At 46.1% G+C, this 60948-nt stretch overlaps 1 protein-coding gene, 1 long non-coding RNA gene and 2 other non-coding genes across 6 annotated transcripts; 2 read left to right on the top strand and 2 right to left on the bottom strand.

The window, feature by feature from the left end:
• Nucleotides 1–6845: 6845 nt before the first annotated feature.
• On the bottom strand, nucleotides 6846–6961 carry LOC118970900 (U5 spliceosomal RNA). Its single transcript, XR_005059089.1, has one exon. It is a non-coding gene; the product is annotated as a U5 spliceosomal RNA (small nuclear RNA).
• A 13719-nt stretch (nucleotides 6962–20680) lies between these two features.
• LOC118970902 (U5 spliceosomal RNA) lies at nucleotides 20681–20794 on the bottom strand. The gene has a single exon (XR_005059091.2). It is a non-coding gene; the product is annotated as a U5 spliceosomal RNA (small nuclear RNA).
• A 7774-nt stretch (nucleotides 20795–28568) lies between these two features.
• On the top strand, nucleotides 28569–50175 carry PARP16 (poly(ADP-ribose) polymerase family member 16). 3 transcript variants are annotated; one of them, XM_037009993.2, is made up of 6 exons: nucleotides 28569–30344; nucleotides 40297–40434; nucleotides 42742–42948; nucleotides 45850–46021; nucleotides 47317–47458; nucleotides 48731–50175. In XM_037009993.2, exons 1-6 carry the CDS (start codon nucleotides 30168–30170, stop codon nucleotides 48867–48869), a joined length of 975 nt encoding a protein of 324 aa, XP_036865888.1. In that variant the 5' UTR covers nucleotides 28569–30167; the 3' UTR covers nucleotides 48870–50175. The 3 variants fall into 3 exon arrangements, with proteins under 3 accessions (XP_036865888.1, XP_036865890.1, XP_036865889.1); XM_037009995.2 differs by lacking the exon at nucleotides 48731–50175 and adding an exon at nucleotides 48249–48724 and having other exon boundaries at nucleotides 28791–30344; XM_037009994.2 differs by having other exon boundaries at nucleotides 28809–30344; nucleotides 48734–50175.
• A 139-nt stretch (nucleotides 50176–50314) lies between these two features.
• LOC140843189 (uncharacterized) lies at nucleotides 50315–51758 on the top strand. Its single transcript, XR_012120740.1, has 2 exons — nucleotides 50315–50893; nucleotides 51140–51758. It is a non-coding gene; the product is annotated as an uncharacterized lncRNA (long non-coding RNA).
• The last annotated feature ends 9190 nt before the right edge of the window (nucleotides 51759–60948 follow it).

Genomic DNA, 60948 nt, shown 5'->3' with positions numbered 1-60948 from the left:
AGTATTTGTTTCACATATGCTGGTGCTCCTGTGTTGGGTGCATATATATTTATAATGGTTATATCATCTTGTTGGACTGAGCCCTTTATTATTATGTAATGTCCTTCTTTATCTCTTATTACTTTCTTTGTTTTGAAGTCTATTTTGTCTGCTACTAGTACTGCAACACCTGCTTTTTTCTCCCTGTTGTTTGCATGAAATATCTTTTTCCATCCCTTGACTTTTAGTCTGTGTATGTCTTTGGGTTTGAGGTGAGTCTCTTGTAAGCAGCATATAGATGGGTGTTGCTTTTTTATCCATTCTATTACTCTGTGTCTTTTGATTGGTGCATTCAGTCCATTTATATTTAGGGTGATTATTGAAAGATATCTACTTATTGCCATTGCAGGCTTTAGATTCGTGGTTATCAAAGGTTCAAGGTTAGCTTCTTTAGTATCTTACTGTCTAAATTAACTTGCTTATTGAGCTATTACAAACACTGTCTGGTGATTCTTTATTTTCCTCCCTTCTTATTTCTCCTCCTCCATTCTTTATATGTTGGTTGTTTTATTCTGTGCTCTTTTCTGTTTCCTTTAACTGCTTTTGTGGGTAGTTGATTTTATTTTTTGCCTTTAGTTAGTATTTTGTTGGTCTACTTTCTTTGCTGTGATTTTATTTTCTCTGGTGATATCTCTTTAGCCTTAGGAGTGCTTCCATCTAGAGCAGTCCCTCTACAATACCCCATAGAGGTGGTTTGTGGGAGGCAAATTCCCTCAACTTTTGCTTGTGTGGGAATTGTTTAATCCCTCCTTCATATTTAAATGATAATCATGCTGGATACAGTATTCTTGGTTCAAGGCCCTTCTGTTTCATTGCATTAAATATATCATGCCATTCTCTTCTGGCCTGTAAGGTTTCTGTTGAGAAGTCTGATGATAGCCTGATGGTGACCTTTTTCCTCTCTCTAGCTGCCTTTAAAACTCTGTCCTTGTCCTTGATCTTTGCCATTTTAATTATTATGTGTCTTGGTGTTGTCCTCCTTGGGTCCCTTCTGTTGGGAGTTCTGTGTACTTCCATGGTCTGATCGATTATTTCGTCCCCCAGTTTGGGGAAGTTCTCAGCAATTATTTCTTCGAATACACTTTCTATCCCTTTTTCTCTCTCTTCTTCTTCTGGTACCCCTATAATGCAGATATTGTTCCTTTTGGATTGGTCACACAGTTCTCTTAATATTCTTTCATTCCTGGAGATCCTTTTATCTCTCTCTGTGTCAGCTTCTCTGTGTTCCTGTTGTCTGGTTTCTATTCCACTAATGGCCTCTTGCACCTCATCCAGTCTGCTCTTAAGTCCTTCCAGAGACTGTTTCATTTCTATAATCCCCTTCCAGACTTCATCCCTTAGCTCTTGCATATTTCTCTGAAGATCCATCAGTATGGTTATGACCTTTATTTTGAATGCTTTTTCAGGAAGATTGGCGATGTCTATCTCCTTCTCAGGGGTTGACTCTGTGACTTTGGTCTGAATCAAATTCTTCTGCCTTTTCATGGTGATAGAGGTAGTTGTGTGGAGCTGGCACATGTGTTGGCTGGGAGAACATCCCTTCTTGCTGGTTTGTGGTCTTCCTCTCCTGGAAGAATGGCGACCCCTAGCGGCTTGTGCTGGGCTGCTGCGCACAGACGGGGTGTCTAATTCTTGCTCGGCTGCTGTGGAAGAAGCTCTTCCTGGTTGCTGTGGGCATGGCCACTGCTGCTTTGACAGAATTGCACTGGAGGGGCAACAGGCAGGAGGCTGTTTATCATCATGAGGGGCCTCTGAGCTGCACTGCTGCCCAGAGGGTTGGGGCACCCCGAGTTCCCTGGGATTCTCAGTCACTGGGCTGATTGTGCCAGGGCACTTCCGTCCAGCTGTGAGGCCCCTGTCCCTTTAAGATTTTCAAAGGGCACTCGCTTTTCTTTTGTCCTAGGGGCGCTGGCTGCAGGGAGCCACTCACAGGTCTTACTGTTCTGTTTCCCTAGTATCCAGCACCCTATGCACTGTGTGTTTGCGTTCCCAGTGCGAATGGCTAGGGCTGGCTATTTAGCAGTCCTGGGCTCCCTCTCCCTCTCGGCTCTGACTCCTCTCCTCCTGCTGGGAGCTGAGGTAAGGGGCACTCAGGTCCCGCCAGGCCGTGGCTTGTATCTTACCCCCTTCACAAGGCGCTGGGTTCTCGCAGGTGTGGATGTAGCCTCGCTGTTGTCCTGTGTCTTCTGGTCTCTCTTTTAGGAAGAGTTGTCTTTGTTGTATTTTCAAAAATATATATGGATTTGGGAGGAGATTTGCGCTGCTCTACTCACGCCGCCATCTTGGCTTCGCCCCCCTCAGTATATCAAATTTATAAGCAGAAATTAGTGAGAAAAGAAGATATGCTAGGGAGGACCATTAAACTCCAAATTTGGTTCTTTGGGGAAAACACTAGTTAAATTGACAACTTCTGAAAAGATTTATAAGATCAAAAAAAAGAGAGAAGGCAAAAATAAGTAATATTGGGATAGGAAAAAAAAGAACATAACTACAGATACAATGGAGACCTGAAGGACAGAGAATATTATGAACAATTTACTGCACACTAGTTTTAAAACTGCGTGTGAAAATGTGTGCGCCATGTGTATATAGAGACAAACACAATATATATAATATGTACCTTAGAAAACCTGACTCATATAACCAATAAAGACATGAATCACTAGATGGCTTCGCTGGCAAAAATTCAAGGAACAGATCATGCCAGTCTAATACAAAATCTTTCAGAGGTTAAAAAGAAGAAAAAAGAAATACTTCCCAGCTTATGTTATGAGCTTCTATGTCCTTGATAATAAAACAAGAACACAGTACAATGAAGTAATATTTTTACAGGCCAGCCCACTAGAGAATTTAAATATAAAACTCTAGGCACAATATGAGCAAACTGTGGCCAACAATATTTAAAAATACAACAATCAAACTGAGTTGTAATGGACTGAATGTTTCTGCCTCCCAAAATTCATATGCTGCAAACCGAATGCCCATGGTGATGGTATTAGGAAGTGAGACCTTTGGGAGGTAATCAGGTCATGAGGGTGGAACTCTCATGAAAGGGATTAATGCCCTTGTAGGAGGCGAGAAAGCTACCTAGGTAGCTTTTCTGCCATGTGAAGATAACAGGAAATAGGCCCTCTGCAAACTGTGGGGGGCCCTTCACAGACCTCAGTCATGTGACACCCCGATCTTGCTTGGACTTCCAGCCTCCAGAACTCTGAAAAGTGAATTTCTGTTGTTTAAGCCCCCATCCCAGTTTACAGTATTTCATTACAGCAGCCCAAGCTGACTAAGACAGGTTCATTCCAGAAATACAAGACTGGCTCACATTTGGAAATCAGTTAATGTTATTCACCTCATTAAAATCTAAAAGGGAAAGATCATGTTAATCATCTCAACAGATTCAGTGAAACTATAAGTAAACTGAAAATAGAAGTGTGGGTAAAATTGAAACATTTCCAGAATATCTCACCTGGCTTTAGTATATCTGCATATCAATAGGCATTCAGAGGCGGAAATAAGTACGGCTTTAGTGCATTTGCATCTTTCCTCACGGGTACAGAAGTTCATCTCTATATCAGTGAGTGATTACTTGGGCAACAGAGGGCTTATCTGTACCTGAGAGGTGAGGGGGAGGGCCGGTGTTGTGGCTGCTTGAGGAAGAGAGAGAGAGATGGGCTGGACTGCAATTTTGTAAGCAATAAACGAGTTTTAAACTTTATTTCTCCCTTTGACTGATTTTAGTTTTTAGAAGTATTTTACCCCGAGATTTCCTTTCCCTGGAATTACATTTGGCAGAGTCGGCAGGATTCCTGTGAACCCGAAACCTGTCATAATTGAAGAGTCCTGACTAATGCTGCTCCATTTTGTAGGTGACTTTATTTTGTGAGAGACAGGTCACATTGGGGGGAGGTTGCAGGAGTTGCAGGGATTTGACCAGCACAGTTCAGTTACCAAGACTGGCCAGATGCTCCCAGCCAATAGAAAGAAGACAACTTGCCCACCCAGCAGTCAAGAGTCAGTAAAGGTCAGGTCATATCTAGGCCCGCTCTAGCCCACTCTGCGCAGGGCCCATTCTGCGCACGGCCTGTTTTGCACATGGTACGTTCTGCGAACGACCTGCTCTGCGCAGGGTCCATTCTGCGCACGGCCCACTCTGCACACGATCCCATTCCTGTGTATAAAAGGAGAATGAACTTGTACTTTGGGGTCTCCACCTGCAAGTGTGAGACCCCAGCATGCTGGCCACCCAATAAACACTTGCTTTTGCATCCACGCATCTCCTGGTTATCTGGAGGTAGATTGCATGGACCCAATAATAATGAGTGCGACCTTTGGGAGGGCCACCCCTAGAAATGATGGGGAGAAGTGGCGTTTGCACCAAGGGACATGTGTCTATACTTGTGTGGTCATAGAGGCGCCACCACCACTGCTGGCCACTCTGACCCTGGCCCATGGCCCGAGCCTAAGGCTACTGCTTCTGCCACTGCTGCTGCTCTTGCTGCTGGCCACGGCCTGTCCACAACCATGGAAAGGAGCAGAGGTCCAGGTCACCTTGACGGAGAAGCAACTGGCTGCTGTGTACCATGCCTTGCTGGCTACAGAGCCCATCACCAGAAGAACTCCAACCAAGGTAATAACATCCTATCCCATCATGGGGTGGGTGCGAGACTGGACCCAAAGGACACGGAGTGGCGTGGCACAGACACCTCAAAAGACAATGTAGGCCCATCAGTGTGGCTTGTCTTTCACCTTTGAAGAAGTCAGCCGAGCCCGGAAGGTGTGCCCATTAGCAAACCACCAAGAGGGGCCTAAAGCGTCTCTCTGCCACCTATGGTCAGTCACTGGTTACTGAGAGCAATCAAGGCACCCACTTTATTGGACATGTGTTGCAAGGATGGGTGCAGCAATTAGGAGTAAAATGGACATGGCCCTGGACATTTCATCACATGGATCGGTGATGGCTGTCTCTTCTGGCACCTTGGGGAAAAGGCCTGGAAGGTGGCCTTCTATGTATTCCTGTAATAACAACAAATTGGCCCGTGACAATCACGGTCATTTGCTTCTACGGTCTTTGTGTTCTGGATGCGCCTCCTGGCTGCAGCTGCCGCGTGATGGCTGGAATGGACGATTTTTGGACTTAATCTGCATGGGACTTTGAACCTAGCTGAATCCTCTGGTTTAAGAATTATGATTGTGTTGCTGTTGTCAAGAAAATAATGTTTAAAGAGAGGCTTGACTTAGTCTAATGTTTGGTAAAAGTTTTTGTGAGCAATCTAGCATGATTGTTAGGAATGAGTAAACAAGTGTAAAAACGTATTTTGTGCTTAGTGAGAGATTGTGCTGTAAAGTACATTTACTTAATCTGCATAGGCTGAATCCTCTGGCTTGAGGATTATCAAGATTTTATTGCTTTTGCTATTGCATGTTACTAAATTGGTTGGAAGAGGGAGATCGAGTAAATTGTAAGGTGAGATTTCTAGAGGAGGTAGATTGTGGGTAAAATTGAAACATTTCCAGAATATCTCACCTGGCTTTAGTATATCTGCATATCAATAGGCATTCAGAGGTGGGGGGGCATAAAAATGGATCCACATTATATGCAGAAATTCAGTTCCAGATGAATCAAGGACTTAAATATGAAAGACATAACTTAAAAGATACAGAATTTCATTAATAACTTGAAGTAGTGAATTATTTATTAAAAATGCAAAAAAAGTTCAAATCAAAATAAAAAAATCAATCTAACATCAAAATTAAAACTAGTTCACTAAGAAACACTATTAGAAGAACAGAAAGGGAAGCCATAAACTGGGAGATGGTATTTGTACTGCATAACGAACAAAAAAATTCTATGTACAGTCTCTAGAGTCTACAGGCTGCGTAAAAAAATATCCCATAATTGCTTAGATTCACAATCTAAGAAAAATTGGGCAAAAGACATGCAGGCATTTCACATAAGAGAAACCATGTGTGGTCAATCTTTGAAAAGATGTTCAACCTCATTAGTAATTAGAGAAATGTACATTAAAACCATTGTAAAATATCATTTCCATGACTACCAGATGGGCAAAAATTAAAGGCATAACAAAGGGCCAATAAGGATGAGAAGCAATGAGAATACATATAAGACACTAGTGGAAGTGTAAATGGGTATAGTCACTTTTGGGAAAAATTATATCTACCTTCCCTAAAACCAGCCATTACTCACAAGTACCTGTGCTGAGCCCTTGAACAGTGCTAGTACCAACTGCAATGAACTCAATCTAAAATACACACTGGATTCAGAAAGATACAGTATTAAAAAAGACATTGTAAACCGATTTAATAATCTTTTTATAGTAATTACATGTTGCAATATTTTGGATCTATTAAATAAAATACACTAAAATCAGCTTTCAACTGTTTTACTAATTTAATTGGTTTTTTAAAAAACTTATCTGAAACCCATCTTTCTGTTTGACAGGACTGCGAGGGACTACAACTTCACACATCAAAACACTAGGATCTTCCCAAGAGTTTCTGGCAAAAGAGGTACACCTACTGCACAATATTATACTTACCCAAGGACAAAATGAAAGAGTAAAAAACCCACACCACCTTATTTTAACGCAGCAATATATAACAGACAAGAACACATAAAAAGAAAATCAGCCATAACATTGTTGGTCTCTGAAAACACGAATTACCAGCTGCTTATCATTAAACATTTAAAGCTAAACCAGGGACACACTGAACCAATGACATTTGCAGAAAACTCAAACACCAAAACACCTAGCCAACAATTTATCTTTCTTTGGAACACCAAAATTAGCCTTGCCAAGACAAGGCCTCAAAAAATTGGTTTCAGACTCAGAGTTGTTCCTCTCCACGGAAATCTTTAGTAAAAGGCGAAAGATTTATGCGATCTGAAGAGAAACCAGAGCATACCTGTCACATCTTATAGCTCAAAGCTCCAATAAAAGAAATTCCTAGTATAGTGATGGTGGCTATTTAATGACAAGGCTCAGTGCCTAAGTAAAAACTTTCAGGCTACCCTTATGAACTTAAATCTAGATTCTCAGAAAATAAATATGGAAGAAATTAAAAATTTTGACATTTAAACTTTGCTGTGTGCAGTGCACTGTGGGTATGCAAATAAGTCGGGCCACCGTTCTTTCCATTCCGGAAATAGCATTCACACAGTGCCTCTGTATCACCATTAGGGGGCGAAGCGGAGGATTGGCTGGCTGGGATCTAAACGCAATTCTGATCAGAAATCGGGTCTTATGGTTTTGTTTATTTGTACATCTGAATTAATTTCTGTTAAAGTCTTTGCTATTAAGTGGACAAAGAAAATTAGCAAATAAATGACTGACACTGTCAGGTAGACAGACATGAGCAGCTGCGGAAAGGGAAGATAAAATTCAAGGAAAGAACCAACCAAATTATATCTCTTTTTAATCTCATTAAAAAAATTTACATTGAGGTTTTGTTCCCTAACGGACTTTTCTGTGTGCATTCTAGGAAAGGACAAACAGTGAGAGAGATGGCTATATAAATGGAACTGTCAATTAAATGACCCCACCTTTTCAGTCAAAGAGGTACCTCCCAGCCAGAATATAATAAAAAGGCCTCCTACCTAAAGGACAGGGTCCATTGTCTGCCTTGACTCTGGCCCTCTCCTCCCTTGGAGTGTATTCAAATAAAGCTTCTGCTTGTTTTGCTATTGTTTCTGCCTTTCAGTTCTTTATTTCATGGGGACAAGAACCCAGGAGAACAAATGTGCCCCACAACATATTTGGTGCCCTGACTTGGATTGCTACTCCCACTATTAAGGTGTGCTAAATAACCCCCAACCCCCTGTAGCTTTAACTCTCTATCAGGTCTCTTGACTGAATTCTTTCCTTCGAGAAGACAAGAACCAAGGAATTCCACAATCCACTGCCTGATTACATATTTGGTGCTGAGACTCAGATCACTACCTCTGGTAAACCGCATGTGCCTCGCCCCCTGGCTGGAGGGTACTACTTCCCTATCCTCCGAGGGTCTTTCCCCTCCTCTGTCTCAGGGACAAAAACATCCGCCACCCATGGGCACAGGTCAACCACTTAAATGCTGTTAGGGTGCTCACTGCAAGAAGACTCCCCGGACAGGATAAATCGGTCATGGATCAGGGAAGATGGCATTAGGCACCTCACTGACTGTAAGATGACATCCATACAATGGAGGTATACTGTAAAAACAACCACTTTCAGCCTAGCAGCAAGTCCTCAAGTAGTATTTAATATGTCCATACAAGAGACTTCCTTTTCTGTGTTCTTGAATTTCTACTACTCACTGCATTTCGCTTCTTCCTCGCTTTTTTTATTACCTGCTGGTTGGCCAGTCAGACCCTTATTGTTTTTGTCAAACGCTCAGACACAGGATGGCCAGTTGAAAGTCAATAGCATGGCCACCGATCTTAAGACACCCAAGATAGGTTTCCCTCTGACCTGTTCTGGGGTTACTCCTGGTGACCCTCATCCCGTGATCCCCTTGGCTACAAAATGTCCACGGGATCTGGCCGGAGTAGTACGTGTTCTGCTCACCTTGTAGGGAACCACTCCTTAGGAGGTGGGTCATGATCAGGTCCTCAGGAATGTTGCCCAGAGCAGCTCCCTGTGGAAGCTAAGAGTGTTCTGACTCACCTTGATTCTATGACCCTTTGTCCTTTTTGTGATCAGAGTACTTTTTATTGTTGTATCTGCTCTATTTTCCATTTAGAGAGGAATGGAGACATTTACTCTTGATGGGATCTGAGGTCCAGCTTAACCATGACCTCCTATCTTGAACCCACCTCTCCTGACTATGCAGGCATCTGGGGAAGCAGCACAGCCAAAACCTCTTCCCTGATATGGCAACTTTTTCCCTCACGGCTGCTTTAGCCCATTGGGTGACCTGAGATGATCTTTCCCAACTAATCTGGCAGTCTATCTGGGCCCAGACCTTGACACAGACCTCTTCCTCTTGGAGCTTCTTGAGGCTCTTGGATTTCCAGGAGGTTCACCTGGCTGGAACCCTCTCTTTACACCTTTTGCTGACTCTGGCAGCTCAGCTGAAAGCCACCTCCCTCCTGCCTCCTTTACCCCAGCAGCTGGGGCTGCTGCCAAAACTTTGACCAATGGGGACCCAGCAGGTATCAAGACCAAAGTTACCTTGAGGATTGCTCCCTTAGAATCCTATTCTCCCATTTCCTCTGCGTAAGATTGGAATGGCTCCACCCTGTTTGCCCAAAGGCACAGTCACAGATACCGCCCACTCGATACAGTGCTACTGCTGTGTGAGGTCACTAGGGAATCCTGGAGCCAGGAGGGTTCCCCCTGAGGATGTTGTCCCTCCAGCAGATTGCAGGGAGAAGGTATGTCAGATTCTTTTAATGGCTCCCCAACTACGATGGTCTGAGAGGAGCAGCTTGGATTCTACATCTTTGACCACGAGCCTTGTCCTAAGCGAGTGTTCGGGCTCCCTCAACAGGCCAGATCTAGATACATGGGAACCCACAGCATTGAAAACGTACCATTTCAGTGGCTGTCATGACAGTGCTGAATGGAGATGTCTGTCTGGAGCACTGTTTGGCACTAGACTGTACGCTAGGCCACCAGATAAGGTGTAAGTCCGGGGAAGGGAAATCTCAGGGCAAAATACCCCTAAAATCCGTAATCAGTCAAAGGGAGAAATAAAGTTTAAAACCCGTTTATTGTTCACAAACTGCAGTCCCAGGCCGTCGTTCTTCTCTGCTCAAGCAGCAACCACATACCAGCCCTTCCCTTCCCCTCTCAGGTACAGATAAGCCCTCCGTTGCCCAGGTAATTACCCATTGATATGGAGATGACTTCTCCACCCCTGAGGAAAGATGCAAATGCACTAAAGCCCACTTGTTTACACCTCTGAACGCCTGTTGATATGCAGATGCACCAAAGCCAGGTGAGAAATTCTGGAAATGTTTCAATTTTACCCACAGTCCACTGCTCCAGAAATCTCACCTTACAATTTCCTCGATTGCCCCTCTTCTGACCAATCTAGTAACATGTAATAGCAACAGCAATAAAATCTTGATAATCCTCAAGCCAGAGGATTCAGCCTACGCAGATTAAGTAAATGTACTTTACAGCACAATCTCTCACTAAGCACAAAATACGTTTCTACACTTGTTTACTCATTCCTAACAATCATGCTAGATTGCTCACAAAAACCTTTACCAAACATTAGACTAAGTCAAGCCTCTCTTTAAACATTATTTTCTTGACAACAGCAACACAGTCATAATTCTCAAACCAGAGGATTCAGCTAGGTTCAAAGTCCCATGCAGATTAAGTCCAAAATTCGTCCATTCCAGCCATCACGCGGCAGCTGCAGCCAGGGGGCGCATTAAGGACACAAAGACCATAGAAGCAAATAACTGATTGTCGGGGGCCAATTTGTTGTTATTACAGGAATACACAGAAGGCCAGCTTCCAGACCTTTTCCCCAAGGTGCCAGAAGAGCCAGCCATTGTTGGTCCATGTGTTGAAATGTCCAGGGCCATGTCCATTTTACTCCTAATTGCTGCACCCATCCTTGCAACACATGTCCAATTGTTAGGGTCCAGGAACTCCAGGTTTTCCCAAGAGAACAAAGCACACAGGCATGGAGATGTAAGTACAGGCAAAGTCTTTATTCAGCCAGCAAGCTGGGGTCGACAGCACCTCCCCTGACATGCAGGCCGAGTCCGAGCTGCCGACCCCCAAGCAACTTTAGGTATTGCTTATATAGGAACACTCCAGTTGCCTGACCGCTTCAATTGTTATCTCTTGCTTACCCAAGCATGTCTACGGGACTTATCATGGATCACGTCCCCAGGCTGTTGCCCACTTCTAGTTATCTAACTTAAAGCAGACGCATTTCTAAGCTTAGCCTCGGGTTGTTTATTCAAAACTGGGTGGCCCATGCTTTAGGCAGTTAGGTTAAATGTTATTAGTCCTTTTTCCTGACTCTTAATGCCCTCTGCCCTCCTTTACACAATAAAGTGGGTACCTCGATTGCTCTCAGTAACCGGCAACCGACCATAGGCTGCAGAGAGACGCTCTGGGCCACATCAGAGGCAGGCTTTCCTTCTAGCCAGCGCATCTGGGCCAATGTATCTGCTTCATCATTCCCTGGGGATGCCAAAGGCAAGTGGCCAGTCACATGATATACAGTAGGTGTCTGCGCCACACCACTCTGTGGCCTTTGGGTCCAGTCTCGCACCCACCCCGTGATGGGCTAGGAGGTTATTATCTTGGTCGGAGATGTTCCAGCGATGGGCTCTGTAGCCAGCAAGGTGTGGTACACAGCAGCCAGTTGCTTCTCTAACAAGGTGACCTGGACCTCTGCTCCTTTCCATGGTTGTGGCCAGGCTGTGGCCGGCAGCAAGAGCAGCAGCAGTGGCAGAGGCAGTAGCCTTAGGCTTGGGCCACGGGCCAGGGTTGGTGTGAGTGGCAGTGGTGGCACCTCCACTACCACAAGAGTGTAGACACATGTCTCCTGGCGCGAGTGCCACTTCTCCCTGTCATTTCTAAGGGCAGCCCTCCCAAAGGTCGCACCCATAACAGATTTCGGGTTCAGAGGAATCCTGCCAATACTACACCAATTGTAGGTCCAGGGAAAGGAAATCCCGGGGCAAAATACCTCTAAAAACCAAAATCAGTCAAAGGGAGAAATAAAATTTAAAACCCATTTATTGCTCACAAACTGCAGTCCCAGGCTGTCTTTCTTCTCTGCTCAAGCAGCAACCACACACCGGCCCTCCCCCTCCCCTCTCAGGTACAGATAAGCCCTCCGTTGCCCAGGTAATTACCTATTGATATGGAGATGAACTTCTCCACCCCTGAGGAAAGATGCAAATGCACTAAAGCCATACTTCTTTCTATCTGAAATGGATATTGATATGCAGATATACTAAAGCCAGGAGAGATATTCTGGAAATGCTACAATTTTACCCACAAGGTGACAACTATATTATGATCTCCTTAAATTCTGTTGGAATTAATTAATTTTGTAAATTAGAAGATTTGGGAATCTTCTAATTCACAAAATAATTTATTGTCCAGACTCATTCACTTCCTCAAACTGGATGCAACTGTCTTATGTTGATGTTTGTTAGGATCCCAGGTTTTTACATCCCCCAATATACTGTACATGTGTAAAGGAGTGCAGAGAGCATTAAGAGTCAGGAAAAAGAACTAATAAAACTTAGCTAAACCTTAACAGCAGACCATTCCGGAATAGTAAGAGATTCAATGTCTAAACTTAGAGAGAGGCCAGATCAAAGGAAGAGAGAGCGAGAGGCCAGCCAAGGGCTATTTGAATCCTGGTTTACTAAATCCCCATGGTTTACAACCCTGATATCCACCCTGGCAGGGCCCTTGCTTATTTTTATACTGCTTCTCACTTTAGGTCCCTGTATCTTAAACCGGCTAATAGCCTTTGTTAGGGAAAGAGTGAGTGCTGTTCAGGGGCTAATGCTGAGACGCAGTATCATTCACTCACACAGCAGGAAGAAACAAACATTCCATGACTGGAATGGTCAAAAGAAAGTGGGGAAATGTAGAATCTAAGCATTAGTAAGATTAGTAAATTAGCATAAGCATAGCCATCTTAGAAACTTAGAAACCATTTTCTGAGAGTGTGACTCAGAGGAAAAAAAAAAAAAAAACCCTGGGCCTGGGTAAGGCCTTGAAAAACAAGTTAATCATGAGCACCGGGTGGTGGGCAGCTGTGACCCTTGGTCAGCTAACCTTGGTCAGTTAATCTTACATACCAAGCTTATCGTGCAGAACCTCCCTAACCATTGAGGAGTAGTCTTACCCTGCCCTTGCTTAACCCCAGGATATATGTCTTGCAAGAATAATGTATAGTTATAGAAAATTGCTATGAGTTAAGTGCTTTGAAATTGCTATATAAACCCTTGGCTCTGAGTGCTCGGGGTCCTTGTTGAGACCCGCTGCATCGGGCTGACTTGGACCTCAGCTAGCTGGCTGAATAAAGACTTTGCTTGAATTTACATCTCTATGCCTGTGTAGTTTGTTCTCTGGGGAAGCCTCGGAAGCCTGGACCCTAACACATGGATAAAGTTTAGGGTGGACAACAGGAAAGCCTTTATTTGCTGGAGTGGAAGTGATGCCGGGGTTCTTGTTTGTGGAGTCAAAGAATGAACTTAGCAAACACCAAGGTAGAAGAGCCAAGGGAGAGGCTTTTATTTAGAAATAAAGTGAGAGGAAAGAGCTTCTGGCTCACGCCAGGAGGGGACAAGAGAGCCTGGGGTGGTGCATTGTCTAGGGGATTTATAGGCAGTTGAGGATTTGGGGGAACTGAGGGCTTAGGGTGTGAACTTGTACCACCTGTCCTGCCCTCAAGGTGGGCAGGGTTGTTGTCTGTTTGCCAGGGCTGTTCACAGTGAAGTCATGGCTTATGCTGAGATACCCTTGTAGAACACTCAAACTTTCCAGGCCAAGTTGTTCCTGGCCCTTTTGACCTTTAACTGATCTCACTGAAGATGTCTATATTCTTAATCTGGTATCTTTTCCCTAGAGAATTAGTGTGACCTTGACTTTACATAATGTGGAACACAGTTTCTATAGGGACTTTACATTGATACATTGCTTTGACTGTAAATATCTTGCTTTGCTTTTTCCAGAGGCCCTCACCCTACTCTGTCTAAGCCCATGGTCCCTGTCTCACTTTCACTGACTGCCCTTCTGAGACAGGGACCGTGGGTGTAGTCAGAATAGGGTGAGGTCCTCCAGAAAAATCAAGGCAGAATATTTACAGTCAAAGCAATGTAACTACATGAAAGGAAACCCCCTACCAAAACTCTGTGTTAAACATTAAGCTCTAGCATCATTCTTCAGTGAGATAAGTTGATATTCCAAGATAAAGGAAAGTAGCCCATGTTTTTTTATGCTAATTGTTTGTAATCATGTGTAAGAGTCACTTTAGCATGCTAAAAGGGATTTAATATCTCATCAAGGACAAACATCCTAAGGCCACTATTAATAAGTCCACACCCTAAGCCCTTTATCAGTTCCCCCAAATCCTCAACTGCCTATAAATCCCCTAGACAACCCACCACCCTGGGCCCTCTTGTCCCCTCCTGGTGTGAGCTGGGAGCTCTTTCTTTTCACTTTATTTCTAAATAAAGAGCCTGTACCTTGTTATCTTACCTTGAGTGTTTGTGAAGCTCATTCTTCAGCTTCGTGAACAAGAACCCCGGCATCAAAAGGAAGGTCGGAAAGGAGTCCTGCTTAGATTTCCCAAAGTCACACACTTGCCCAGGCCATGTGCCCTTTCTGCCTGGGCACAGCCCAGCCTCCCTGTAGAAGTGAGGTGGTTCAAGGATTCCTGCCTTGTGGTGTGGATGTTGGGAGATACCTGGCTTTGGGCAGCAATGATGGAAATGATTGTGTTCGTTGCTGCCCCAAATGGTAGCCAGTACTCACATGTGACTATTGCATTTGAATGTATGACTTGAAATGTGACTAGCACATGTGAGAAACTGAATTATTTATTTATTTTTAATTAATTAAATGTAAGTACCCAACATGGCTAGTGGCTACCACATTGGACAGTGCAGAACTAGGGATTCAGCAATGTCGTTGGCTTGGTTTTCTACTTGACTAAGGGACTGGACCACTGGGTGTTCTCTCATGGGGAAGAGGATATGGGAATCTAGTCCTTTCTCTCCTGTGGTTAGGTCAAAGCATACCTTACCCCTATCCCCTGCCTCCACCCCCCACCCCCACCCCCCAGTCCATACTACAGTATAGAGAAACCCAAAGGCAATTCTGGAGACATCTGAGAGCAAAACCTTAAAGCAATGTAAGAATTCTTGGGGCTGAAAGACATTATGGATGGTAATCCCAGACACACCCTCTGACCTTGCGACTTGCAATACTGTGAGCATCCATTTCCTCTGGGTTTTGTGAAAATAGAGAAATCTCACTGACATAGCAATAGGAAGCCTGCAAGGGGTGCTCTCACGCCCACCACGCCCCATAAATCTCAGACCTCACCTGAAGAAACACATGCCATACAGTAATTTAGCTACTTTACTCCCCAGCAGGAAGAAGGTTTCCACCTCCCACCTCCCTGAATCATCCCAGCCAATGAGAGACCTTCACAACTCAGCCATTGAGAACCATGACATAGCCCTCCCAACTGTCCTTTCCTCTATAAAAGAGCTTCCTCTCCTTTGTTCTTTGGACACACTTATGGTTTTGCTGTAGCTTGCATGTGCCAGACTGCAGTTCCTGCTATTTCTGAATAAACTCGTTTTTGCTGGTAAGATAATTTACTGCCTTATGGCTAACAGTTTAAATGAATCCTTTTGTCCTGGCTGTGAGCCTTGGAGGGAAACAGTTGAAGAAAGAGATAGTGGGTAGGAGTTACTGTCCAAGAAATGGCAAGCTGAGCTTGCAGGTTGGGACAAAAGCAGTCCAGGGTGCTCGAGTCATGAGAGGACATAAAGCAGGTTCCGCATGGGCTGGTTATAACAACGGAAGCTCAGCGGCAAAGGTGGCTGTGAAGGTTAATTGTATGTCAACCTGAGGCTAAGAGATGCCCAAATAGCTGGTTAAACACTTTTTCAGGTGTGTCTGTAAGGGTGTTTCTGGGAAATATTAGCATTTGAATCAGAGGGATTAAAGGTCACTATCTCCAGTGTGTGGGCATCATCCAATTCAAGGATGACCCAAATAGAACAAAAAGGCAGAGGAAGGGCAAAATTACTGTCTCTGCTTGAGCCTGCGACACTCAGCTTCTGTCCTTGGACTTTGGCACTCCTGGTTCTTAGTCCTTTGGGTTTAGACTGGAGCTATACCCCTGGCTTTTCCTGGCCTCCCTGACTAATACAGTGGCCCTCCTGTTAAAATCTCTGAGGAAGAAAGGAAGACGGAGGGGAGAAAGAAAACATTACCACAGAAAGTCAGGTTAGTGTCTGACTTTTTGGGCTAGAGAAGCAATTGCAGTGAGGAAGGTACAGGCTGAGAGTACCAAGAAGGTCCTGGAGTCCAATCACCCACAGGGCGCTTGGTAAGCACACTGCATATTCAGAACCTTTCAGGTGCAGAAAAGTTTTAAGCTTTTCCCAAACAAGGAATAACAAATGCTAAGGAATCATACTAAGCAAAGAAAATAAACTAGAATAGAATAGTAACTCCAACAAATAATGGCTGGAAGAAAGGAAAGAGCTGATAAGGAAGTACATTGAAGTCTTTTACTTAAGTAAGATTAGGTGTGCCAAAACAAAGCCTAAAGTACGGGGCAAAAATAATGTAAAACATTTCAATGATTATATTATGCAGAGAAATCATAACATTTTGGATTTGTTGGGTTAAACACACTATATTATTAAAATCAATTTTACTTGATTTTTACTTATTAATGTAATTAATGATTATATGGGCTCTCATAAAATTTAAATTCTTTGCCTTATGTTTCTACTGGGCAGTGCTGAAATAGAAACATGCCCAGCTCAGCTGTAGGCAACAGTATGTGTGAATCAGCAACCGTATCTGGCAGAAGAAGTAAGACTTAAAGGACTGGCTGAAAAGTATACCTTTACAGAGTTCAAAAGCAAGCAGAGACTGAAAGGGTATCTCGCTGAGACCCTCCTTACCCCAGAATGACTCGGGAGACATGGGCCCATGCAAGAGATTTTATTATCTGAAAGAGAAGGTGGCTGCCCCCAGAGAGAGGGAGCAGCAGCTCGTGGGTGAGGAAGTGCATTTTTAAGGAGTAGGGGTGGGGTGTGTTCTGCATTGGTGATTGGATCTTAAGGGGTGGGGGTCTTAGCATACCAGAATTTGCCTTCATTTCCATCTTTTTCTTTTCTTAATTGGGCCTCTGGGGAACTGGGTGTAGAATCTCATTCTTTAGCTACTTCCTGCCGGAAGGGGGTGCAGATCCTGGGATTAGTGAGGCCATTGCAGTAGAGTTGGGGAAGGGCGGGCATCTTGAGATGATTCGTAAGGTCATCCAGCTGGTTTCGTTATTTTTCGTGTGAAGGCCTTGATAGCCCTGGAGGAGTAACTGGTTGACAGTACGGTTAGAAATTTTCAAAATTTGATTTTGAATGAATTTTTGGAATAGGTTAATGAAGCAGGGAAGGAAAAGGAGAATAATAATAATAAAGGTAATAGGGGCTAGGAGGGGTAGGAGCCAATGGAAGGGATAAGGGAACGGATTGTTAGGGGAGTTTCTAGGAGTTTGGAGGCTTGTTCATGGAGGTGTTTTGGACCATCCCGGACAAGGCCGGATTTGTTGGTGTAGAAGCAGCATTGTGCTTGGAGTGGGGCACATATGCTGCCTTATGCAGCTGTAAGGAGGTCCTATTTGGGTTGTAGAGTAGTTTACTGGAGGATTTATAGTCTGTGGAGTTGAAGGTGTAAGTCGTCCCATTGGGATGGAGGAGAATTGTGAAGAATGCATTTTTGAGGTCAAGGCAGAGAAGTAAGTAGAAGAGGCGGGGATAGTGGATAATAAAGTGTAGGGGTTAGGGATTACTGGATGGATTGGAATAACAGCTGCACTGATAATTCTTAAATCTTGAACTAGCCTATAAGAGCCATTAGGTTTTTTGATAGCCAGTATCAGGGTGTTGTAAGGGGAACTGGCTGGTCATAGTAGCCGTTTGTATAAAAGTTCTTGGATAATTGGCTGCAGGCTCTGTAAACTCTTGAGGGGCAGCGGGTACTGAGGTTGAGAAGGAAAAGAGGGGGGTCTTCAAGTCTGATAATTACTGGGGGGCAGGTGGTGATAGAGGGGGTGAGGGTATCCCAGACTACAGGATTGACCAGAAGGGGTGGCAGAGGAAAAGGAGAGGGAGGTGGGTTTGCAGCAGGTTGGAGGGTGAGTAAAAGTGGGACTGAACGTGAGTCGAGGTTGAGGTGTGGTCCGGGAGCAAAAGTAATGGAAGCTCCAACCTTGTGTACTAGGTCTTTTCCCATAAGGGGGACGGGACACTGGGGAATCACCAAAAAGGAGTGAGAGAGGGCAATGCCTCTAAAGATGCGTGAAGCATGGGAGTTTGTAAAGGTTGATGAGGTGTGCCCTCTACTCCGACTATAGAGGACTGTGAGAGGGAGGGAGGTCCCCAAAACTCCTTCAGGACTGAGTAGGTGGCCCCCATGTCCAAAAGGAAAGAGATGGGCCTACCTGCTACCACAGTGGTTACCTTGGGCTCCTGTACAGTGATGGTAGTGGTCGGGTGGAGGAGTCCCAGGCCCCCTCAATCATCAGCTGCCAGACCCAGAAGGTCTATGTGTGGAGTGTTAGAGCTGGATGGCCTGGCACCTCTCGGTGTGCGAGGACAGTCAACAGCCCAGTGTCCCTCCTGATGGCACTTAGGGCATGGACCGGGGGGCTTCCAGGGATTTGGGCAGGTTCTGGGCCAATGACCCATTTGACCACATTTGAAGCATGGACCAGGAGGTCCTCCTGGCTGCCTATTAGGAGGTGAGGATACCCGAGCATGAGTGGTTGGGGTAGGTTGAAAGGCCTTAGCCAGCATTTGATATTTTTGTTTACGGGCCTTTTCATCTCTTCCATTATATACTTTGAGGGCCACTGCCAGGAATTCTGCCTGAGGAGTTAAGGGTCCCTTCTCCAGACGTCTAAGTTTAGCCTTAATGTCAGGGAAACTCTGGGTGAAGAAGTAGGTCATTAATAATTGTATCCCATCTGGGGTGTCAGGGTCTAGGTTTGTATATTGTGAAAGAGCTTTGGTGAAATGGTCTAGGAACACAGAGGGATTCTCATTTTTATCCTGAATAAGCTTTTCATAGTTAATGGCTTTATTGGCTGACTTCCTGAGACCCACCATGGGGCAGGTGATGAACTGATCTCGACTGGTGACTCCCCCTCTCGTATTATAGTCCCAATTAGGGTCTCGATCAGGAACCGCCTCAGCACCAATTGGATGAGCTGGAGTAGTTTGGTGAACCTCATCTGCATGAGTTCCCAGACTCACCTACACTCCTTGGGCAAAAGTGTGTTTGTGTTGGATAGGATCACGTGAATATCATGGAAGGTAAGATCATATGACTGAGTTAGGTACTGGAACTCTCTTATGTAAGTAACTGGGTTGGAGGTGAAAGAGCCTAATCTTTTCTCAGTTTGAGATAGGTCGGAGAGAGAGAGAAAGGGACATGGACCCGGACAATGCCCTCTATACTGGCTACTTCCCGTATGGGGCTAAGATCTGGGTTTGAGAGCGAGTGACTGGAGGGCTTGACACGGGACTGGGTGAGGGAAGGGGAACTGGTTGTGGAGGAGGAGGAGGTGCTGCAGCTCCTGCAATGGCACTAGGGGAGCTGGGAGGGTTGGGATTTTGATCTTGGCAGAGAAGGAGGTTAGGGCAGGAGAGGAACTGGTGGTTGATGGGGAGCTTTAGGGGATTGAGATCGTTCATCAACCCGGTCAAAGTCAGAGGACGTGGTGGGAATTGGTGGGTGGTGGGGTGAAGTTTTTCAGAGTGAGGACATGTTTAGGATTGCAAGGGAGACAGAGAGTGGGCTTGGTTTGGAGGCAGGAGAAAGTGTGGATATATGGGATCTCTTTCCATTTGCCCATGCACTCACAGAAGTTGTATAAGTCACGGAGAATTTTAGGATCTAAAGAGCCATAGGGAGGCCATTTAGACGGATTGTCCAAGGAATATTGTGGCCAGATCTCATTACAGTAGCGAATAAGCTTAAAAGGTTTGAGGTCTGGAGTGAGGTGGAGGGGTTTTACACTATTGAGTAAGCACCCTAGCGGTGAATCTGTGGGAACAGAGGGGCCAGATTCCATGGTGGGAACAAGACCGTTCAGAAGTCGCTGAGGCATTCCAGAGGGATTGAGAAGGTCGCAGAGAAGACCAAAAGACCAGTTAGGGGGTTGTCACCACCTCTAACTGAGCAGTCGAGGCGAAAATGCCGAGGAGGCTTGGTACCTGGTACCAGGAGTTTACGAGTAGATAAGGGAGACTGGGCCTCAGTGAATGAGGATTCTCACCATGGGGAGGCAGAGAAGGGTCGACTCTGGGGATCAACCGTGACTCTGAAAGTTGTGGTTGGGGGTGCCCCTGTCCTGGAGGAGCCCTTGGGGGTGCTGGACACTCAACGGTCACTTCCCAGGTTCCAAAGGGACATTTAAGTCGACCATGAAGGGGAGACTACCAAATTGAAGGCTGGTGTTGGGCGAGAAGATGAGTGACCGGGGAAATGGACACTGAGCCCGTGGAGGAGGATTGGGCAGTGAGGGTTCCCAAAGCAGCTCAGATTCCCAGAGGAGGAGCAAAGTCAACGGGAGAACCTCATCCGAGTCATGGCACCAATGAAAGGGTATCTCGCCACGACCCTCCTTAACCCATTACCACTCCCATCTGGTTGGTGGTGATTGGATCTTAAGGGTGGGGGTCTTAGTGCATCAGAATTTACCTTCAGAGACTAACCACATTGTTCCCTAAAATGAAGAAACATAGTTGAAAACAATTACCCCCTGTCTCCAGAAAACAGTCTTGTACAGTAGAATACAAAACAGCTACAACTACTAGTAGAGAAACTACTACACTAGGGAAGAGTAAAAGCTTGGAAACATATTTACATAATTTTATCTAGACAAGAGAGACAGCCCTTTAAAAACAAGACCTCAAGGTATTTGTATAAAACTCAATTGTTTATCTCCATGGAAATTTTTAGTAAAAGGCAAAAGATTTACACAACTTCAAGAGAACCCAGAGTGTCAGCCCAAAAAGGTCACATACTCACTTTTCGGGTCACTGAAACTCCTAGTGAACTGATGGTGGTTACTTATCCCAGGTGTTACTGCCTGCAGAAGTTTATCCAGTGAATTCCGAAAATAACATTCTCATACTCAGAAAAGTCAAGTAAAAAAGAAACTATTCTATTTTTTTATTTGAAAACAATTATACTGCTCACAGTGCATTATGGTGTATTATGGGTATGCAAATGAACCCTGAATATTTGCCTTTAGATTCTAGAAATAACTGAGGATTCAAACCGTGCTCTGGGGCCACCCTTAAGGGGCAAAGCAGAGGCTTGCCTGCTTGGGATCTCAACTACACCCTAGTCAACTAGAGACAATCTACTTGAACATTGGGACCTTTGGGTATGATTTCTTTAAAATAATTTTCGATTATTTGGGAGCAGCAGGCCATGAGGATAGCAAAGTCATGGCTAATATAAAATTCAAGATAGTGGTTACCTGTGGGGACTGAGGCATGTGCCCACAGAAGGTTTCAAATGTGTTGGCAATATTCTTCTAAAATTGGGAAAGTGACATCAAGGTTTCATTTTATTCCTTCATTATTTTATTCACATATCATACAATATCATATTCCATATTCATTAACATTGTAAATCTTCCCCTTCATTATCTTTCAATACAGTTTTGCATTTTATAATAAAGATTTTTTGTTAGATTTACTTTACTTTTAATATCTGGTAGTTTTTGTGGGTGGTATAGATTTCTAAAATCCCACTTTATAATTGCTTATTGATGGTGTATAGTGACACATTTGAATTTTATTTATTGCTCTAGCATTCAGCAATCTTAAGCTCTAGTTCTAACAGATTGTAGATTCTATTGGATATTTCTGTAGACAAGCAGATCATCTGAAAAACAACACTGTTTTTTCCTTTTTAGTCTTACACTTTTTATTATTTCTTTTTCTTGTTTTACTTAACTGGTCAAGAACTCTTGCAGAGACATTGAACCGAAGTGATAATAGTGGATATCTTTTACTTATTCTAGCCATAGCTCTCACTGGACTGCCATTAAGTGCAAAGCTCACTGTATACAGGTGGGGCTTCTTGAGCAAGTGGTCTGTGCAGTTATATTGGCCCCTGTGCTCATAAAGCGCTCTGCTATTGCCTTCATGAAATTCTTAACAATGTTTGAACAAAGGTCCTGAATCTGTATTTTGTATTGGGCCTCAAAAGGTTTCTGGTAAACACTCTTTGATTAAGCTAATTCCATTTATTCCTAGTTTGCTACAATATTTTTTCTTATAGTATAGGTGAGTATTCAGATAATCATATGTTTTCCCTTTTAACCTGCTAATGTGGAAAACTACACTAATAGATCTTCTATGATAAATCATCCCTGCATTCATAGCCTAAACTGAATTCGGCAGTAAATGTATTTTTAAATAGATTTTATTTCTTAGAAAAGTGTTACATTGACAGAAAAATTGTGAAGACAGGGCAGAGAGTTCCCATACACCCCACCCAGTTGCCCCGGTCATTAACATGTCATTATTAGTATTGCACATTTGTTACAATTAATGAATCACAAGTCCATAGTTTATTCGTATTTCCTTGGTTTTGATCTGACCTCCTTTTTCGGTTTCTCCTATCCAGGATCCTTGAACGTTATATTTGTTTGTTTTTTCCTTTTCAGTCTTATACTTGTCATTATTTCTTTTTCTTATTTTACTGAATTGGTTGGGAACTCTCACAGAGACATTGAACTGAAGTGATGATAATGGGTATTTTTTGCTGGTCATAGCTTGACATAAACAAATATATGAATAGATGTTCCTGAGTTTTATCCTTTTATAATAAACCAGTAATCCAGTAAGTAAGCTGTTTCCCTGAATTCTGTGAGTGACCCTAGCAAATTAATCAAACCTGAGGAGGGGACTGTGGGAACCTCCAATTTGTCCAGTTGGCCAGACACAGGTGACAAACTGGACTTGCGGTTGCAACAAGAAATTATAGGACATGCAGAGAAACAGGAAAGTATGAGCCATGCACTGATTTCTCAGCTGCAATAACAGAGGCCACAAGGCAGCGGGATAACATAGTGTGCTCAAAGAAAAGAACTGCCAGCCAAAATAGCTATCTTTCAAAAAGTGAAGGCAAATTCCCAGAAAAATAAAAACTGAGAGAATATGTGGTAGGAAACCTGCTTTACAACAAATACTACAGAATTTCATCAGGCTGAAAGAAATGTCTTCAGAGAGTAATTCAAATCCACAAGAACAAATTAAAAAAGCAGAAATTATAAATAAGAGTAATATAACAAAAGTGACAAATATATAATTGCTCTCTTTTCTCTTGCCTTCTTTAAAAAGACAAAATTATATAAGGTAATAATTATAACAGTGTGTTGTTAGGTTTGTAACGTTTATAGATGTGATCTAACAATAATACTATAAAAACAGGGTAAGGACAGAGCTATATACATATATACATAATATATAGAAGTAACATTTCTATATCTCACAGGAAGTAAGTCAGTATAAATCTGAAATTGATCCTGATAAGTTAAGGTATATATTATAAGCCCTAGAGTGATTGCTAAGGAAATTATTTTTTTAAATAATGTAAAAGAATTAAGAAATTAAAATGTCAAATTAGAAAATATTCATTTAATGCAAAAGCAAACAGTAAAGGAAGAATAAACATAAAAGATATGAGACACAGAAAACAAATTTGTTCAGGTATATCAATGATAACTGTAAGTATGAATGGTTAAACAATTTGACCAAAGGGTAAGGACTCTCAGACTTGATTAAAAAATAAAATAAAACACAATTTCCATTTATATGCTGTCTGCAAGAGATACACTAGATTCAAAGATACAAATATACTGAAAGTAAAAAGATGGAAAAAGATATCATGCAAACACAAGAAAGCTGGAATGACTATACTAATATTAGACAAAATAGACTTTAAAATAAAAAATGTTATGAGAGATAAAGAGAGACATTCCGTAATTTTAAAAAGTCCAATCAGGAAGATGTAATTATAAATATATAAGCATCTAATAAGAGAGCACCAAAATACATAAAACAAAACCTGACAGAAATAAATGAACAATTCAACAATAATAGTTGGAGACTTCAGTATCTCACTTTCAACAATGGATAGAACAACTAGATAAATGATCAACAAGAGAATATAAGATTTCAAAATACTATTAACCAACTAGATCTAAGAGAAATCTATAGAATGCTGGTCCAACAATAGAATATACATGCTTCTCACTGCACATGGAACATTCTCCAGGATAGGTATATGCTAGGCCATAAAACTACAATAAATCAAAAAGGATAGAAATAATACAAAGCATGTTCTCTGACCATAATGAAATGAAATTAGAGATCAACCACAGAAATAGAGAAATTAGAAAATATCTTGAGATGAATGAAAATGAAGGTACAACATATTAAAATTCATGGGATACATCTAATGCAGTCCTTAGATGAAATTTTATAGGCGTAAATGCCTACATTAGGAAAGAAGAAAAATCTCAAAATAATAAACTAAAGGTCACCTTAAGACACTCAAATAAGAAGAGCAAATTAAACCTGAAGCAAACAGAGGGAAGGAAATAATAAAGACTGGAACAGAAATTAATGAAACAGCTAAAGGAACAATGAGTAATACAGCAAACAATGGCAGAACAAACAATGAAACCAAAAGCTTGTTCTTTGAAAACATCAACAAAATTGACAAATCTTTAGCTATACAGACCAAGAAAAAGAAATTTAAAATATCTAAAATTAGAAATGAAAGGGATATTATTATTTACCTTACAGAAATAAAAAGAATTATAAAAGATTATGAACAATTGTATTTCAAGAAATTAGATAACTTAGGCAAAAGAGAGAAATGCCTAAAGACTCAAATTATCAAAAGAAGAATAGACAATCTGAATAGACCTATAACAAGTGAAGAGATTGAATTAGTAAGAAAATTAAAAATTAAAAAAAAAAAACCCAAGCCACCCACAAAGATAATCCTAGGCTCACCTGGCTTCACTGCTACATTCTACCAAACATTTAAAGAATAATTAATACTAATTCTTCACAAACTCTTTCAAAAAAATAGAAGATTAAATACTTACCAATTTATTCTATGAGGCCAGTATTACCCTGATATCAAAACCAGACAAAGCTTTCACAAGAAAATTAATGACCAATATCTGTATGTATATGGATGCAAAACTCCTCAGCAAAATACTAGCAAACTGAATCCTACATCATATAAAGAGAATCATACACATTAAGTATGTGGGATTTATCCCTGGGATGCAAGATTGGGTTAACCATCTGAAAAATCAATATAATATACCATATCAATAGAATAAAAAGCAAAAAAAGCACATGATCATCCCAACGGGTGCAGAAAAGCATTTGAAAAAAAATCCAACACTCTTGAATGATAAAGACACTCAATAAACTAGGAATAGAAGGGAACTTCCTCATCCCAACAGAGGGCATATTGAAAAACCCACAGCTAACACACTCAAAAAAGGCAGCTATGTTTCCTGGTAGGATTAGGAACAAGAATTGATATATGCTAACCACTTCTATTCAGCATTGTACTGGAGGTTCTAGCCAGGCCAATTAGGCAAGAAAAATAAATGAAAATCATCTGGATTGGAAAGAAAGAAGTAAAACTATCCCTATTCACAGATGACATGATCTTATAGACAGAAAACTCTAAAAAATCTACAAAAAAACTACTAGAACTAGTAATAAAGTTTAGTGCATTTGCAGGATACAAGATTGACATACAAAAAGCAGTTATATTGCTCTACACTTGGAATGAACAATCTGAAAATGAAATTAAGAAAATGATTCCATCTACAATAGCATGAAAAAGAATGAAATACTTAGGGATGAATTTTACCAAAGAAGTGCAAAACTTATATTCACAAAAATACAAAACATTGCTGAAAAAAAATTAAAGAGCTAAATAAATGGAAAACATCCTATGTTCATGTATTGGAAGATTTAATATTTTTAAGATGATAATACTCCCCAGATTCATCTACAGATTCAACACACTCAGAATCCTAGCTGACTTCTTTGAAGAAATTGATAAGCTGATTCTAAGGTTCATATGGAATTGCAAAAGATGCATTAATAACCAAAACAACCTAGAAAAAGAACAAAGTAAGAGGACTTACTTCTTGACTTCAAAGCTTACTACAAAGCAATGATAATCAAGATAGTGTAGCACCAACATAGGGCAGACATGTAAGTCAATGGACTGTGTGGATAAAATGAGAGTTCCTGTGGCCAGGATTCTCACCTGGCCCTGGTTGACTAGCTCACTGCACACCTGTAGGCAATACATGGCTCTTGACTCTGTATAAAGAGCTCTGCCCAGTGCTCTGGGCATGACACGGTGGCAGGGCTGCTAGGCTGCAGGAGAGCAGAGCAGAGGCTGGAGTGGTGGCAGTGCTGAGGACAGAGGCCCAGAGGACGGCTGTGTGGGCAGAGGGGCCCAGAGGCAGAGACCAGCTTGCTGAATGCAGACTTGCTCTGAGTGAATGGGATTCCAGTGACTGAGCTGCCACCTGGAAAAAAAGTTGGGTATAACCCTTTCACCCCAAGAACGTTTTACTGTCATTTTCTTTGGTCATATTGATTCTACAGCAAACTTGCCCCGGGCTGAAACCCATTGGCAAGAGACTGAAATAAGAGTCTAGAAATAAAGCCATGTGCCTATGGTAAATGGATTTCCTTTAAGGGGGCTGAAACTACTCAGTGGGGGAAAGAGTAGTCTTTTTCAACAAATACTGCTGGTACAACTGGATATCCACATTCAAAAGATGAAGTTGGACCTTTCTCTCATACAATATACAAAAATTAATTCAAAATGGATCAAATATCTAAATGTAAGAGCTAAAACCATACAATTTTTAGAAGAAAACATGGAGGACAAATCTTCCTGACCTTGGATTTGACAATGGATTATTAGATATTACACCAAAAGCATGAACAAAAAAATAAAAAATCATAAATTTGACTTCATGAAAAAAAAATTTGTATTTCAAGGACACTATCAAGAAAGTGAAAGACACAGAGTCAGAAAATATTTGCAAATCACATACCTGCTAAGGGAACTATAGTTAGAATTTATTTAAAAAACTCTCATAACTATAGCAAAAGACAACCCAATTCAAAAATAGACAAAGAATCTGAATAGATATTTCTTCAAAGAAGATATACAAATTGCCAATGAACACATGAAAGGTCTCAATAGCCATCAGGAAAGTGCAGATCAAAATCACACTGAGATACTATTTCCACCCACTAGCATGGTGTCTTGCCAATGGGTTTCAGATCTGGGCAAGTTCACTATGGATTCAGTGAGACAGAGGAATGACAATGAAACTTGTTGGGGTGAAAGGGTTTATTACCTGGCCTTGTTCTCCAGGTGATAGGTCAAGCACTAGACTTACATCTGCAGCCAACAGTCTGCAGGTCTGTAATCCCCCTTCTTCTCTGCCTCCTCCCAAAGCACTGGGCAGAGCTCTTTATGTAGTGACTCAGTTAATAATAGCTTATTGCCTATGGGTGTGGAAGCAGTAGCCTAGCAGTAGGCTAATTACATCAAGTAGTTTAGTTCAGGGGAGGATCCCGGCCATAGGCACTTCCATTTCCTCCACACATGGCAAAAATAAAAAAGTCAGACAGTAACAAGTGCTGATGAATATGTGGGGAAATTGGAAATCTCATCCACTGTCTGTGGGAATGTAAAATGGTACAGCCACTTTTGTAGTTCCTCATACAATTAAACATAGTTACCATATGACTCAGTATTTCCACTCCTAAGTATATACTTAAGAGAAAGGAAACATGTCCACAGAAAAGCTTGTACACAAATGTTTATAGCATTACTTGTTATAGCCAAACAGTGGAAACAACCCAAACGACCATTCACTGGTCAATGGATAAACAACAGGTGGCATATCCATACAATGGACTATTATTACTCAGCCATGAAAAAGGAATGACATACTGATACATGCTACAACATGGAGGAACTGTGAAAATATACTGAGTGAAAGAACAAGTCACAAAACACATACTGTATGGTTCTATTCATATGAACTGTCTAGAACAGGCAAATGCAAGGAGAGAAGGTAGATTAGTGGTTGCTTCGGGCTGAGGTAGATGGGAGTATACGGTAGAGATACCCTAAGCATATAAGGTTTCTTTTTGATGTGATGAAATGTTTTAAAACTGACTGTGGTGATGGTTGCACATTTCTGTGAATATACTAAAATGTATTAAGATTTACACTCTGGGTAAGTTGTGTGGGCTAAGGATTATATCTCAGTAAAGCTGTTTTTAAAAAATAAAAAAGGAAATAAACCCAGTGACACAGTATTAGATAACCCAGTTTGTTCTTTAGAGCTCCCAGACTGTAAGGGTTACATCCTTGGAGGGCTTTCCACACCCTCTGGGACATAGTATATCACTACAATTCTCATTTCATGTATGAGAAAACATTCAGGGAAGCAAATTTCATGTAGTCATTCAACAAACAATCCCTGAGGCCAAAGAGGTGGCCTTGTCTAAGAGCCCGAGTGAAGAAGAGGTGGAACGAAGGATGGTTTCCAGGTCTCCTGCCCCACTGCTGTGCGCTCTGGCTTTCTGGACCTGAGCTTCAGAAGCCATGTTAGAATTCCTCCATTCCCTGAGGCCCCCAGAACTTTGGGGGCACTAGGGGCCTTGTTTGAGGCCATAAGCCTCTTAGACACGTTTTTGGTGCTTCTGGGTCAGTCTAGACTTTGAGCAACCAGGGGTTAATGTGGACTTCTAGGAGCAGCCAGCACTCCTTGCCCGCACTGGGAAAGCCTGTGGTGTCTGGGCGGTCTTGCTCTGCTACCCAAAATCACACATGCAGTCCAACTGGCATGGACCACCTCTCCTCTGAGCCCAGGGCCAGCTGGGCCTGGATGTGGAAGGAGTGGAAGTTCCTTCCTCAGAGGATGCTGGGGTGTGGGGGTATGGGCAGGGCATCGAGGGGCTTCTTGGTCTGGGAATTAGCAATGACCTGTGCTTAGATTTCTATGTGACCAGAAGGCCAAACTAGGGTTCTGTCTAATGAGGCGGGGAGTTGGGAGAGGGTCTAGTCACTTCCCTCGGACAGTTAGGTCAGTCTTCCCTCTGCCCTCAGACTACATGTCGCCACGGGTTTCCTTTCAGACAGGGCCCCAGAGGAGGCTCTTGGCTCCCCTTGTCTGACAGGCCAGAGACTTAAGTAACGTAGTGAATTGGAGGTTGAAAGGCAGAGGCAAGGGTTGTTGGTTTTCAGGTGTGAATCCCAGATTCACCGTCTGGCTGTGGGGCCGTGGACAAGCAGTGCAGCACTCTAAGACTCAGTTTCCTTAGGTGTTAAACTGTTCCTTTGGCGCAGCCAGTTTTGGAGAAAAACGATTCAAGAGAGAGGCAGTGCGTAGTAGCAATTCCCCAGGTTAAGACGAGCAGGCGCAGCCCTCGGAGCTGGGACACAGGTAAGTCCAAGGGCGGGTCAAAAGGGCGCCTGGATCAGTTTCTATTACCGGCTTCTCTGAGAACGGAGCGCAGCACCCACCACGGGGAACTCCCCGGAGCCGCTCCGCGCACACCTGGAGACCTTTCGGGATCGGCGTGGGCCGCACACGGCGCACCCTGCCCCGGGGAGGGGCGGGCACTCGGCTGGGCTGGGAGGAGCCCCGAGCAGCGTGGGGAGCGCGGCGGCCCGGAGGGGAGGTAGGCCCGGGCGCGCGGCGGGGCCCGGGAGTTCTTCCGGCGGGCAGGGCCCCGCGGGCTGCTGAGCACAGCTGGCGGGACGCAGGCGGCGCCGAGGGCAGCCGGGCGAGCGCCGGGGCTTTTGCGATGCCGAGCCGGAGGCGGGACAGGAAGGCAAGCGCCGCAGCCTCGCCGGGCGCTGGGAGGGGGCACTGCCGGCGATAGCCCAGGGGTGGCCTCCGGCCCAGGCCCCACGTTCCCCCCGTTGTCGTCTCATCCTGTGTCATAGCCCTTCCCCCAGACCTGCGACCACTCCTCCCGGCCCCATTATCCCCAGGCCCAGACCCCGCTCTCATCTGCAGTCCCTGCCGGGCCCCTCTCCTCGAGTCACTCGTCTCTCCGAGCAGCAAGAGCCCCGGACTGGGCCCCCGCAGAAGACACTCGTCAGAACATTCTCAGCGCTGTCGTCCCATCCCTCTCCTAGCTCCACCCCAGGCCTGGTAATCCCGGTCCCCTCTGGCTTACTGTCCCCGGGCCCAGCCCTTTGCTGACCGCAGGCTTAGCCCTAGTCCCTGACCCGCGCTCCTCGCCCGGCGACGCCCCACGACCCGGGATGCAGCCGGCGGCAGGCAGCGCGGCTGTCAGGGAGGCCGCGGGCCGCGACGTGCTGGCCGCCGACCTCCGGTGCAGCCTCTTCGCCTCGGCCCTGCAGAGCTACAAGCGTGACTCTGTGCTTCGGCCCTTCCCTGCGTCCTATGCCAGCCACAGCTGCAAGGACTTTGAGGCCCTGGTAAGTGTGACCCCCTCCCCCTTCCGGCACTGTCCGCTGCGCCCCGGGCTGCGTGGCCTATGGAACCCCGTGCTAGTAAACATGCCAGCCGCCAGTCTTTCCATTCCCAGCCTGGCCTTGGGGAAGGTTTCCGTGAGCTAAGAACACTCCCAGCACACTTGGTGGCTGCGTCCTCTTGTTAATGACAGGTGACTCCCAGGAGTGAAGTGAGGAATTCAGTAGTTGCATAGGCGTCCACAAAGTTTTCTACCCAGGCCAGCAGTAGGGGTTGATCTGAGTCACTGATTCTGCTGAATAGAAGTTTTCTATCCCTTTGCACATAATCAGACACCACATGTCACCAAAGCTACTCAGACTTGTATCTTTGGATGAGATAATATATGGGCAGCACTTTATAAACTAACATACAGTACACATGTGAGCTATTGTTTCTCGGATGCTTTACAAGGCACTTAATTTCTTGCAGTGTTCACCTAGTGTCAGCATTCGAGATATCCGTTTTAATCTTTGTAATCCAATTGTTTGGAGTTTCCTAGAAAAATATAATTTGCCAAAACTGATTCTATAAGAAATTGAAAATGGAAATAGCCTGTAATCATTAAAGACATTGAATTAGGTGTCAAAGATTTTCCCTCGAAGAAAACACTGGGCCTAGTTGGTTTATTTGGTGAGTTCTACCAGTCCCTAAGGGAGTAAGTAATTCCAGTTTTACACAAAGTCTTCCAGAGTATTGAAAAAGGGGCTGGTATACCTTGACACTAAATCTGAAATGATACAAAAAAAGAAAATTATAGGCCAGTGTCACTCATGAGTAAAACATAGAAATCCTCTATGAAGTACTGGGATCCTGACTCTATGATAAGAATAATTCTTCACAGGTTGGGTTTGTCCTAGGAATGCAAAATTAATTTAACATTTAAAAACCAATGTTATAAACCACAATAACAGATAAAAGATGTTTAGAAACAACAGATGTTTAGAATTTCTCTGATGAGGTGGCCAGTGTCGGGTTTCCTCTTTGCTATCACTCCTAGGAAATCCCAGGACAAAGACCGAGCCTCCTGCGCCCAGGCTACAGTCCAATGCAGCTCAGGCGACAGATGTGTTGAGGGCATCTCAGGACTTGACCGTGGTACACAGGCATTTCAGGGTACAAGGAGTGGGAGGTTGGAGAAAGGTAAGTGTCTTGCCAATGGGTTTCAGCTCCAGGCAAGTTCGCTATGGATTCAATGTGACCAAAGAAATTGACAGCAAAACGTTCTTTGGGGTGAAAGGCTTTATTACCCAGCTTGTTCTCCCGGCGGGAGGTCGAGCACTAGCGTCTCTGCCTCCGCCCAGAGTACTGGGCTGAGCTCTCTATATAGTGCAGTAATAGCTTATTGCCTAAAGGTGTGGAAGCGGTAGCCCAGCAACAGGCCAGTTACATCATCAGGTGGTTTAAGGTCAGTGAGGATCCTGGCCATAGGAACCCCAAGTTCCCCACAGTAAGTCAGTTGGCTTCCTCCACAGTTTATTTTGCAAATTCAGATACTGAGTTTTGTGAGTCTGTGATATCAGAGCCTTGAGGATGAAACTTCCTTCAGTTTAACAGTAGCTATTTATGGAGCACCTGCTGTGGACCAGGTGCAGAGGATACAGATTTAAAGACCCAAGGAGAGGTTAACAATGTGCTCAGCTGTACTGGGGGGTAAGCTCTATGTATACAACATGGAAGCCCAGAGCAGGAACCCCAGTCTGCCGCAGTGGGCTGGGGTCAGGAGCACGAACCAGGGCAGTGGCTGATACCATCCTGAGTGTATAGAAATGGAGGATTTCGAGGAGCAGAGAGGAGGAAAGGTGTATTCTAGGAGTAGAAAGATGGGCAGAAGGCCAGTTGCTTACCAAGAAGGAAGAGTCTGATTGTGGATGTTGGAGCAGGCAGATACGAGGCCAGCTGGAGCATACAGGGCTGGGCTCGTCCTGCCAAGATGTGTAGATTTTATCCTCGGGCAGGGGAGGGCATTGGTGAAATCCAGGATGCTTATCTGAAAGACCCCTACGGTGGCAGGGTGGAAGAGGGATCTGTTCAGGGGGAGTAAACAGAGGAGGAGAGATTGGGGTCAGAAAGAACAAACTCACCAGGCGTGGTGCCCCACAGTGCACCTTATTGATTTTTACCAAGAAACATCCTAGGTGATTAGGAGGCTCAGTGCATTCTTTTCCTGTTGGCAGGTCTTGGCAAACAAAATTAGGTTTGTTTGACGAACATGGGGTAAATGCAAAGAGAACTTTGTAGTTATTTCGATCTGTTCATGCCTTTTAAAAAATTATTTTTAATTATGCAGTTAATGTTTGAGTATATTCTTGTTATAAAACGTTCAAATGAGACCAGTAATGTAAAAGTACCCCTGATAGCGCTCACCCTACCCCACATCCCTCCTCATAGGTACCAGGGCTCTCAGTTTGGGGCATGCCCTTCTTCCTGTACCTGTAATCCCTTAGGAAAGGATCGGCAAGTCGGTCAGCCCCAAATAGCTTCATAGGAACAGAAGCTTGGGGCTCATTGTCCAGTTCTAGACAGTGCACCCTTTCTCTCAATGGCCACTGGGGAAACATGAACAGGTTCTTATTACCCTGTTCTGTTGCCATATTCCTTATTTGGCACCACTGTTAGGGAAACTAGCCCAGGCTGAACAGATCCTCCACTGTCTGTAGGCAAGGCATGGTTTTAATGAGCAGTTTCCTGGAAAAGGTACTTATCAGGCAGAGCCTGGCATGACCTCTGGGGTCATGCACATATTCTTTGGTAAATACACTTAAGGTTTTGTTTTGTTATATGAGTTACAAACAAGATGCAGAGAACTTGGCATCTGGTCTTGTATCTGACTTGAAGGTTAACTTTTAAAGAAAAGGGAATCAGTTCTGGACTTGGCCTTCTGCATCATTCTGTGGTTACCTAAGAAGGGAGATAAGGAGCTGTTTAAAAGGTCTCTCATTTTTATGTTTAGCTAAAAGCACTTGGAAGTAATGTGAAACAGTGTATCCCTTTCAGTCATTTTCAACTAATTTTCTCTACACTATGAGGTGTCACCACACACCTATAACACTTGCTGCAGTTCCCCAAAATTAGAGCTCTGGCTTCAGTTACTCAATTGACTGTTACCTTCCTGAGACTACCCCCTGCTGAACCAAGTTCTTGGCTTTAGGCATGGCTCTGACCTTATTCTGTCGAAGCCCCCAAAGTCCCAAATGATCTCTCAAGTGCCTTGTCTTGATGACATTTCTGTTCTGAATTAGCTCTGCATTTTACACGGGGAGTTCTTTCTAGGCCAGCTGCCTGACCTGGGAGGTGCTTATTAGATGTTTGAGGAATCAAATGGGGAGTGTGCTAATTGGCCAGGCTCAGGGTTTCTGTCCTTTCTGTCAGGGTTGGCTGTTTTTATGAAGTCAGAAAATCTGTAGCATTCTTGGGATGCCTTAGAGCTGTGACCACTGGCCCCCTATTTCAGGTTGAGCTATCCTGTGCATAGTTCACATTCCTGAGTCACTTGATGCAGAATCTTGTTACTGGTGTCACAGCTGTAAAGCCTTTTTGTTTTTCCCCTAGAAAACACCATGCCCTGGTTCTCCGTTAGTTTGCAGACCCTTTCTGGGTGTGGGCGATGGGTGGGAAAGGCTCCTTTGTATTAATTCCAGCCTCTTTCCACCCAAAGTGTGGTTGAGGTCCAGCAGCATCACCTGGAGCTTGTTAGAAATGCAGAATGTAGGGTCCCACCCCAGACCTGCCCAATCAAGATCTGCATTTCAATACGATCCCCACATTTCAACAAGATTCCCAGGCATTTGTGTACATAGTGAGGTCTGCACTCCACCTAGCCTACCCTATTCCCATCTACTTTGGCCCTAAACTGCTCCAATTGGCTCTCCTAGGTCTGGTCTCTGTCTCGTACTGTGCAGACAAGCTGACTCTCTAGTGTCTGGGTTAAAACATCAATAAACTTTCTGTCCTGACCCCAGGGCCTTCATCCAGGCAAATGCTCCTTCATGCTTTAAGACACAGCTGGAATCTCATCTTATTCTGTGCCTTCACCCGCAGCAGTTAGAAATCCTTCCTCTGGGTTCCTTCGCAGTTTTTTATAGTTTGCTTTTATAAATAATGCTATGATAAACTATCTTCTACATTAATCATTGTTTATATCTCTAGTTATTTTTTGAGATAAATTCCACAAGGTGAAATTGCTGGCTGAAAGGCTTTTGATGCTTATTTCCAGGTGGGAAATTGAATATTGATATTTACTGGGGGAGAGATCGATCATAAGGCTTTCAGCCATGGCCCCTGTTGGAATCACCGGGGAAGCTTTAAAAAGTACTGATGTCTGGAGCCCACCCCTAGAGATTCTGATTTAATTGGTCTGAGGTGGAGCCTGGGCATTGGGATATTTTATTCATTTGCAGGGAATATGCAGTTTAGAATTTTTCCTATTAATTGATCATTTTCATGAGCACCCATCTGCCAGGTAATGAGGGAGTGATGACAATTAAATATATTCCATTCAGTAAGGGTCCATTTAGGTACTCAGTTGATATTTCAAGGTAAAAGCCTCCATCTCTTAGATTACCTTTTTATTTCCCTGCTCTCAAAAGGTGGTGTCTGAAGAGTGGGGGGAACAGTACACAGATAAAAAAAGTTTTGGATGCAGACATAGGTACAATGTGATGTGACTGTTAGTGGGTAGAAAGATGTTTCAGCCTAGGGGTGGTGATGTGGAGAATCCAGGGGAGGGAACATCCTTCTAGTACAAATACCTTCTGCCTTCCCAGCCATCCCAGAAAAGCAGGCCTTTCCTCAGCAGGTTGGTGAGCAGCAGAGAGGGGCATTTGGTTAATAATAATAATATAGTACCCAACAAATACACAATACTAATACTAATAGCACTTACCACTTGCCTGGCACTGTTCTGAGCTGTTTCTATGTGGGAATCAGATAGTCTGCCTAAGAACTCAGGGTTGTAGCTTCTATTATCTGTCACCTGCAACTAGCTAACCGGCATAGTTCTGGTACAGACCACCCTCCAGCTCCCAGGTGATGCCCGCAGGTAGCCAGGGCAGAAAACCACTCTTTCACAGGGTCCCCATGATGACTCCTTTTGTGAAGAGTTCTCTCAGTTCACCCCCAATCTGTGTTAGTGAATCTAGATTTTCATACCTTAGGTTTGTTCCCAGCAAGGTAAACCTGTATATATAACTGTGGTGTCCACCATTTCTGCCTTCATCTCGGAGCCCACCAGCGCCACCTGGCCCACCCACACCACACCACTGTTCTGGGTGTCACTTTGCTTGGTCCCTGAGGCTCGTAACCTTGACTACCTTTGGGGCATTTCCTTCCAGCAGCTTCACGCACATCTCGTAATTATGACCTCTGGCATCTCCCTGGAGTAGGATTTTTTCTGATGTTCTTTCTTCCCTGCTGTCAGCCCATCTAGGACAATGCTTCATGGTGAAACCTGAGTATCCCCACCTTTTCCTGGTCATAAGAATCACCTGTGGCAACTTACATAAACGCAATTGCCTTCTCCCCAGGAGACTGTGCTCTGGGTGGTGGCGAAGTGTCCACTGGGCTGCCCTGTCACCTCCTGAGCATCGAGTTGTCTCCTTCCAGGGCCATTGGTCCTCTCCTTGCTGTCCCCTACCAGTCCCCTGTCCTTGTCCTCTTGGTCACCCAAACCCCTGCCCCTGGCCCGCAGGTCCCAGCCTCAGGCCCTGCTCCTGTGCTCCCCCAGCTTCTTCTGCAACCGAATCCTCCCTCATTCCCCAGAGCAGAGAGGCTGCACAGGTGTGGTCTGGGGGATGACAGGTTTTGTTTGTCCTCTAGCCTTTCAGAAATAGGGAAATTATAAAAAAAACCAAAAACACCAAAAAAACACAGCTTGCTGATTTTTTTTTTAAACCAGAAAAAAATATGAGGCCTGGGTAGACATCATCCTCGGAAAGACACCAGCTGGAGCTGGGGGGTTGGTGGCCGGCCCTTTGCAGGCCACGGGTCTCCAGCTGAGCACAGTCCTCACCACTCCTTCCTAACTCCCTGTGTTCATTCATCTTCATCACCTCTGGCCCTGGGGCATTTGAGCCTGGGACCACTGTCTGGGATGAGCGCTGTCCACTTCTCTGCCTCTGCGTTGCTCCTTCCCACGTAATCGCTATCTGCCTCTCACAGTCCTCCCCAGCACTGCAGGTCCCACTCGCCCCCACCACCAAACCCTTCTGCCTTCTCCAACCCCCAGTGATACCTCCTTTCCTTCTGGACACTTACGCTCTTCAATCTAGTTTTTGGTAAATACCTTCAACTGTCATGAACTATGGTTTCTAAGTTTTATCTAAATGGAGGGTTTTCTGTCTCCTGACCCTGCTCTATACTACACATTATATATATTTTTCTCCCTACCTTTGACAGGACTTAGGCTCAGCCAGTAGCTGTCTTGGATATATTATTTGGGGGAGTGGGAGCTTCCAGAAACGTGCCTGATTAGCTTCCCAAGCAGCCTTTTAAAGTTCTGCCAGAATTGCTCCTTTGAGCCAAAATATTTATTCCATTATAAGTTCTCCATTGATTTGGTAGGAGAGGATTACTGCGAGTGGACTCTCGAGTCAGGCGCCTGGCTTCGTGCCCCTGCGCTGCCAGGGAATAGCTGCACAGTCCTTGGCAGGTGCTTAACCTCTCCAGCCTCAGTTTCCTCTGCTTTGAAACAGGCTGTGTATAGGGACTATAACTGACAATGTTGTGGTATCTTTGTATGTTGACAGATGGTAATTATATTTATCATAGTGACCAGTTCATAATGTATATAATAATTGAACTGCATGTTGGACACCTGAAATCAATATATTATATCAACTATATTTTAGTTAAAAAAAATAAATAGCATAGGCTGTTGGGAGGATAAAATGAGAAGATGCATGCATAGCACTTAATGCAGGGCCTGGTGTGTGTGGTAAGGCCTCAGTAAATAGTAGCTGTTACTATCTTGTTCTGAACTTCATGCCAGGTTCTAGGCTGGCTGCTGGGGCTCAGGAAGTGTAAGATGTGGTTGGCCCTCGGGAATCATTGTCCCAGCCAGATCTGAGATGGTCCTGGAGGGTCAAGTACCAATATGGCATTCTGCATAGAGCACAGGGAGGCACAGGGGTCATGGGTGGTCAGGGACAGGGGAGGTGACTTCAGGCTGGCCTTGAAGACTCAGTAGAATGTGCTAGGCAGCTGCCGAAGCACAGACAAGGAAATAGTAGTTGAGGAATAGCATGGGGGGAGCAGAGCAGGTGGGAATTTTGTGGCTAGAAGTGCGGTTAGAGAGGCCAAACCCGATTTCAAAGGGCCTTGTTAAAGGGAGGGCTGCTAGATTTAGCAAATAGAAATATAAACCACCTAATTAAATTTGAACTTAAGATAAAGCAACAAAGAGTTTTTAAAGTAAAAGTATGCCCCCAAATTTTGCACAGGTTATATGAAAAACATTAATTTTGTTTATCTGAAATTCAAATGTAACCTCAGGCTATATTTTATCTGGCAACTCTACCTGTGTGCTTGGTCCCCTAAAGTTTCCCCACACAGGTTTTAATCGCAAGAGGAAGAATCCTTTCATTTGTTGGAACAGATTTTTCAGAGTAGCTTAAAAAGTGAAATAGAACATAAGGGAGGTCAGTTGAGGGGTTAAAGAGTAGGGAACAAAAAAAAGGGAAAAACTCCAAAAAAAAAAAACAAAAGAAAAAAGGCCAGGAAAAAAGAACAAAAGGAGAAGAGAGTGTGACCAAGAGGGCAGCCTGGCGGGACACACAGGGTCCCTGCTGGGCAGGCCGCAGTGGCGGGCCTGGGCCCTGGAAAAAGGCTGGCCCCCCAGAGGTGCTCAACTGAGGTCAGGGTCCAGCCCAGAGCTGGGAGGGGCCCCCACTGCCCCACACCGAGCCCCTGAGAGGGGCCTGGCTTAGCTGACTCTCTTTTGGGGCTCCCTGCACCTAGAGCTGGAGTGTTGGCAAGGGCTGCGGCTCACAGATGGGAGTAAGAACAGGCGTGATGGGGACAGTGACTGTTGGAGAGAAGACTCCACTCTGGCTCTGGGATGATGGGGTGTCCTTTGGATGTGCACCTTGTGGGGCACATCTCAGGTACCCTCAGTGGCTCTGCATTGCCTATAGAACAAGCTCAGAGTCCCCAGCGGGGTACAAGGCCTTTTACAGGCTGATCCCAGGTGACGTTCTCACTCCTGTTCTCCTGGCGACCCGTCCCCCACACTGTAGGCTCCCGCCTCACTGAACCACCTGCAGGTACGGACAACAACAGGGCAGCGCCCTCCACCACTAGTATCAGAGGGACGTAATACCTTCCTGTTGCTGTCAGTGCTGTACTTGTTTAACTTGATTTGCCTTCACAGGGACCTCATGAAGTGGCTACTAGTATTGCCCCAACTATGTATTTGAGGAAACTGAGGCACAGGAGGTCAGACAAAACACCCAAGTCACACAGCTAGGAGTGGCTGTAAAGACCCAGGCTGCCTGGGAGGAGAGCCTGCACGACTGACCACACCACCCTCTACTTCCCTGACGACACGCTGCACTTCCCTGCTTCTGTGACTTTACATTTCAAACTCAGGTCACGCAGCACCTCTTCTGTGAAGCCTTTCCTGGCCCTCCCATTTTTCCCAACAAAACAAGGACAGTCGTTGGCCTCTGGGAATCCTGGCTGTACTGGGGACAGAGTTTTGGGGGTGAGTGTTTTAGGGATTTAGAGGAGAGGGGTGCCTGGGTTGGTAGAGGCAGGAAAGGGTTACTCCAGGGGACTGAATGCGCAAAGCTTGGAGGTGGTGCAACCCTTCAAGGCATGTTCACAGAGGGCACCAGTCTGCCGTGGTGTTTTAAATGCCATGCTGGAGAGATTTGGTTTATAGTCAGTTATTATTTCTGAGCAAAAGCTACAGATACCTGGTAGTTCTTTGTCAGTCCAGGTTCCCAGTACCTTACCAGAAGTCCTGGCACCAAATATGTTCAGGAATTCAGATTCTACCCAATCATACAAAGATGATTGCTGCAATAACACAGCTGTCGTGTCTGACTGTGGGCCTGTGGCAGGCCGCACTGGAAGGCTCTAGGGTGGATCACAGCCCCTCGCAGGGCAGCACCAGCCATTCTGTTTTGGTGGAAGCCCTTCCATCAGTCCACACAGAGGTCTAGGGGCTAGTCTTTGCTGCCCTCCCCAGACCCCCACCAAGAGTGACAGCTCAGGTGTAAGGAGATGAGATTCGCCTTGGTGGCTGTGAACTGCTCTGGCTTAACGAATTCCCACATTCCACGGGGGCTGGTCTTTCTTGTCAGTATGTCACAGACAGAGCTGCCAGGGTCCTCACAGAAAGTCACACGCTCAGGGAAACCCAACACCATGGTATCCCCCACTCACTGTTTCTTCCAGTTGGGATGCAGTTTACTCTTCTGGGTCATTTTCACCATAGGTAGTGTAGCCTGGTTGTGTATATAGTTGCCATACCACCTTTATCTGGTCTCCACGAGAACAGGCTAAAAGGAGATTAGCTCTGGCTGAAAGGAAAAGGCTTTGTTAACCCTTTACGCACACATGCATATATCGTGTATTTGCTGACATGTCCAGGAAGGGGGCGCCCCATAATCAGACATTAATATCCCTGCAGCAAAATACATCACATCAGTACTGACATGAAGTGGGAACTGTGAAGATTAAACGAACCGTACATCAGCTCAGATCAGGTTTGTACCAAATGAGTTACAAAGCAGTGATCGGAGCTTTGGGAGTCTGTGATTGTTTGCAAGGGGCCTGTAGACCTGTGTGGTTCCCTCCTAGGAAGCACCTCGAGAAACATGAAAAAAATGCAAGTCGCCTGCCTTCCCACTAGAGGGCCCCTGTTTATCATTTTGCCCAGGATCCTTGGTAATGGAGGTTTTTCCTCACCCTCAGCTTGCAGATGCCAGCAAGTTACCTAACCTGAAAGAACTTCTGCAGTCTTCTGAAGACAAAGACAAACAGGCCTGGGACCTGGTGAGCTGGATTTTATCCTCAAAGGTCCTAACCATCCACAGCGCAGGGAAGTCAGAGGTGAGTCTTTAGTCTGTAGGATTACAGATCCCCAGGTTTGAAGGGCTCTGGGACCTCCGTGTGCGCCAGAGTGACTGGGCAACTTGTTGAAATGCCCATTTCTGGACCTTGCCCCCAGAGCTTCTGATTCCGCGTCTGGACTGGGGCCAAGGAACTTGCACCCTGGCAGTGCAGTGCTACGTTCTCCTGCTTGGTAGCTGTGTGCCTTTGAGCAGGTGCTGGGTACATTTCAGTGCTGCAGTTTCTGCATCTATAAAATAGGGATAATGTTAGTGTAGTTCTATCAGGGAACTGGATTTAACTGTGAGAATGGAATGAATTTTCACACGTAGAACAATGCCTAAGGGCCCATGCTAAGGGCTTGGCAAATGTTGGCTGTCACAGGCACCCCAGGTAATTCTGTAAGGGTGGTCCTGTGATAAGACCTTAAGAAATATTGGTCTAGTCAGGAAACAGGCAAAGCCTGAAGCAGAAAACCTTAGGCTCTGGGTTCCCACTTCCATCCATTATTGAGTCTCCTTTATCCCATTTATAAACTGAGATCATTGCTAGTGACCTCAGAGGGGGGCTCTGAGAGAATGTGTGCCATCCCCAGTGCAGTTCCTGGCAGAGGCCGGACATTGTATAATTTGGTCTCCCTTGCCTGGCCAGGCTCTCCCAGGGAAGGGCTGGATGACAGGTAGCAGGGTGCGGGATGGGACATCCCTAACCTGCCGTTCTTTCCTCTGAGTGGCAGCGGAGGTCTATCTGTTCTGTTCTTTACTTAATCAATTTCAATTTAAGAGCATTCAATTTTACAAGCTCCTGCTGAAGACAAAAATCCTCCTTAAAGTGGTATAGAATTTGGTATCTTGGATTCTGGTGTCTGGGGACATCCATTTGTGTTGGATGGTAAAATAAAGAGCCCTGGAGTGGGGGAGTCAGGTGATCCATATTCAGGTCCAGGCTGGGCTGCTAATTCCCAGATGATCTCTGGTCTCACTTTTGTCATCTGTTAACTTGGGATTTATTAATTCCTCATATGGCCATCCAGTGCCTGCTTGCTGGGTGCAGTAAGTAAAGCAGATAAAGCAACGAATGGCTTCTTGACTTTTGATTGTGGACCAGTTAAATTCCATTAAAATATGGAGTGCTGGCACCATATGGAGAGAGGATTGTCAGCTCTTTATTGTGCTCAGGTAAAGATGTTAGCCTACCAGTCATCACTGTATAAAAGGATGTTTTAACACAAAAACGGAGGATGGGCCTGACCTTGGAATGACGGACAGTTCTTCCAAAGAAAGGGTCATGGCAACCTTATAGCAATATAAATATATCCACTACATTGTCCTCATTTTTCTCATTTAATTGCAGCCCAGAGAAAACTTCACACCAGACTGGCTTTGGTCTGTGACTTACTGTTTGGAAATCACTGAAATGATGTGGGCTTTGCTGTGAAGAGGGTTATTGCTCTTTAGGAAGGAGTTTACCCTTCTGTATCCGTTCTCTTTTTCCGCTTAACAAACCGTCCCCAAAACAGAGTGGCTTCAAACACCACTGGTTGGTTCTCAGGAGGCTGTGGGTCAGTTGAGTGGCTCTTCTGGGTGGGGCTGGCTCTCCTGGGACTGGACTCACTTGCACGTCTGGGCCTGCAGGGTTGGCTGCTGTGGCTGGGGCTTTCCTCCATGAGGCTCTCATCCTGATGAAGGCCAGCTGGGCCTGTTCACATGGCAGTGAAGGGAGGGCTCCCAGCAGCAGACAATGAAGGACAAGCCCGTTTCAAGTCTCTGCAGCATTTTTACCAAGGTCCCACTGGCCAAGGCAAGTCGCATGGCCAGGCCCAGATTCACAGGGTGGAGAAATAGATTGCACCTCTTGGTGGGATCTTGGTGCAATTACACCTGCAAAGTCATTTGCAGAGGGGTGAGTGGACAGGTATGGGATTAAAATTTGTGACCATTTTGGCAAGAGATCACACCTTTCTGCCTCCTGAGATCATTCTAGAGATAGAATGCAAGTGATGGATGTGAAGGTGCTATGCAACTGAGAGGTGACCTTTAGTTAGCAGGAGCAATTCATGCTTCTCAGCAGATGGTAAGGAAAGACATTGTTAGGGGAAAGTAGTCTTGAGTTATGAACTCTGCGCTTATTTATTATCTTTATTATTATTATTATTATTATTATTATTATTATTGTCTCTATTCTCATGAAACCAGTTGCTCATGAGCAGAGCCCATAGGAGCAAAGTCCAAGGCTGTAGGGGGCCATTTTGGTAGCACATTTTACCAGCTTCCCAAATAAAATTGTGACTTCCTACATGTTTTCAAGTTTGAAAAGATCCAAAAGCTGACTGGTGCCCCTCCCGTGGCTGTCCCCGTGCCGGACTTCCTGTTTGAAATCGAGTACTCCAGCCCGGCGAATGCCAAATTTTATGAGACCAAAGGAGAGCGAGACCTAATCTACGCCTTCCATGGGAGCCGCCTAGAAAACTTCCATTCCATCATCCACAATGGCCTGCACTGCCACCTGAACAAGGTGGGGCCTAAGCCTGCGGCGTGGGGGGCTCAGAACCCTGGGGAGGTCGCTGGTGGTGGGCCGGGCGGGGTTGGGCTGGGTTCCCTGGGCCTTGCTGCTCACCGTGTGGGCTGCAGGCCCGCCCCTGCAGCAGCCCCTGGGAGCCTGTGACAATGCAGAGCCCTGGGCCTACCCTAGACTTGCTGAGTCAGAACCTGCAGCACAATGGGATCTCCGGGTGATTTCCGATACTGGTTACAGTTCGAGAAGCATCTATTTAAAGATGATTCCCAACCTTGGCCACACGTTTAGTATCCCTTGGGGAGCTTTTAAAAATGCCTGTGCCTGGCTGCATCCCAGACCAAGGGGCCCAGATATCTGTATGCTTTCAGAGCTGAGCAGGTAATCCCAGTGTGTGGCCAGCCCTTGCTGCTCAGCATAGCCTGAGCATCACCTGGGAGTTTGTTGGGCACTGGAGTCTCAGGCCCCCAGAGCACCTGATCAGCATCACGCTAACAGGGCCTCCAGGAGATTCACAAGCACGTTGAGGTTTGAGAAGCACTTGCCTGGGGAACACTTGGAGAAATTGAGGGATGTGCCAGGGAGAGGTATTTTCCCTACCTTAAGCTCATTCCCTCCCTTTTTCAGGAGTGAAAACAGTGCCAAGCACCCCTTCTCTGCTGGCACGTATTTTGCCCCTCAGCAGAGGATGAGTACAGACAGGAGCCAAAAAGCCTACCTCAGCAGCTCCAAGGTCCTGGACAAATGTACTTAGCCTCTCTGAGCCTCAGTGTTCCTATACGTAAAATGGGACACCATTACCCACCTCTGGTGTGCTGAGGACTGAAACAGTTCATATATGCGGAGTTCTTGCCGTACTATGCACCAAGGCGGCAGTGGCTGATTTTATACGCCAAGGGAAAGGGAGCCTGGCTTGCCCGTGTGCCAGCACCTGCCTTGTCTGAGGAGCCGGCTCTGGGAGCCATAGACTCAGTTGTGGCCTGGGCAGCCCTGAGGCTAGAGAGCCTTTGCCAGCATCACTGCCATTGATTAGCACAGCTGGATTTTGCTGAGGACGATGGCCTTGTTTACACTGGCTCTCAACTGTTTATTACGGCCAGGCTACTGGAATCCAGGCGGCCTCCTCTCCACACTACTGGTGCCTGCTGATGAGAGTCTTGTACTCCAAACCCTCACTTTAGTCCCCCATGGAGTTTGCTCCCACCAGTCCTTTGGTAAAGGGGTTGCTCTTCTGGCCCTGTTTGTCTGGGATTTCAGTGAGGACTTGCTTTCAGGAGCCTACCCGCCAGTTGAAGGTGTGAGATTGTTTTCATGGTAGAGATACTCCAGATTTCCCACCCTTGTGCACCTCTGCTCATCGTTCTCGAGTCTAGAAGGGCATATAGGTGCAGGTATAAGTGGGAGTAGATGTGGGGTCAGATCAGAGGACATCCAGTGTCCTTGGAGAAGGTCTGTGTCAGCTTTTGAGACATGGGGACCCTACCTAACCTGGCGAGGGGCTGGTCAAGCAAAGGCTAGTGTCATTTCCCCTAAATTTCACATACCTAGCTTAGATTCGTGGAAGGCTGGTGCCGCTGAATAGGACATTTCTCAGTTCCCAAGCACAGGGTGTTCGGTGAGCTGTTTGAGTCCACTCAACAGATACTGATACCACGGCCCAAGGAGAGCAATGAATTTCAACTTGAATGGCAAATTCCATCCATTGGTAGCAGCTACCTGGAATGTTGTGTTGAGAAGGATTCTGAATCAGGGTAAATGAGTGCCATGATTGGATTAACGTTTTTTTTTTATCATTAGTCTACAATTACATGCAGAACATTATGTTTACTAGGATCCCCCCTTCACCAAGTCCCACCCACAATCCCCATTACAGTCACTGTCCATCAGCGTAGTAAGATGTTATAGAATCACTACTTGTCTTCTCTGTGTTGTACAGCCCTCACCGTGCCCCCCACCCCCACATTATACATGCTATGGATTGACGTTTTTATGTTGGCCATCACGGTAGATTATTGATCCTTTGCCGTGGTCTACCATGGGCAAAGCATGTGCCTGTTGTAGCCTCAACTTCAGGTGTTCACCTGAGAGCCTTCCCTCTCACCTGGCATTCTTCCTCCTGGAAGACACCAAGTTAGCACCTACCACCAGGGACATGCCTCCTAGAAATTTGGATGTCTTCTAGGTCAACACCAACCCGAAGAGTAAAACTTGCCCTGCCTTTCGCCAAGGTCTGCCTTATTTGGTTACAGTTTCTGGTCTGAGAGATTTATGTCTTTTCCAAGTAATTACTCAGATTGCTTTCCCCCAGGTGTGATCCTTATCCCTGTGCCTAAGGGTGTGACTTTGCTTCAGCAAGCCAGCAGTGTAACCATGCTTAATGCATTCACGTAGCAGGAATCACTAATATTACTGCCAAGTCAGTGCCAGTGGTGGACTGCCCACTCCTCTCATGCGCCACATGCCCTGCTTGGTGCTCTGTGTACATGATCCTACTGACTCCTCATCCATGACGTTATAAAGGAGGTACTATTATCACCATTGTGTAGATGTGGAAACTGAGACCCAAGAGTTTATATGTAACTTGCCAGCTTGTGGGCGGTATAGTCAGGATTCAAACTCAGGTCTATTTGAACTCTCATGCCTATGTTTTTCTTACTCAGCCTTGGCCACAGGAGCTACTCATTTGCTAGACTAGTTGGCCACACCCACAATCAGTTAAATTGCCATTCGATAAGAATGATGATGTCATAGGATTATTTGATCTTTTCCTTTTACTAGGAAAAAAAGAGGCTTGAAAATTTTGTGTTTACTGCTCTGTTGAAGAAAGACTTGTGTCATCTTGCCATGCCAACTCCCCATTCACCCAGCCCTGTTCTTTTCTGTTGACCTCTGCCATCCCAGACATCCTTGTTTGGGGAAGGGACCTACCTCACCAGCGACTTGAGCCTGGCCCTCATTTATAGCCCCCATGGTCACGGGTGGCAGCACAGCCTTCTTGGCCCCGTCCTCAGCTGCGTGGCCGTGTGCGAGGTCATTGACCATCCAGACGTCAAGTGCCAAACAAAGAAGAAGGGTGAGTGAGCCCTTGGCCCAGACCTGGGCTGTAGGCCTCTTGGTGTGCTGGCCCTTGCCACTGGCCCAGCTGTTGGGTGGAGCACCCATTGCACGCCAAGGGATGAGCTGGGTCCAAAGCAATGTGGGACAGGGGCCTGCCTTCAAAGAGTGAGCGGTCTCCTCAGGGACTGAACACAGAATGGAAAGCTATCACTTCCTACAAGAGGGGGAGGGAGCGAGAGGAAGGAGCAGTCATGCTCGGGGCAAGCTCCTGGGAGACGCAAGACTTGATAGGTGACAGTGTGTGTGAGGCCAGAGCACGAGCTCCTTGAAGGCAGAAGCTGGGTCTCACTCACTCTTGGGCATACTTGACATTCAGTGAATATTTGTGAAACTGAAGCGAAAGCCGTGGGTCTACACCCTCCAGGCTCACTCTGGTGTGTGCTGGAGCCCCTGGAGCATGTGAGGGGCACCTGAGGCCTTGGGGAGTAAATCCCAGGCCCTCCAGGGGGCAGACGACTTGCCGGCTGCCTCAGTTCACTCCTCTGATATGTCCCTTAAATTCTTTGCCCTGTGATTCCTGCCATTTTGCTCACAAAGACAGAACAGTCACAGCCTGTCATTCTAGTCTCCAGAACTGGCCTGTAGTTTCCACTTGAAAAAAAGGAGAATTGAGAAAACGCTATGTTCCTGACCTTTAATGTAAAACAACTGGCATCCTGAGGAACCAGCCCAGCTCTGACGCCACCCTCTCAAACCAGACAGCATGAATATTTGCATTTACCATTTTTAGGAAGTTTTCAAACCATGACATTGAACATCAAAACAAGACTTTGCACCATCTGCTGTCATGCAGCTTTGGCCTGGTTTGTTTTTTTGGATACAAAGGGTGGAAGATAACTGTTCTAAGAAACTCGAATCCAGAATGGTTAATCTAAAAGGCCTGCTAAGAGACTTGTTTCAGATGAAGTCCTGTTCCTAGTCCCAGATGATAATTGTGTTATGGCCATCCGTCTGCTTCTTTCTCTGCTTCTTACACTCAGTTTTCTCCTCTTGCGTTCCTTTTATTTTCCTACTCCTTTTTTCCTCCCCCCTGTTTGTCTGTCGGATTATCCTGTTTTTTAGTGCTATTTCACATATATACACATACGTACGTACACACACAAGCCATTCTTCAGCCTGCTGGGCTTCTCCACCCTCAGGACCAAGAGACTTGACCTGTTTCTTTTCGTAATTTGCTCCTTTTATTATTGTTACCCACCTTTCCCCCCACCCCAGCTCCCAGTAAAGTTGTGCTTTATTCTCTTTATTCAGATTCCAAGGAGATAGATCGTAGGAGAGCGAGAATCAAACACAGTGAAGGGGGAGACATCCCTCCAAAGTATTTTGTGGTCACCAATAACCAGCTCCTGCGTGTGAAGTACCTGCTGGTGTACTCACAGAAGCAGCCCAAGGGGTAAGAAGGATGGTCCTTGCCTGAGGCCCAGGAGTGCTAAAGGCTGCATTCAAAGTATTGGGTTCTTTGCCGTCAGCACCCTCTGCCCCCAGATGCCAACCTCAGCTATGTGTAAAGTCTGTAAAGCACTATACTGGACACGGTGAGGGCGAGGAGTGCAGTCCCAGCCCTTCTTCTAGTGAAGAAGATAGAGATTTGTAAACACAACATCCGCTAGGCTCCTGACCACCATCTGAAACCCAGTGATGAGGTTAAGATGAGAGGCAGGGTGGTGGCTGGAGGCTGGCTGGGAATATGTGCGGCCCAGCTCAGATACTTCCTACAGTGGCTGTTGAACATGTTCCTCTCTGGACCTGACATGCTTCATCTTTCTCTCTAAAATGAGGGTGCTGAACCCAGCAGCAGATGAGGCTTTCCAGCTCCTGAGAACCATGGTGGATGCTTTATCCCATTTCAGCAGTGTGGTAGTGGGGGGTATGTGCAGGCTTCACCAGGGTCAGAGGTCACTTTGCGATCTCGTTGTATTGTTGGGGTGCATGGTAGAGCTCATGGGGATGAGCAGCAGGTGAGCAGGCAAAACAGGAAAGGGGGTCACTTTTAGTACTTGCCACTCATGCTTGAACACAGTAGTGGTTTCCATGCTTCGGGATTACATAAGCCAGCAAACCCCACCCCACCCCCCCAAATTTGGAAAATTTGTACAAGTTTCCTGAGTCTGGGGACATTATCCTTTGGCTTAAAAATCACCTGGCTTTTTCTACTTGAAAATTTTATTCCCATTTCTCCCTAGAGTGCCCCTTTAGTACACACTTGGACTGTTTAGATCATCTCCCAGCAAGCCAAAGAGGATTTCCCCAGCTCACACTGATAGCTGTACGGGCCTGAAAGTGAAAAGACTTGCTGCATAACCTGCCGCCGCCTGCCGTCTTGGGCAGACATCCTGAGTTGAGGTCATTCTTCTAGATACCAAAGTCTTGCTTAAGAAAAGATGGGTTATAAAAGGTACAAGAGGAGCCGTAAAAGAGAAGATGAGGGTGAGCTCATTGCATAGCTGTCTTTGTACATTCAGAAAATGTTCTGGTGAAGGCAGGTCAGTGCCAGGGCAAACAGCCCCAGATTTTTTCAAGCAAAGGAACACGCACGAAGCTTCATTTCATGGCTCCTTCAGGCTGAGATTCATCATTTCATCTTCTTTGAGCCAGAAGTTGTTGCATATACTTTAAAACAATGTTTTTCTCATTTTGCCAACATCACTCCTCTTTTCCCCTTAAGCAGGGCTTCAAGCCAGCTCTCCTGGTTTTCCAGCCATTGGTTTGTGGTCATGATTTCCCTGTATCTGCTGCTGCTGCTTGGAGTGAGTGTCATCAGCTCCTCAGCTTTCCAACACTTTTGGAATCGTGTGAAGAGATAACCTCTCCGGGCCTGGTGTAGGGGCTGCCTCAACATGTGCCTTCTGATAACTTGTTCTGTACCTTCTGTGCCCCATGTCCAGCCAGACTGAGCCTGGGGGCCAACTGGGGACTGCGGGACAGACGCCATAAATGTATCGGTTGCCTTTGATGATGTTCCCAGCCACGCTCTGGTCAGTGGGGACCACTGGTCCATCAGTCTCTGGTTTCAGGGGAGCCCTTCTGTCTGCTCCTTCCTGAACAGTCCTAGGGAGTCGGTTCTTCTGCCAGGGCCAAGGGAAAAAGCCCTGCTGCATTGAAAAACAAAGTGTCCAAGCTGTCAGTGATGTTTACAATTGCTCCTGGCAGATGTCGGCCCTTTCTCTAATGCCTTTTGGAAGGCGGAAAATGTGTAGTGGGGACTATAAATCACTAGGCGGTTGCCTTGTTTTGACTTGAGACACCCAAGAGGAACGGTCATGTTTCTCATAAAAATTGATGGGCTCGTTTTTGAATTCCATCAGCCCTTGTGTGTGAGTGCAAAACATTTTCACAGTTTTCTCAAATCAACAAACAGCCTTTTGCTACAGCTGTAAACCACCCTACGCCCGCTCAACTGTGGATGAGAAAGGAAGGAGCCAGAGACCTGATAAATAAATAATGAACTTAATGAGCAACTCAAGGCATCTTTTTCTAAAAATTCCCAACTGCTGATTACAGCTGAAATGGAACCAAATGTTTGTTTTCTGATTGAAAAAAAAGAAAATAGCTATTTGACAAACTCGTCTTTGTGAGCTAAGTAAAAGGGGAAATTTCTAAACCTAGAGCACTGTTTAGCCACTGTCTACAGCCTCTTTCCTGACCGTGTTTTAGAGAAAGGCTTTGAACTCAGGCCTGCCTCCTGTTCTCGTTCTCACGAAGCTGCCTTGATTGTGGCCTGTCAGCCACAAGTGCCACGCCACAGGCCTCTGTGGGCTCCAGTGTTCGAGACGGAGGCCTGCTTCAGTATGCCACAGATGCACTTGGACTGAGCCTCTCAAGAGGGTCACAGGTCTTTGGGATTCAGCCTTGGCTTTACCTGTGCAGGAAAAGCCTCTGGCCCCCCAGAGACCTGGGGTTCAATGTGCTGTATTCTGTGCCCCTCCTTCCTGCCCTGTTTCAACCATAATGGCGCCCTATCTGATGTGGGAGGTGGTTGGGGGCAGATTTCTGTAAAGAAGGTATATAATCATTTTTCTATAATTTGTGAAGTTGTGAAAAAGTCACTAAAGTGCTTTTTACACTGAATATTGGAACATTTCAAATATAATAAAGGTATTTTCCTAATTACCAAGTCTTCTTTGTGACTGGTTTCAGCCTCAGCATGAGTCGGCCATATATGCCTTTTTGCTAAAAATCGTGTCCTCTCGTTCCTTCCTTGTTCAAGGTGGCTGATCGCATATATCACCAGGATATCGAGTAGGTATTAGATTTATAATCATTGATTTAAGAAATATAAGCACCTACTGTGTGCCAGGCACTAGGAATAGGAGTGGGACCAAGGTCAGAACGCCCCAGCCTTTACAGAGCTGACAGTTGGCAAGGTGGGCGGATGGACAGATATTCCCAGGAGCGAGGTTGGAATTACATGGTGTTACAAAGGAGTTTTGGAAACTATTTGGCAAGGAGTCTTAAAATGGTCTGGGGTCAGGAAATACGGAGGTGACACACATAACTCTGCAAGGTACCTTACCTGTACAGATTTTTTAAATCCTCAGATACGAAATTGAAGTCCCAGAGATTTGAATAGCTTGCCCAAGATTATGTGGCTGGGAGGGGCTTGGAAGTGGCAGAGCTGGGAGTTGAACCGGGCAGACTGGTTTCAGTGTCACTGTCATAACCCCACTGGGCTCCCAGAGAAGGTGAAACTGAAATCTGAAAGAACAGTCAGTGGTAGGCTAGGAGGTGGAAGGAGAATGGCTTAGGCAGTTTGGAACAGCTCCTTCAAACATCTCAAGTTCTTGCTGGAGTTGCTAAAAGCAGCAGGGTCACAAAAGGAGAGGCTATGGTAAGAAATGGATCTGGAGAAGTGGGCAGGGGCTGGATCATGAAAGACCTTAAAAGCTATGGGCCGGAGAAATCCATTAGGTTTTAAGCAGGGAAGTGGTATGAATAGATTGGGTTTTTCAAAAAACAAAATCACTGGTGGAGAATGGATTTAAGATTATTTTGAGGATTCAAAGAACTGGCACAATAGTGCCCAGCACAGAGCAAATAGCTGGTAGGTGTCAGCTGTTACTATTATTTTTAACAGGCTTAGCAGAGGAGATGAGCATGCCCAGGAGACAGAGCGGCAATGTCCAGGGAAACAGGAGGAAAGCAATACATCAAAGTGTCCTAGAGACCAAGAAAGACTTGATGAGAAGCGCCCAATGCTGCTGAACCATCAAGATTACATGCGGGAAGTATCTATGGAATTTATTGAGTTGGAGCTCCTCCTTGGACTTGATGAAAGCAGTTTCAGCAGAGCTCAGCGTCGTGATGGGGTCAAAGTCCAACCACACAGATGTGAAATGTGTAGTTTCCAGGGATTCTCAGGCAATATTGAAAACCTAGCCCTTTGTTTCTGAGGTTTCTGCCCCCCAAGAGGCAATGCCATACCTGATGTGATTATGGGGCAGGCACTGAACTTGTGGGGACATGAGGGTGGGTGAAGAATGTTCCTGTCCTCAGGAGCTCCCAGGCTAGTCGGGGGTTAAAGGGGCCTTCAGAAAGGAGAAGGAAATCCCTGGAATCTAGGGGTTTGGGATGGACAGGAGGAAAGACTGTGGCCACAGTATGACTTTCATGGGTCCTGGGCACTTTTCTCTTTGTGTGACCCTTCCTCAATAAAAATAATAAATTGCTATTACATACTAAAATGTTTTCTTCCACTTAAAGGCTTGGTTTTTCTTCTGTTTTTAAAGGAAATTGAAACATGTTTGTAATGTGGATTTTAGGCCCTGTGCTTACTATGCATAGTGGATGAGGGTAATGGGGGATAGTATGCGATTTCTGGGTACCCTGGAGGGAAGAGGTAGGAAGGAGACAAGACCTAAAGACTCAGTTCTATTAACACCACGTGACATCTAAGGCAGACCCCAGAGGCCAACCAGCTCCTGGAGAGGGCAGATTTGGGGCCTGGTGCTCAGGGGTGCCATCCTGCAGACACTTTCTAATGGAGAAGGAAGGAGCAGTCCCCTTGCTGACAAAGCCCCTCTGGGCCCAGAGCTTCACCAGGCATCTGACGGCAAAGAAGACCAGATGGAGCTTCAGTTGGAGCCACCTCACACTGGAACCCCAGCTGCCTTGATCTTGGGAAAGCAGTCCCATGGGCTCTCTGTCATTAATGCCACTGTCGGAGGGACAGTTTGGGGAGGGGTGGCAGGTGGACCTCCCATAGGCTAAGTACCTGCTTCTGGGAAATGCCAAGAACCCCATGAGCTGTCTCCACCACAAAGAGAAGGGGTTTTACTCTGTGGGCTTTTGGATCAGCGTACATGCATATGGGAGAGAGATGTGAATAGGAATGTGATTCACTGTCATTTCTGATTAATTCATTTCATTAAACACTGATTGCCTACAAAACCCAGAGTGGCTGGGGAGTTTGTGACTTAAAGAGCCCATTTCAGATCTTTGTCTTTAGAACATTGGCCCCATGCATCTGAGCCCATTCCTCCTGCTGCTAAGCCCAGGAGGTTTGTGTTGGCTTGGAATCGACCATACTCACTGTCCTGTGACCATGGTGATTCTTGGGACTTGGGGAGAAGTGGGCTGGATTCAGCTCCTCACAGGCCTGGGACCATGCCCTTCTCTGAGGCCCCTCCACAGTCCCCACCCATCTCTCCCCACTTCCCTTCCTCTCCACCCTGCCCCACCTACCAAGTTTTCCATTTCTTGGCCTTTGATTTTGCTTTTGTCAGTCTCCCTCCTCTGGATGGGTTTCTGTTTGTTTCCAAACTGTCTGGGGCTGTGCACCATGGAGACAGTGTCCTGCGCTGCCTCTAGCCCTCATCTGGTTAGGATGAGCCCCTCTCCTTTGCGTGAATTTCTAACCTGACATTTGGAACATCCAAAACAAATCATGACATTCTGAAACAAGATAGAAACCTCCATCTCCACCCATTCCTGCTGGCACCCTTGTCCACCTGGAAAGAGGTTTTAGAAAATTTCCAGTGTTCCATTGCGGTGTCCACATAGTGCCGCCCTGAGAAGGGGAAGCAGCATTTAATGAATACCTACTGCAGACCAACCACTGGGCTAGACTTTGCTTGTGTTACAAATCTGGTGGTTCCGATGATGTTTACCTGGGTTAAAGTTCATTGCAGGCTGCTTGAGGGAGGTATACTTTGCTGTACCCAAGGATCTAAGATATGGTGGATACTCAAGAAAAATTTGTTGAGTGAATAAAGGGATGAAAGGATGCAAGAAACTTCCCTGACATAGTAGAGGGTAATGATTAAATGTCAGCAAAGGCAATTGAAGTTAGACTTGAGAAAAAATGCATTTGCAAAGCAGTGTGGGTGGGGGAGGGTTTCAGAGACTCCCATTTGCTCTCTTGTCCCCAGCGGTACCTTTTGAATGTTGTGATGGGGTGGGTAGGTCAGGGCCTTTGTTTCACTGAAAAGGCTCAGAGTTAAAATACAAATGGTTCTGAGAAAAGTTAAACTATTGAATTGATCCTTATTCACACACATGTGTAAAGGACTGATGCAAAAACCTTTACTAAGAACAAGTTTTAGTATTGATTTGGGGTGAGCAGAGGTGAGAGAGTAAGAAACCACTGGCTACTTGAGGGCTAGAGGAGCTTTGATCATGTGATGGGGTGGGGGGAAAAAGGGATGTCTGGGACCACTGCACTCAAACTTCTTTGAGGGCACATGTGGCCAAGGGAAGACCCCAGTGAAGACAGTGTACGTTGCTCACAGGCCCTTCCAGCCCCGACAGCGTTGGTGAGCTCACATCGCCCCCTAATGTGGCAGGAAGGAGATAATGCCAGGCTGAAATCCAGAAAGTATGGACTGCAGAGCGAGTTAAAGATGTCGTTTTTACTGTTCTTAAGCAAGTACAGACTATCCCAGATGGGTTTGTAACAGTTTGCCTACCAGAGATCTGTAAGGATTCAAAACTAACCCATCAATGATATTTTTCGGGGGCTTCAGAATGCTTGACAAGCATTTGTCTTCTTCGTTCTTTGACCACTGATTTCTTTTGGGTGACATCTGTTCCCCTGTGGCCCACAGCCCATCATCCTCCTGGTACCAGACCCCAGTTTTCCTCTGGAAACTGCTTTCTTTTCCACTGTTGGACGTTGGTAAAGCTGACTGCCCCTTCCACCCACACACTCTGGGGGTGGATGAGGGGCTCAGGCCCAAGCCAATCAGCAAGTTACATTCCACCCCCACCAACCCTGTGATTGATTCAGATACGCATATGCGACCCAGCAGAGTTCATAAGGATATTTTCACTGGAGCTGCTGGGGAAGAGATGCCTGCATTCCCCCTGGTGCTCAGCCAAAACAATGGAAAGCTGAGCCAAAGAGAAGGGAACCTGAGTCCTGATGGTGTTTGAGTGCTGAATCCAGTTGTGCCTAAAGCCAGAGTTTTCACTCAGGTGACCAATAAATACCTTTTTATTTAACAATTTAAATTGGATCTTGTGAGGAATAAAGTTGGGAGGGGTCCGTAACTGATACCCTTTGCCATCCTGGAACTTCATTATTTGGTGTACACCTTTTATTAAATATAGAGCGATGTGAATTCCAAACAAGTGAGTCAGGATTGATGAAGTTTGTCCTGACCTCTGGACCATCCCCATGAGGTACTCAAAGCAGTGCATAATAAGGGATGGGAAAACGCAGAAAAAAACACCATGTTCTGGCCTCAGCGTCAAGGCGCCTCCTTGGGTCAACTTGGACTCCTCCAGAAAGGCTTCCGGACTAGGGAACCCCAGGGCACTCTGAAGTCTGTGAGCAACAATGAGTATGTGTGTTCAGGACTGGGGTTATAAGCTGCACTGGAGGGCCCTGGCCCTTAGGAAGACCAGAGTTTGGGTCTGTACCATAGAAGGAATGAGGGAGAAAGGTACTTCCATTTATTTATCAAGTGCCTCCTGCATGACAGGTGTACTGAAAGACTTATCTTTTGATAATTTGATCCTCACAATATCCTTGTGAGGCAGATACTCTAATCTTTATTTGCAGAGGGGAAACAGGCTTGGAGAGGTGCCTTGTCCAAGGAGAGAGAAAGGCCTCAAAGAGGCCGTGCTAATGCCCACTCTAGAGCTGGAATAGGAAGAAAGACAGGCAAGAGTGAAAGGCAACAGCTGGAGCGGCAGCTGGAGCAAAAAGGATCTGGGCTGGGGGTATAGGGAAGCTGCAGCGGGTAACACCGGAACCAGAGGACGCACAATGAGCTCCCTTTTCAAGCTAAGGCATTAGCTCTGCCGTGCCTCATCAGCAGAGGGCCCCTGGGATGCTGGGAGTGTGTCTTGGGAAGTCTTCCCTGACGCCCCAACTCTTCACCAGAGCTCTGGCTTCAGCTCCATTCACCTTGCCAGTCCAGTCACTGCAGACCCAGGAGGTGAGCTCAGAGGTGCACGTGGTACCGAATGTGGGGCAGGGAGCGGTGGCCCCTCCCTTCCACCCTTGCTGCCTGCGCAGAGCTCAGGCCATCAGCCTGCTCGGATTAGGCTGACTTCTTCGAGGCCTTGCATCCAGGGGCTAATAGCAGCCAAATCCTCTGATTGTCTGACATGTTCCCAACAAGAGAGAATAAACAGTCTCCCCTGTCCGGCCAGCTGTGCCGAGCAGCATTCCTGTCTCTCTGCCTCCCGGGCTGGGTGGGGCTGTGGCCCTGTGAACACCTCCAGCAGAGGCTTGGGGACCTGGTGAGCGGTGGAAGGGAGAGGAGAGGTCGCCATGGTCTCCAGACCGTACAGGACATTCCCTTGCTGGAGCTGCCATTTTACCCCAGTGCCAGGTGCCTCAAGCCACTCCTGGCACAACCTCTGTGTTTGTAATAATGACTCTGTGACTGAAGAGGAGACCCACACCAGGCCACTGTCCTTGGATTCAGAGCCCCTTCGTTCTTGCCCAGGGACTGCCTGGGGCATTTGAGACTCCTACGTCCTTCTAGCTAGAGCTGAAATCCTCACACCCAAACGGCTCATTTTACAGAGGTGGCTGTTGCAAGGCAGTGGCCAGGGCAGGACTAGCCCCTGGGACTTTCATTGCTATCCACCCTTGGGATGCTGTGGCTAGGATGACATTAGGAGTTCTGAATGAGAGGAGCAGCCCATGTTTTTGGAGAGGAGCAGAGGTGTTTTTCGTCCTACGCCTGTTTTGGAGATCAGGCTTGTGGCTGAGCCATTTCCTGAGGAAGCAAGGCCTCTGGAAAAGCACTCTTCACCAGCTCCTCCTAAATCATCCTGTTGGGGGTAGAGCTGGGGCAGCAGGACCTGAGTGGGGCTCGGCCACTGTCCACAGTTCAGTGCCCAGCCTCTGGGCTTGGCCAGACTATGGGAGGTGGCTGGGGACAGAAGACAGAGTCCTTGGGAAATGAAGCCCCCCCCCACCCCCCCCGCCCCAGGCACCATCTGCTTCTCTGCCCCAGGACTCTGGCCTGGGACTGCGGGGGAGGAGAGAAGGCAGCCTTTTGCAGCCCGTCTGCAAAAGGAATTCCTCTAGGAGTCCCCTCTGGCCGCAGACAGGAGGGGGAGGAAGGCAGACCGTGTGGGAGCCCAGGGTGGCCCTGGAATCTCTGTGGGCAGGTGTCTCACTCCCAGCCTGTCTTGGGCCTAGGGCTTTGTCTTTGTTTAGCTGCTTGTATCAGTGTGGATTTGGGCAACTGTTTGTCATTTGTATGTGTAAGCGGCTGCATTTCTGGTTTCTCGGTGGAAAAGCGTGTACTTACATGTTTGTTTGCATATGTATGTGTCCATATCTCTATGTGAGCTCATGCATATGGGTCTCTTCAAGGGAAAGTGTGAGCCTCTCTGCCTTTGCATGATTGAGTGGGTCCACACCTGCCTACATGTGTCTGTGGGAGTACATGTGTGAGCATATAGACTATTTTGGTGTAAACAGGTTCCTGTCTTTCTAGATGTAAGTTTAGGCATGTGTGTCTGTGAAGTGGGCATATATTTTCACCTAATGTTGGTGAGTCTGAAAGCATGTACGCCTGTTTGTTTATGTTTGTGCAGAAGCTTCATTCACTCATTCATTGACTCATTCATAAAGTGACTTGTTCATTTACTAACAGACCTCTTTACTTGCTCTGTGATTGGCTCCACACTGGGCACTGGGAAAGCAGAGAGGTGTCCAGGGCAGCTCCTAACATTTGCAAGACCAAGACAAGAGTACAAATGAAGGCTTATATCCATAGTTCAAGATTTTTAAGTGTTGTAAGTCCAAACAACAAACTGCCAAATAAAATACTCAATTCTAATAACCTGGAGGTCTGGGTTTGATTTTGAATTCCCAGTTCCTCTGAATTCTGTGCTGGAACTCAGCAACACAGAGAGAGTGATCCCAGCCTCTTTTTTCCCATCCCGGCTCTGTCCCGAATCATGAGGACCTTACATGCATGTGTCACTCCTCACATGTGTCCAAATTACATGCATGCACCCCTTGGGGCCTAGGGGTGTCCACATTGTTGGCAAAATCTGCCCAAATGACTCCAAGCAGGAAATAATGGGATAGTACAAGTTGGGGGTATGGGTTCATGGTGGGCCCTTATGTTGACTCCCAAGGACTTCTCACTGTGTGGCATAGAGTGTGGCTATTGAAGGGGTGAGCCGAGGATAAGGGCCCTTTTTTGCCCGTTTCATCATGGAACTTGCAATCTGGGAAGGAACCACAGTGAGTAGGGAGATGAAAGCAATTCAATGCACAGGTATAAGCACCTGTGTGTGTGTCTTTACCTGTGTCTCCATGCCTTTGCATTTTTGCCTGTGTGGATGTCCATATGTGCCCACATGGGCATTTCTGCTTGTTCATCTTTGTCTCTTGTCTCCTAGGGGGCAGAGCCCACAGTGTTTCTCCCACCCTTCCCTTGCTTGGGTTGACTTAGGACTAGGAGACACGCTGGGGTGGTGGGAGGGGCACTGATCTGAGTCCAAGCCACTGTTCTGTTTTCAACTTAGACTCACTCTGTGATCTGGCCTCAGTTTCCTCATCTGTAGAATGGAGGGGCTGGATTACCATGTCTTTAATTTATAGGTCTTGCTCAGTTTATAGAAGGAGTATGATTGATCTCCTGAATTAATTATTTTCTAGAAGTCAAATTGAGGGAGCCTAGTTGTAGAAGCTCTGGGTTCAGACAGACTGGGTTTGAATCCCTGCTCTGCCATATACTAGCTGTGTTTCTTTTAGAGTTACTTGATTTCCCTCAGAGTTGTGAGGATTAAATAAGATAATGTGTAAAATGTTGAGCACCATGCCAGTCTCACAGTTGATGTTCAATAAGCATTAGCTTCTGTCCTTAAAAAGGATCTTTCCAGCTTTCATACCTTACAGATTCTGGGTTCAGTAGACATGCTGACTAACTCAGATTACTGGAACCACATGCCTAGGGAGTCCTGGCCATTATGTGGGTTGGTGGAGGGGGGTATAATTGGGTGAGAAAATCTGGCCCTTTCTTCAGTGCCTTCTAAGAAGCTGCCAACTCAGATCTGTGCATGAGCTGCTTTCTCCACCCCATTCTCCATGTGGACCCTTGACATTTTCTCAGTCTTAATTTAAATCTTATGAAACACAGGTTCAATGCCCTCTAATGACCTGATTCTGCCTCTGAGCCCCTCCCTGGTGCCCTAGGATGCTGAGCTAAGTAAGATCGAGCCTCAAGGCAGAGATGGGTCAGATAAGGCCTCAGGCTCCCTGACATGTCTGGGCCTGCCTGGCCATCCCCAGTGCTGGGCAGATCTAGCAGAGAGGGAGGGCACCGGTCTCTCATGATTGCCACTCCTGGGAGGACATTGCTCCACTGCTGGTGCAGATGGTCTCAGAATCCTAGAGCACCAGAGACGCTAAGATCTCCACAACCCCTGTCCCCACAAGGCCTCTAGGATGGCTGCTTTCCAGCAGGAACAATATGGAAAGAATTGGGGAAGGTGACAGCACCTCTCAGCCGGAGGTGGTGGGGGTAACCATCTTGGGAATCCCCTGGAGCCTGTGAAGACTGGCGGCTCTTGGACACTCCTGAAATGTCCCCGACCTGGAGGGAATGAGGGAGGGCTCCAGGGCCTAGCCAGGATTGCTGAGTTGGGAAATGCTCTGAGTAAGAGCTCAGGCAGGCAGCGGTCCTGAGGGAGGCCCTGAAGGAGAGGGTCTGCCCTTGAGGTCTTGGTGGCCATCTGTGGGTAAAACTGTAATTTTTCCAGAATATCTCGCCTGGTTTTAGTACTTCTGCATATCAATAGGTGTTCAGAGGTGGAAAGAAGTATAGCTTTAGTGCATTTGCATCATTCCTCAGGGGTGGAGAGAAGTTCATCTCCATATCAATGCATAATTACCTGGGCAAAGGGGGCTTATCTGTACCCCAGAGGTGAGGGGAGGGCTGGTTTTGCATCTGCTGGAGCAGGAAAGGGAGAAGGCCGTGGACTACAGTTTGTAAGCAATAAACGGATTTTAAACTTCATTTCTCCATTTGATTTCGGTTTTTAGAGGTGTTTTGCCCTGGGATTTCCTTTTCCCAGACCTACACCATCCGTCTGACCCCTCCCCCTGCCCACCACACAGGGGTGACCAAGACCTGGTTTGATGATCTACAAGCACCAAGGCTTACTGGGGAGGTGGGAGCAACTTAACCTGCAAAAGGCCCTTGGGGGTCGCTGTGATCTTGCCCCATCATCTCTGGGCTGCTCTACTTGGGGCCTGAACTGGGAATTTTCCTCTTGAAAAAAGTTGAAGGCAAGGGAGCAAGTGGAGGGTTGAGTCCAAAGTAATGTGTTGAAGGAAATTTCTGCTTCATGCTGGCTAGGACAGGGAATGTCTGGTCAAAGAGCTGCTGGCAGCCAGGGTTTCTTCTGTAAGTAAACAGGCTGCCTCCGAGGGCCACCCTGAGCTCATTCCCCTCAGCAATGTGTGAGGAGGAGGATGTCACCAGAGCAGTGCCTCCTGGTAGTGGAGGTGCCGCGATTGCTGCTTCCCTGTTATTGCAAACAGCCGCTTTCCTCACAAGCACTTCTGACACCCTCCTACTCACACTCGTCTGTGATGGGACTCCAGCCATGTCCATAACCCCATAGCCACAGGTGTTCCTGGGGATACTTGGGGTTAATTGTGAGGTCCCCAGATTCCATTCAGGGTCTCTTCCTCAACCAGAGAGCTGGGCCTCCTCTGGTCTATGGAGAGGGGCGCCAGGATGGGCTCCACTGTAAGGAGTAGCCCTTGAAGGTACAGGCCACGGCCTACCTCCCTGCAAAGAGCAGGCAGTTGCTACGTGCACCCCAGCCTGTCTCCTGGGGCCAGGAGGCCAGTCCGGTGGGGGAGTTTCCGTGAGCAGAGGGCCCAGGTCAGGGGAGGTTGGGAGGTGGGGTGGGAAAGAAGCCACAAAGTCCTCTCTGTGCCTCCTGCACAGGCTCTTCCAGAGCACAGCAGCTGCCAGGTGAGGCTTTTCTGGGGTTTGAAAGCCCTGCAGCAGGGAGAGCAGTGCCAGAGGCCGGCCAGCTTCTGCAGCATTCCGCCTGTTCCCCCTGTTCCATCCCCATTCACCTAGAATCCTGGGCTGACTTTGAGGGGGCTCATCGGTCCCCAGACCCACCTCACAGAGCAACTGGCCCACTCCATGCCTGCCTGACCTACTCCAGGCTGACAGGAAAGCTCCAGCTGAGCGGCAGGCTCACAGAAGACTCACTGCCTACCTCATGTGTAGGCTGACTGACCAATAGGCCAACCCACTAATTCAGTCTACTTACTCAAAAAATAGCAACTGAATACCTCATTTGTGCCAGATGTTATGCTGGGTGCAGGGGATGTAGCAGCGAACAAGACAGACAAGATCCCTGCTCTTTGGGAGCTGACAATAATCAAACGGAACAATGACAGAGTGTGATAAATATTTTATGAAGGAAATAAACAGGATT

The sequence above is a fragment of the Manis javanica genome, chromosome 8 (genome assembly GCF_040802235.1).
Source record: "Manis javanica isolate MJ-LG chromosome 8, MJ_LKY, whole genome shotgun sequence".
In the NCBI taxonomy this organism is placed as follows: Eukaryota; Metazoa; Chordata; class Mammalia; order Pholidota; family Manidae; genus Manis; species Manis javanica.
This window is presented reverse-complemented; position numbering and strand designations above follow the sequence as displayed.

What these genes read in the sequence shown, in the direction of transcription:
- PARP16 (XM_037009993.2), top strand. Translation starts at nt 30,168, where the DNA reads ATGCAGCCGGCGGCAGGCAGCGCGGCTGTCAGGGAGGCCGCGGGCCGC. An exon ending in ACAGCGCAGGGAAGTCAGAG is followed by an intron (nt 40,435 to 42,741) that starts GTGAGTCTTTAG and finishes CATGTTTTCAAG; the next exon opens with TTTGAAAAGATCCAAAAGCT. An exon ending in TGCACTGCCACCTGAACAAG is followed by an intron (nt 42,949 to 45,849) that starts GTGGGGCCTAAG and finishes CTGCCATCCCAG; the next exon opens with ACATCCTTGTTTGGGGAAGG.